Source organism: Manacus vitellinus, unplaced genomic scaffold, assembly GCF_001715985.3.
Source record: "Manacus vitellinus isolate BGI_N305 unplaced genomic scaffold, ASM171598v3 scaffold_1_pilon, whole genome shotgun sequence".
NCBI classification, from domain to species: Eukaryota; Metazoa; Chordata; class Aves; order Passeriformes; family Pipridae; genus Manacus; species Manacus vitellinus.
In genome coordinates, this window is record NW_021939396.1 from 48,485,369 (window position 1) to 48,557,457 (window position 72,089).

The following is a 72,089-nucleotide window of genomic DNA, read 5'->3' on the forward strand; positions in this document are numbered from 1 at the left end:
CCGATGGTGGACAGGAAAAAAATAGGAAATCCAATCCAAACATACAAAATTTCTAGCCCAGCAAGACCTTTCCGATTTGTTCTGGGGTTGATTGTGGTGGGTTTTTCACCCAAAGAGAGGGAATATAAGATAGAGTGTTACTGTCATATTTGTCTTCACATCAGCTTCACAGGGTCCAGATGGATGATTGGATAGAAGAAAAAGGAGAATCCAACTCTCACAGTCTCATTAAAGGTTTTGAAATTTCAGCACTTCCCCAGAACTCTGAATAATGATTTCCAGGAGAATCTCAGCTTTTGTGTAAGCTTCTAGACTTTTTGGTCATATAGAAAAGGTGCTTAAAAGGTTTAGAAAGAGAGAACAAAGAGACTAAGACCTATATAGGATTTTTGTATGCTTTTTTAACATCTACATATTTTTGAGAGGCTTAAGTCATAATACAGGAATGATTGGGACTAGTCAAGAATCAAGACTCTAAATATGAATCATAGTTAACATGAATGCATGCCCTTGGAAACAACACACAATTTCTTTTTCCGTCAATCCTCCTATCAGAAAAACTAAATAGAACTAGGATTTCACCAAGCACCAGATGCTGTCCCTGAGCTATGAAGGGTAAGACAGTAAGATAAAGAGAAGAAAAACAATTCATTGTCATTCACAACTTTGTATTTAAGACTACCTTGCCCTTAAATGTATTTTGCAACCTGTATGATTTTGCAATTGTACAGCTTTGTGCTAAAGATAATAAAATAACCTTGAGTTGTGCTTCATAGCAACACAATCAATTAACTACTTACATATGGACAAACACTTGAATATATTGTATTGCTTCTGGATGCCATGCTATATTTCTCTCATAGACTGCATTCAATTAACTCAAGGCTGTTTCTAGTTCCTGAGCACGCTGTAGAACAAAGTCCTTCACAGAAAGGGCATTTGCCTCTTGTGCGTCAAGATATGAAAACTTTAAACTTGAACGAATCCTCTGAAAGTTTAATTTCAACACTATTTGTGCTAGAAAGTATCTTTTTAAGGTCTGTTGTAGTTTAAGGCAGCTGAGGAAGTAAATCAGACTCCAGCTTATTGCTCACTGCCCAAGGATGGTGTAGTCAGCTGGATAAAGGCAAAAACGTGTCTTTGTTTTCCAGGTTTGCTATGCAGTTAAATGCCAGATGTTCTCTGGATTTTTTTTTATAGCCTTTATTAGAAGTTATTAAATTTCTGAGATCATGAGTAAAGGGGCATGGCAAACCTTTAAGTTAGTTTCTTCTTTGTCTTCTCTACTATTTGTATGAGCCAGCAAATAAAAATAAAGTGTTCTATTTTAACAGCAGTATTTGCCCAGTAACTGATTTTGCTTGATGTTCTGCAAATACAAGCTGAAATGATACTGAAGTTATGGGAATTCTGGGACACACAGTTATGCTGTGTATTCTCAAATTATTAATTTTCTGTCCTTCTTAAATGCTCATATGGGTTAGCATTTATGCAAGAATCAGTGGTATCACTGGGTTTTCTTGCATACTTTTTAATGACCAGTGCTACTAGATTCACTCAGGGGTGACAAATTGTGCTTTACCCAACTAATACAACGATCATTTAAGACTTAGACTATTGATGAAAGGCTATTTGCATCCCTCAAAAAATATTCATGCTGAAATATGTACAGAAATGTAATGCTTGTACCTGTGAAATTTGCAGCAGCTCTATGAAGAAAAAGGCAAATGATTCTTTATGAATGATCTTTTCATCTGTAAATGTGAAAATGGGACCTTAAAAATTCAACAGTCCTTTTAAGATTAACATAACTTTCAAAATAAACAAGTTTGTGCGTTTTTTATTCTTGAAAAATGCAGCTGAACCAAGAAGAGAGGCCAGAGTTGTCTTCCCAGGAGAAGCCTGTTAAATAATTAATATAAACCCCAATAACTTTCAGACACTTCAAACCAGGCACAAAATATAGAAAACTCACAGTAGTCAGTCAGTACATCAGAACCAGGGATTCAAGCCATTTTTATTCACTTGTGCAACTCAGGGCAGTTTGTTTCTCACTGAAGTGCTGTTTACACAAAGCATCCATAGCTGAGAAACACTTTAAACATCTTGTGTATGGAAATTCCCATTAGGAAACACAGATTGTGATATGGCAATTTAACAAAAATAAATTAAATCTAGACATGACCCTCTCAAAGGCAGAGCAAAGGAAGGTTTTCCAGTGCTTTGGGGAAAATCCTTCCACTGCTTACATCCTCTTTCAGAGGTTTTCAAGTCTCTTCTAATCTGCAGAGCTCCTCACATCTTCACAGTATGGACTCATGGATAAATTTAAGCCTATGGCCAAAAGAACTAGCAGGGATCAAGCAAGAAAAGGGTGAAGGTTGGTCACTTGTTTAGCATCAAGACAACAGTTGTGCACTGCAGGATGTGAGGGTGCACACCCCTGAGCCAAGTCTGGCAAAGTCGGCACAGTCTGTCTCGGTGAACACTGGAGGGAGCACAGAGGCAAGGCTGTTAAATGCTGGTTGTCACTTGCTGGGTGCTGCAACATCTGGGGTGGACACCTCCAGCAGTGGCATCAGCTTCTCCTCCAGCTGAGAAACCAGGCCAACTGGTCTCAAGCCCAACTGATGCAGGGTCTGCTAACCCCAACTGTGGCATCCTTCATTCCAGGTGGAGAAATCCCGACGTGAGCCATTCCCTGGGTCGGACTGGGCACAGCAGGACAGGTTGTATTGCTGAGTCAGACCACCTTTCAGCAGAGACACTGGCTTTAGACTATGCCCTTCGCTGGGCCGGCAGCTATAAGCCAAGGTAAAAAGTTTAAGTGCGCTGCTGACAGAGAGATTTGTACTAAAATGTAGGTGGGGGCCTGAGTTAAGCCTGTGGTGAAGACATGCTCTTAGTCTAGATATTCCATCACAAGACTGGCAGATACAACATGCATCAATGTGCATTTACTGTCCTAAATCACACTGTTGGTAGTGTCAGGAAAGAAAAATAAATAAAGCAGAGAGGTAAAGACAAAACATGATGAGTGAAAATACATATGTGCATCCATAAGCACATGTACCCACCCCACACATACACTGCATGGTGTAATTGCATTGCCCAAGATAACACCTTCAGGGACATAGTTCTACTTTAGCCATGAAATATAGATCCAGTTTTTTGAGTATGTAATATATTTCAATTGGTCGGTCACCAGTTGATAGTTTGGGGCTGAAGGAAACACTTTCATTCATTTCACTAAGGGTAATCATGGTGTACAAAGCTGCTGATAACCTGATAAAATGATAACCTGAAAGAGGGCCAGAAGTGAGAGAAAACCTCTCTGCTCCCTCCTGCTTCTACTCACTTCCCACTCCTCGGCGCTGGATTCCTTAACCTTTGCCACAACTTGCTGATAAATAGTCTGGGCTAAAATTAGATATGTAGCAAAGGGTAGGTGTTACCATCTGCTGCATGTTGTTAATTCTTGATAGCCTAATAATATCTATTTTTGATGTTCTTTATTAGCTTTCTGGGGAGGACACTAGAGGGATAGGGCTATAGTGCCACCATCAGTGGTTTTCAGTATTTGCTGCTTTTCTTCAGTTTACAACAACCTTTGCCACAACAGAGGGGTTTTAGAAGAACGTGCTAGGTAAGACAGGAGACCACAGGTACGCACACAATAAATGAACTGTCAGTGACTTCTGGATCTGCTCAGTCCATTTGGCAATCAGTATGTCTTCTTTCATGCAACTATGGACTGTTTTCTCCACTGTGATCTTTTTGTTGTTGTTGCAAGCAATAGTCAGAGCAGAATTGAGCAATACTAAATTGTCCATCCACCTTGGTTCTCTGGCAAGACCAAACCTCTCCCAAATACTAGGCATGTTAAAAAACCTGCAAACATAAGTTTAGACTGGCAATGAGTGACTGATGGTTATGTTACCTGTTAAGTAAAATAAAGTTCCCAAGTAAAATAAGTATTGTTCTGTTCTATTAATTGGCTGGGAAAGTATCAACTGTACGTACTAAGCATTTTTACTGCTTAGAGCTAAAGAAATACAATACTCTCATTTCAGCTGGATTCTCAAGATTACTGTATTTTGTGACATTCAAAATCATGTGAGAGCATAAATAAATCTCAAGCAAATTTAAGTGTGGCATGACCTGAGATCAATTGCTGTGAACACCACAATGTACCACAGCATTGTCTAATAGAACATCGCTAAATTACATTATTTTAGACATTATCCTTCATTGCAATGCTTCTCCTTTTTCTCATCTCGTTCTGAACCCTTCATTTTTATTCTCCACCTACAACCATGCTCCCAAAGGTGGAGTAAGCAAGGCAGAAAAGCATACATGACTCTCAGCCTCTTATCTTCATCACAGGTCAAATTTTCAAGAAATATTTTAAAGGTTAGTAGTGGAGACTATCTTTTTCAACACAAGCTTGGCATGCATTACAAGTTTTCACCAGGAATCCTAACCCTTATACAGACCCCTTTTTTTTTAATTCAGACTTCATGTAGACTTCTTACTTCTATTGTGAAGATCCTCATAAAAGCTCCTTCATTGCATGCTACCAGTCATCTCTTCCTAGAGTCCATGTTGGTCATACTCAACAATTCTTCTCCTAGGTGCCAGAGATTCGGCCTGACACCAGCCGCAACAATTAAGTGCTTCCTCCTCTAATGAACCAGATGATGCAGCAGTCCAGCTCTCACTCCCGTTGAGCTGCTGTCCTGGCTGCATGCCTCTGCCATCCTGGCCCATCTGCCCAAAGTGCTTCCTGAGAAGGCTTGGTTGTGTTCTTCCACCTGCATGAAACAGACAACCAACCAAGCACTGCTATCAGGACTGGCAAGTATATTTGTTTTCAGCATCTCTGTGGTGAGTCAGTGAGACAGATGCACTGTTGAGGGCTAGAAAAGTCACATTGCCTTTTTATGAATAGCTGAGATATTCAAAACTGCAAAACAGCTTCCCAGAGGAGGTGAATGCGTCCCAACCTGAGACGACTCAGGCCCTCCTGGAAGGCTCACTGTCTGGAAACGTTAGGAGGTAAGAAATATCAACAGCAACTGTAAATGTCAAAGAAGAGAGTTACTACTCACAAGCGATACATTAAAGATCCCCATCCAGGGGGAAAACTGTATCTGATATTAAGCTCTCCCCAGACACAGAGCTCTCCTAAGTAGAGATGGAATACTTGTAACTGGAGTAGATACATGCTTTGGCTGCTTTTAGAAAGCCTCCTAAATTATTTGCCTTTTTCAATCTAAAGAGATTTATATCTCAACATAAGCAAGCTATACTAAGACAAGTAGAAAAAAGGGAATGTCTGCAGGTGAAAGTGTTACCATAAAAGAGAAAGTATAGCTCCAACACACCATGTGACCTCGAAGCAAGAATTGCTACTTAGCTCAATATTTCTAAAACCATGGTCTGTGATGTTTCTAAGGGTCAATAAAAGATATAAAAGATGTTAAAGATGTTAAGATGGCAGGAGAAGCTGTAGTTCATTTCTAAGGAGGTGAGTTATGAATGTGGATTATAACATGAGGCTGCAATGCTCACAAGATGGGGAACTGCAAATACCCTTAACTTCTAACAGCAGCTCAGTTCCTTCAAGGCAAAGGATTAGTTAAAAACACATGCAGCTGGCAATTATGGTTTGGTTTGATGTCCCTGTAAGACATGGAAGGAGCTGTGTCTGATGCAGTGAGTAAAAATGCTGGGATTACATTGAAAGAAATTAGTCAAAAAATAGTCACAGATGGTTTAGAAAATACTACGCCTGCCTTACAGGGAGGTATCTGTTGTTTTTTACAGTCTGAATAAGCTGAGAAATTCACAGAATGATCATCAGTGATGAGAAAAGTGGACACGAAACTGTCAGGCAAAGGGCTAAGCCTTTCCTCATGTAATCTAGCACAATTTCATCAACTTCAATGAAACTTTCCAAGTTCATACCACCTGAGGATCATCGCAGGTACCTCCTGCTATGAAGAAAGGTGAGAAAGACTAAAGGTATTGCAAAAACAAAATCATCATCTACAGAACCCACTCAGAGAAAGAAAACTAAATACTTGTATCTCTAAATCTCACCCACATACTCCCTTCTCTTACCAACACACAGATGCATAGAGTATGCAGAAGGATAAGGACTGTTTGCTAATCTCTGGCTATTGTAAAGGAAGATAAGTAATCCTCTGTAATCAAATCTGTATGAAGCTTTCATTTTTTCATAATAAAACATTCATGTTACAGATGCCCTGACAGATTTTACCATCTTGCCATTTTATTGATTCTTAAATAGGAAAGCTATCATACTTCTGACTGCTTCTCATGAGGAGACTAATTAGATTATTTCATCATCTGGTTCATCAAAGCAGGAAATACTTAAGTGTCACAGCTGGTCTCAGACTAAATATCTAGTACCAAGATTTTAAATGAAAACTATTACATCTTCACTGGGTAAGTATTTCATAAATGGCTAGACAGTAAAACAATGATGATAACAGATATCATCTCACATCTCTGGGCTGCAAAGGGAGTCTTAACTTTACCACTGCATTTGGATTTATTTTCTCTTGCTTTTGCTACTACTGTCATCAAGCAGGCTTTGCATAATGAACAGATCTGGAAAACTGAGAGAGCTATTTAGATTTCTGGCAAAGATTTACGACTGAGAATTAAAACTCTGAGGCAACATCTTCATTTTAAGTGAATCCCCTGTTACTGATGCAACCTTTCAAAGCAGAGTAGTCAACACTATGGAGGGATCAACTACAAGGATCCCCCTTGGAAAGGATCCATCCTACTGTACAATCACTATTCACTGCCCATCATTCCTTTCTGAATTTGTAAGAGATCTTCTTTTGCACACACCACTGCGTACAATAAGCAAATCCTCCTGTAAAGAAACATGTGTGACAAAGCCACGTATTCAATTTTATTGTGCTTCACCTTCTCATATGTGTACACAGAGGATAAGAATAAACAAGCTACTCATCTGAAAGAAGAGCTTTTTCACCATAGTGATTTGGGGTGAAATTGTCACCTGTCACCAGCAGACAGTTAGCAAAAAAACTAGGCTTTGAAGGTCTATTTAAGACCTCTAAAAGAGCAGTTTGATAATGGGGAGATCATTTCCTTTAAAGAGCATTCTCATGAAAATCATATGTAAAAGCAGAGTCTCCGTATAATACCAAAAACTCAATAACTTTGTTATGGAATAATATAATCCTATTTCTCTTACAGACCTATAATGTCATTATGTAAATGGCTATACAAAGCCATGATTATATCAACAAAATGAAATTGTTGTGTAAGACAGTTCCCAGTCTCTGTAAATGAGGCTTTTCAGCACTGTAGAACCAGAAAGTTTCCTCCTGTAATGCTAGAAGTAATGTTAACATTGTTGATTCCCGTTGCATTTTTAACTTTGAGGGTTATCACAATTAACCTTGAAGAACGCAGGACCAAAAAAATAATATATATGTGGAAGTTGCATCATGCAGTGAAAATTGTAATAATATTTAGATTCCTCTTATGTTCTGCACTTCCTTGACCTTATTAGAAATTTAGAAATCCTTGTCATTTTGCCTGCCAGTTAGTCAGTCAGAAATAGCTCTTTGTAATCTAAACCCTCTTGGTTTTTTTTAATGAGTTAGGCTGTAGGCCTCATAAAATTTTAGATGGAGGTTTTGACTGGGTCACTTTGATGTGGAAAAATGTAATTTTTATGTCAGAACTATCTTTTTGAAGTTATATGAACCAATAGATGAACCATGAACTCGTAAAAGGACACATACTTTCTTTCTGAACTCAGCCTAACTTTTGGAGTGCACAGAGTAATGAAAGATACAAAGGTTGCATCATTTAAACCACACATGGAACAGTTTGAGGACAGTAACAGTATCATAAAAATATTTTCAATAAGCTGTCTCCTGAATTAATAGCATATAGCTGTTACAAGACAATGTTATTAAATAAACCACTAAAATTTAGCTACAAACTTTAGTTAATGATCCTATAAAATCATGGCCCATTATGCTGATATTTTTAGCCTATTACATTATTAGCCTGTTCTTTCGATTTCTAACTTATATACGATAATTTCTGCCTTTGTGCTGGTTTTATCTGGGATGCAGTTCGTTTTCTTCATAGTAGCTAGCATGGGGCTATCTTTTGTATTCGTGTCGAAAAAAAGGTCAGAAACAAAATTCAGATTTTCGTACAATTCGGCAACTGACCTGTAACCAGCAGAGTACAATGTCCACTGTGCTAACAATGCTGGCTGAGGGAACTGCACTCACTTTTTTATGTTGAAAAATGCTTCCATCTTCAAAAAGGCAAAAAGATGGATCTTTATAGATTATAAAGTCTCAAAAGTCTTTATGAACTTGTCCACAGCTGTGATTTAGAGAACTATGAGCACTGCAGTGGCACCAACTGTGATGTGTACAATTCTCACTATTCCACTGTATTTTGGGCACTGGTTTCCACTTTGTCTGTTATTTCCTCTTTACAGTCCCTCATTTTCTTACACATTAAATGTTAAAGAAATTCTGTATAAGGAAGGAAAGAGAATGGAAAAAAGAGGAAGTCTATCACAGGCCAAGGTAAGGAATATCCCACCAGTTCCAGATGCTTAGAGGACTGTAGGGTCCACAACGTAAGGCAAGTAGAGGCAATGTTAGAGACAAAATGAGAATGTCTGACCTTCCCCTTCCTCAGCAGAAGGTATTGTTTGGTTTTTACACAAGAAAAGGAAAACTGAATAAGGGTGCCCAATACAGCAACTAGCGATAATCAATACTGCTATTTTATTATAAGAGAATTTACTTACTTACAGGAGAAAAAAGAAGACAAGCAATTGCATATTGAATGTCGGGGGGAAAAGTCTTACTCAAATATTTGCCTTCATAGAATTTCATTAGTAGTATTTTAACCACGAATAATATCTCCCTAGCTGATCTAAAAAAAGTCCCCTATACTCAGAGTCAGGGCTATCATTTCCACTAGGGTCATTAAATGAGGCCTCACTTTGTTCTTTTGTTATCAAACAGGTAGCACCAGAGAACTGATAAATAAAATTCCCCTTGTGGAAAAGAGTCCTGCTAAGTACTTTTGTTCTGTTTAACTAATTTACTGCTGATTCTTTTCTATCCTCATTCTTAGAAATCAGACAACACAAAGACTAACAGATAAATCACACCTTTCTCTCATTTGGCTTGCATACTTTTTATACCCTCGTGGTGGCAGCCAATTTTGCTGTTGCCACAATTTCACATCCTCGATTCCAAAAGTGTGGCCACGTGGCACTTCAGATGTCTCAGGAAGGATAGAGTTGCCCATTCAATGATGCTGTTGCTTACATTTACTAAGCAGCCCCTCATTCCCCCACCTCCAGCTACTTGTTTACAACCCCATGCTACACTCTCTTATGTACAGTTGTTTGTACAAACAGGTAATAAATCAATTCAAACCACACAATTTTACAGCCAAGGTTTCCCAACAGTTAAAAGAAATCTAAGGTAATTCCAGTAACACCAATGAGACTATGATGTAATGAAATTTGGTTACTGATATATAGGTGAATGTTAGATTGAAGCAAATCAGTTGAGAAATAGATGGAAAAGGAGAAATTAAGAACTAAACAGCAACAACCAGAGCTTATGGAAAGTCAGATTTATTTTGTCGAAAGTAAATGACAAACTACTAACTGAAATATGAAATGTTCTGAAACGAGTAATGTAAATTTCAGATTTTCTCATCACAGGGAAAATGCCACATTTCTTAAGAAAACACTGGGATTTCATTGCCAAGACCACAGTGTCAACAGTGCCTCTCAGCCCTTCTTTACATAAGATCGACAGGGAGCTATGAAGCTAAAAGCCTGAAGAGAGGCGCACTGCAGAGCTCCGCCTGCTGTTTGGCAGCCAGAGTGCTTCCAAGAGTGCCGGGATATCTGGAGACCAGGAACATTTTGAATGTCAGCCCCACAGAGCAAGTAATCCCAAGACTGCCCATGTGTCAGGTTGAGCCACAGAAACAGCTTTCTGGGCAACATTTCCATTGTACTGTTCTGTATGAAGCTCCCTTCTCTCCTTAGGAACAACTTGTAAGACCCAGTTTAGGAGCACTGTCTTTCAGGAGCATCCTCTCTCAAACGTCTCTAGTTAGACTGGTCCATGCAAGTTGCTTCTGACAACCAAAATCTTCACTCATCCCAGCATGGTGATCTGTGGGTCCAAGCTTTGTCAATGCAGTAAAGCAGATTTTGTCCCAAAGGAAGACACGTCCCTAACAAGACAAAGGCCATGCCCTTGTTGTATGGGTAGTGGCTTAGCTACACCTACCAGCTTCTCTTCCTGTTTTTTTTTTCTAACATCACTCTATTCCTGAAATAACATCAGCATTCAGTTACCACTAATGGAAAATACTTCATCATTTTAGGGAAGGGATTTTATGATGGCTTTTACTGTAACAGCAGAGCCCTTGATTCACAGCGGTCACAGAATGCACCTTTATTACTGATACTAGCCTTGACCAAAGCACTGTGGGACTCCTGATCCTGGGAGTCTTCCCCACAGAGTCAGGGTGTATCCAAGGCACACAGCTGGGTCACAGAAACATTTTTTAGGTCTTGCAGTTTAGACATTGGCTCTGTGAAACAGCAGCTCCTTTCCATAGCTGTGTTTTCTGCAAAAAGCAATCCCCACACAGGTGGGAACTGAAAAGTATGGGACAGCAATGAGCTGCAGCACTAGGATACTCCTAGTCATTATAACCTAAATATGTTACTGTGGCAAAAATTGTAAAGTCAAGCAAGATCCACTAGACTGTCAGATCACTCAGAAAATGTTTAATAGCACTGTTTAATATCTTCATTACTGACACATACAGTGGGATCAAGTGCACCCTCCACAAATTTGCAGCAACACCAAGCTGTGTGGTGTGGTTGACATGCCCAATGGATGTGATGCCATCCACAGGGACGTGGAAAAGCTCAAGAATTGGGCCCATGGGACCCTCATGAGATTCAACAAGGCTAAGTGCAAGATGCTGCACCTGGGCTAGGGCGATCCCCAGCAACAATACAGGCTGGGGATGAAAAGATCAAGAGCAGCCCTGCCAAGAAAGACTTGGGGGTGCTGGTGGATGAGAGGCTGAGCATGACTCAACAATGTCTTTTTGAAGCCCAGATGGACAATCACATCTTGGGCTGCACCAGAAGAAGCATGGCCAGCAGGTCCATTCTCCCCCTCTACTCTGCTCTCGTGAGACCCTGCCTGGAGTGCTGTGTCCATCTCTGGGGTCCCCAGCACAGGAAAGACATGGACCTGTTAGAATGAGTCCAGAAGAGGGCCACAAAGATAATCAGGATGGAACATCTCTCCTGTGAGGAAAGGCTGAGAGAGCTGGGGTTGCTCAACCAGGAGGAGAGAAGGCTCTAGGGAGACCTTACTGCAGCCTTGCAGTACATAGAGGATCCTTATAAAAAAGGATGGGTACAGACTTTTTTAGGAGGACCTGTTGCAATAGGACAAGATGTAAAGGCTTTAAACTAAAAGAGTGTAGATTTAGACTAGATACAAGGAACAAACTGTTTACAATGAGGGTGGTGAAACACGGGAACAGGTTGCCAAGAGAGGTGGTAGATGTCTCATCCCTGGATACATTCAAGGTCAGGTTTGATGGGGCTCTGAGCAACCTGATCAAGTTGAACGTGTCCCTGCTCACTGCAGGCGGGTTGGACTAGATGACCTGTAAAGGTTCCTTCCAAATCAAACTATTCTCTGATTCTATGAAAATATGTGACAGGTGGGACACCACAAGACTTCTTTCAGCAACTTGACCATTCCTCATCCCTTGGCTATTTTCTAACATTCCATTCCCTTTCTGTTATGTCCAAACCAAATAAGCATTAGCTAAGTCTTAAATAGCCTGTTGAGGCTAACAAACAAGATTCTTAAGGCATAGTAGCATTTATCTCCCATAATTTTATACTTGTTTATGCAGTTTGGAAATCTCTTTACTGCTGCTGACACCTATCCAAGCTGAATGCTATAAAGAGGTAAGAGCTACTCACTTATTTCACCTTTTTAATAATGTTTACTCTTGCAAAAGAAATTTTGTTGTTTCCACAGGAGTTCATGCCTAGAAATCACTATTCCAGGGGAGTTCACGCCTAGCAATTACTATTCCAAAAACATATCTTACTGGTATAATTCTTTTTACTTCACAGAAGTTTAAAAATACAAGTAAAGGTCATATGCTAATTTGACATTTCAAAATCACACTCAAACCTGAAGCTTCATAAAAGTAAGTTTGATTATGACACTTGATGTACTCTACATATAGGAGCAGCTTAAAATCACTTCTTTTTGCATTATGAACTGAGATTCTTTTGCAGTAAGACATCATATTAAAAGGCTTTAAATAGTGGAGAACACCTAGCCAAAGCAACCTCTATCATTGTCCTGCTAAAATAACAACAGATGTACCAAATAACATACTTTCTGAAAATTCTTGAGCAATTGCAGTTGTAACTTCACCAAGCTGCCACAAAAAGAATTTACAGATGAAAAAAACTTCTATTTAATCAATGTTGTTAGTAAAATACACACTTCACCTATTTTTCTTGGAATATGTGATACCAGAATCGAAAAGCAGAAAATCTCTTTTAAAATAGGGGGGAAAACCCTGTAATTTTTAGGAACACTTAAGAAGTACAGAATACCTAGGCTGCTACTTATCACAAACATCTCATTATCATCCTGTATTCCCACATCCCTATCTTCTCCCCTATTCTTTCATTTCTTACCAACTTCGTAAATTCTTCAGAGCAGGTTTTCTTTTTTATACAAGGCTTGACACAACAGAGGGCATCTTTCCACCACCAAAGTGGAATAAAGTAATAATATTATCTATGTTATAATATTACAGATATTATTATTGTAGATAACATTTTATAAAAGAAAATTGGATCTTAAATTGTCCTGTCATATTAGCTGGCTTCACTCACTTTTTCAGGATACTACAGATTCTGCCTCAGAGGAATCATTTCACAGACACTGAAAGATCTCATGGCTGGTTAGGAACGGCTGGGGTTTTGGACAGCTGGAAAAGTGTAAGAGGCTACTTAAATTAAGAATTAAGCATAATGGGCCCATAATAATGTTTAAAAGATGACCCCAAAACTATCAGCTGCTAATACCACCATGAGATTTCCAAGTTAGCAACAGACTTTCTCCTCCTGAGAAAATGCAATGATTTCAGGTTGGCTGCAGATGTAAGAATACCACTTCTGTCCTATTCACAAGGTCTTCTTCATAGGTAGAGCAGTGGAAAAGCAGCAGAGCTGTTGTCTGAGGCACAATTTTGTAACTATTTATGACAGGACTTGGTATGACTTAAACTCCAATCTTCAACTTTTGACTTACAGTCTGAGAAGCTCAGAGTCTGGCTGCACAAGTCCTCTACATACAAACCATACCTGGGAGGCTGAATGCCCAGTTGCTGGAATTAGATGCTCAGCTTCTAGTTTAGTGGTGAACACAGGTATGCCAGGTTGAGTTGGACTCAGTGATCTCAGAGGTCTTTTCCAACCTTACTGATTCCAGAAAGCCACAATTTGCAAAGGGACTCCACAGAAAGGACAGATTAATAAGATCATCGATTTTTAAAGAGCTTGAAGAAGGTAATTCCCTTAATAGGGTTCTGCTGCATAGCTGCAAAGAGAAAGGGAGTTTCCTGATCTCTAAGATTGTTGATCTCTTTCCTCTGATTGCAATTAAAAGATAATCTAGAGTCATTCATAGCAGCAGATGTGGAACAGACAATACTGTCATTTCTTGTGCTGTTTATAGAGTACAAAGGGAAAACAATACACCTGCAACAGTTATGAGTCTCATACACTCATTTAGTATTAGATTAGACCAGCTTGGGAGGGCAAGGGAATTCTGGCTGGGATTGCAGAATCTGCAGGTAGGGAAGATCTTGTAAAACTGAAAGTAAATAAATAACTTTCTATCCCTTCCAGCTGTAGCAGCTAAGGTTGCTTAGGTACTGACAGCTTAAAACGCAGACTAAATAAAATCATGCAGCAAGAAATGTTTTCCCTGGTAACTACTTTCAGTGTTACATTATTTACTTATTTCAAGTATATGTTTAACTGCTGGGGGAGGGAGGGGGAAAAAAAAAAGCATTTTCCTTGCTTTGTTAACTCCACTGCTCCAACAGACGAAAAATTGAACAGTAATATAGAAACTGGGTCTGCAAATAACACACAAGGTTTTATTTTCATTTTTATTACAAAATTAACAAAAAATAATCTCATAACATTTAAAGTTTAATTTAAAAAAGTCTTCACAGGTCATCAGACTAGCAAAAGGAAAATTAAGGTAAAGAAGGTATGCAATGCATTTTGTTCCCCATTATAAACAGTCAGGACTCAGGAGCTTGCCATCAGGAAAGTCAGCTAGTCCAGCACTTCAGTCTTTAGTGCTGCAAATGAGTCAATGACAGAGGCTTCATTACATTTTCTTTTTTTATTTTTCTAAACAAATCTAAGCACAGCAAAGGACACACAAAGTGTACCATTCTTTTAAAAAAAAAAAAAAAAAAAAAAGGAAGGGTCATCTTTATGTTAGCTGAAAAATACAGCTCACTGGCGTAGCTTTTTAATGTTCAAAGAACATAAGGAAGGATAATTTTAAAAATACATATAATCTGTTAAAAGGTCAGAATTCATAAGACATTAAGACCGATCATTTACAATGTGTTCAAAAATTAACACTATATACAGAAAGATATAATTGCCAGCAGTTGTAAAAGTATAATTTTACATAGAATGTGGTCAGCCAAAAATTCATGTGCCAATTAACACAAGCACTGCTCCTTTTATTTCTTCTGAGATAGACAGACAGATACAAACATGTGGGAGGATACACTGCCTTCATAACTATTTTAGTTCAAAATCCATTGTTTTGCAAAAAACCAGTCTTCTTTAAGAAAACATGCATAATTCAGAACTCTTTACTCCCACTGACACTCCTTAAAGAGTCATTGTCATTCTTTAAAAATAATACAAGTGCTACAATATAGCACTTGTGACGTGTTATTAGCTCAGATTTAATAGTTGCAGTGAGAATACTTTAAGATATCTTTTCCTTGAGGTTTGAAAAAAAAAAAATGGGAATGAACTTGCATTCCAACATCAGTATTTAAATATTTTCAGGTCATCAAAATAAGGACCACCACGTACAAATGGAGATATCATTAAACAGATATCCTGTCAAGAATTAGGTACTGACAGTTTAAACTGACAGTTTAAAACGCAGACTAAATAAAATCATGCAGCAAGAAATGTTTTCCCTGGTAAACTACTGTCAGTGTTACATTATTTACTTATTTCAAGTAATTGAAATGCAATTGGTTTTATTTCTGTCACCTTTAAGTGAGCCATCAGTAATAACCATCAGAATAAAATTCACCCTGGGAAGGCACAGAATTTCAGAAGATATAGATGTGTAAGGCCCAGCTCAGTTTTCCTTCTGCAAAAGAGTGAAATAATCAATGTGCTGAAACTTCAGGACCTCGTTTCCCCAGCTGGTCCAGCCAGGCTGGAGGTTGCGAGCAAACAGCTCCAAGCATTCCACATCTGGTTTGATAAACTCTGCCAGAACTGCTGTGTGAGAGAAAAAAAAAAGAAAAAAAGAAAAGAACAGTGACAATGGTACAAATAACAATAGTAAACACATAAAACCTCCCCTGTGATGCTAGTGGATGAAAAAATGAATGTTTCATTAAAAAAGGGAGAGACAGCAAATTAATTTCAGGGGTTTCATCAAACAGCTGGACTATTTATAGTGAGAAAGTAATTTTAAATAAGTACCCTTGAGATTCTGAACAATACTGTCAAGGCCTTCAATAGCCTTGATTTATTGGTTTTCATTTAGAGAAAGGGAATGAGGATTTATTTCAGCCTCTACGTAGACGAGTTCTGAATTTTTTACTAATATCAACAAACAGCTCCTAAAGACTAACTTAGCTCCTATAACACAGGGGTAACATTTCTAAAGATAAATAAATAAATAACCCCTTTTCTTAATTAAGATCACACTCTTTTCCTTTGCACCTTAAAGGGGATAAAAGCATTTTTGTGATGACTGTTAAGAGGTAAAATAAGAGGCACCAGTTAAATAAGCATAGCACTAAAGGGCTATAAAAATGCAGGCACTACTTTTTCCCCAATACCAACTTGGCAACAGAAGAGATATTTATATAACTCTGTTCTTTTATTCAGTAACATAAATCTCATATTTCTTTTACAGTTGGGCATTTTTACTGCTTAAATCCAAATAAATAGATGCCTGTCATTAACATTAATGATGTAAATGTCATGGATTATGAATGGCATTCTTGGAGTGACAGAAAAAGATCTCGCATTTTGCTTAAAAAGTATTACTGCAAAGAGTTTATTGCTAAATGTTTTACTTGTCATACAGAGCCATTTAGTCTGTGGCTGGTTCAAACAAATCCTTAACTAGGTTTCACAAAGTTATTGCATATAAAAATATGCATGAGAAAAGTAAAGGTTTAAGGAGTACAGAACACAGAAAAGGCAGAAAGACCAAAAAAAATCTTAACATATAATTTTTAGTATAAGTAAGGTTTTTAGGTTTTTGGTTTTGTTACTGAAGACAAAAGAAGAAAAGTTATGAAAACATTTCCAAAGGATACTTTGGTGTTTTTTTGTTAGATCTCCCAGCGATTTCTGAATCTCTGTCACTTAAAAATACAACTCATTAATCCAACAGTATGCTGCTTGATTCAGTCTCTTCAGGTGTGATCACTGCAGATCATACCAGCATACACATCCAATCAGCATACACCAACGTAGGAGAGGGAATGCTTTTTCTTGGTTTATTTGGTGCAATCCAAGTTCTGACTCTTTGTAGGAAGTTTGCCTGTCACATACTGCCTGTGTGAGACCTCAGCTGATCAGATCATGGATTGCTCCTGTTGGAGAAAAGACGAACATCTACTTCGCTTTCTATTGTTAGCCAGGCCCAGCTGCATTTCCTACCTATATGATCACCTCTTAAAAAGCTTTAATATATTCAAAATCTTTTCGTAAATATTCTGTAATGGGTGTTTCCAGGCTTTCTTGTATTCTGGCTTGGCACAAAAATCTATTCTCCTTCTCCCAATCTTTAACAAATGTCACATGAATGTCTCAGATGGGTTATCATCAAGGCAGCTTTTAACCTAAAAAACACTGCTACCAGCAGGAATCTTATTCCAAAAACCTGCTTCTTTTAGAGACAAGTTAAAATGCTTAAACAACTCCAACATTTGCAGAGAAGTCTGGGAAGTTTAGAGGAAAATGTACATTCTGACAGAAAACTTGCTGCACTGTTTGGTGTCATGGGAGTTCATCTAATTAGACACGACTTATGAGTAGCTGTTTTTATACCATCTTGCAAAATCACCATAATAGAAGAAAAAAAGTGGTAAGGTTTACTGTTCTTCTTCCAGCTCCATTTAGATAAGGATTTCTTGTGCATCATTTGCTGTCAACATGATCAGAGGGCTCAGGCACCTCTGCTAGGAGGACAAGCTGAAAGAGTTGGGGTTGTTCATCCTGAAGAAGAGAAGGCTCTGGGGAGACCTTATTGTGGCCTTTCAATGCTTAAAGGGGGCCTCTAAGAAAGATGTGGACAAACTTTTTAACAGGGCCTGCAGCAATAGGATAAGGGGTAATGGTTTTAAACTAAAATAGGATTGATTCAGACTAGATATAAAGAAGAAATTGTTTACAATGAGGGTGCTGAAACAGTGGAACAGGGGTGGTAGATCTTAAAATGCATAGGTTAAAAAATATCACAGCACTAAGTTCAGCAATCAAAAGCAGTTTTAACAAGCATCAAAAACTTCCATGCCTAAAAGGACAAATTTGAAAAGCACACATCGGAGATTCAACCAACTTCAGAGACTGGTGCAGCAAAAAGCAGGTAGCCAAAAAACCTGATCAGTTCAGCAGAAGCAGGAGGCATGTCACAGTACTTCTATCAATTTGGTTATAGAATTTAAAAAGGAAGTCCCAGGAATCTCCCCCTCTCCTTCTGCCAGTGTGAGGATCTTTTTAAAGTTAGAGTCTTTTTTTAAAAAAAGAGAGACATATTACATATAATTCGAGATCACATTATAGTATGATTTTTCATTGCTAGGTTGTAGGCATTTACATAATCACATCAGGCAGTAGCTTGCACTGCAGTGAAAATTACCATATCAAGAGGGCTCCATTTTGTTGGCTTAAAATCTCATTACATTGGTTTCCTTAAAATAAGAAAAGTCAGTGTTCAAGTTACAAATTATGGCTTTTTTGTTAGACCTTTTTAAGACTGGAAGGCTAGCTTAACACACAGGCATTTGACTTGCAGCCCTCAAGCAAACCACGGAGTTTTTTTCCTCTGAAAACAGGTTAGAGGAGCTACATCAGCAGAAAGATTAAATATTAAGTTCTTCTACCACAAAAATAAATTGAAAAACAAAATCCACCACACAATTACTTCTATCCACTTACAGATACCACTGACAAGAAACAGCTCAAATAAATGATAAACAGCCTATTCTTTATCACTTACAGGTGTCACAAACACTATGACAGCAACTCAGGCACTTAAATTTGGGCATGACATGATGCTAGCACAAAGCTAGCTGGTAGACATAACACTGGTCTTCCAGAAAACCCTCTTAATTCTGAAGTGCAATCCAGCAGACACCTGCCATACCTGCTTACTCTTAATCCCAAACATGTATTGAAGATGCATGCTGCTAAAAACGTTTAAATAAGAAAAAAGAGGAACGATTTTTGAAACAAGCAACAGTTTCCCCTTATGTTTTAGACTTCCACTGCCTAAAAGGCAAGTTCTGCACTGACAAATTGCATACATAAAGTGAAAATGACTCTCGGCTTTTCACTGCCTCATCAGTGAACCGTGCAAAGCACAAAGCACACAACTGAGCTCATTTTAGAATAACCCTTCGAGAGAGTTCACAATGCAGAGGTTCTTACAGCCCAGTTTGTCTAACCCCTGAACAGAGTAACACCAGAAAAAGATCTGAAACTTGGCACAAAGATGGTTTCACACATCTGCATCTCTCCTAAGCTTCAAGTTAAACTCAGATGTTGATGCACCTATCAATTAGTTTAACAGTAAGGACTCACAAGGCACATAAGGAAACAAAAGGCATTTATTTCTTTTTAGTTGCAAGGAAACTTTCTTAACACGGCCTAACAAGCCAGGCTTGCTACAAGAGGAGGGATTTTCCATGACTTCCCACTGCATTTTTCTGCTGAGGATAGAACACAGCCAAGAATTATTTCCAGTGTTTTTAGACATACTCCTATATGACAATATCATTTTCTAACAACATATGTACATACTTAAAAACTGAAGGAGAAACGGCTGTAACAAGAACAACCTATAATATAGGAAAAGGAAAAAAGGTGATGTGAAGTTATGTAGAACTTCATCCATCTGTGTAACAGAATGTCTTTTATGCCTTGTAAGAGCAACACTGAATTGAATTGGGAAGAAAACCTGCTGTTATTTGAATCGAAACCTGGAGTAATAAAATTTGATTTTAACACATTTGCATAAAGCAGCTTAAGTACATTTACAATGACATATTAAAGCTCTAAGCATTGAACACAGCACATGCATCACCAAAAACCCCTACAGTTGCAATTTCATGGTTAAATGCACTGTAGGAGCACAAACACGTCTTTTTGACGGCTTACTTCAATTTACATCTTTCTCTTCCCCCAGGAGAGATAAACTGTTATAATCAGTCATTAAGTGGTTACATATGCACCAACATACAACCGTTATTGTTGTAATAAGAAGCAAAGTGCCAGACACCATCAGTAAATACTAATATTTTTGGCTTTGTTACCACTTAAACAAAGCATAAAGAATGCGTGTGACTCATCAAGTGTCCTTCTCGCCCCTTGCCAAATCTTTGCTTCTGTTCAAATTTCTTCTGAAACCCTCTAGGATGTAGCTTAGCTGCTCTCTACTGGCTGCTCGAGAGTATTGTCCAGTCATAAAAGCAACACCTGGAACAGCACTGAAGTCAAAGCATCAGCAATTAGCTTTTGCCTTATGGTCTACCTTTTCATTACATAACTGTATTCTGAATGGAGATGTCAAAAAAGGTAGGATACACGTGGATTTTTATAGAAACCTTGTAAATCATTGATATTTGCTCCACAGCAAATTTATTTTTTCAGAGAGAAATATAAATGCTGTACAATATTATCAAATCCCAGCATTCAAGTAAAATCCTCGAGAAATACACAAAAAAATTAGCACAAACAGTTTCTTTTAAAATCCATTCAGGATCATAATTTATAAAGGAATCCCAAATACAGTTTCTAGATTCTGCCCTACAAAAGAATTGTTCCACGGACTATTCCAGCACTAGAATTTCCTGCAATACACACAAACAGTTGTTCTGCACCCTCAGATATCTCACAAGTTTCCTGTTTGTGTCTGAGTTTGCTGCTAAGTATTGGTTTGCTGAAGAGGCCCTAGATGACAGCCTCACAAATCACCACCCTACTATTCATTACCTTAAATCAACACATACAGTTCCTCCTCTAGTCCTAATTCTTAAAGATGTGGCTTCAGAATCAAAAAGATCCTCCTAGAATTGCCTTTCTTCTTTTCTGCTTTTAGCTAATCGAAGTATGTCCCTTCCAGTAGTTTTTCAACAGGTATATATATATATATGTATATTTATGTTAATTTAATAAATACAAGATCCCAAAAATAAATTTTACAGTGTCCCTGAACATAAAACAATTTTCCAGGTCAGCATCCTAACTGAAGCTGTTCTATTCCCTGGGAACAGAAAAAAGCAAGCATGTCAGTGAAGCAAACTGTGACACCTCTCCCCTTCAACAGCTTTAAACATTTCTTCTACCTGCCTTTTCTGATGTGACTACATAGCACTATGCGCACCTGGAATATTTGCAGATTCATCATGAGCTTCCCTCCTGTGGGAGGATGAAACCATTTTTGTGAAATGTATTAAATGCACTTCTTACCATAGCCTTGCAAGGTGAAAGAAGTACAACTTCCTACTGACAAAATTAGTCAGAGTGCTCCAGAACAACATGCAAAACGTAGCAACACATCACACGGAAGTCTTCAAATTCTTTGGACTAAACTCCGAAAAGCTGGATTTATACCCACATCAACTGGCTGGCTGAAGTTACTGCATCAATTTCAGTAAATTGAATAGAGCTTCTCAGAAAAAAGCAGGGCCTGCCTATTTATTGCCTATTATCAGCAGTCTTAAAATAATTACGCTTTTGGATTTAAAGGCATAATTTTACTGCAGGCAATTCATGCAGAAATGAAAACTTTTCCTTCAAGATGACATAATAAAGGTAGAGTTTTCTGCTTTTATTAACTAAGTAGAAGATATCCTATTTTATATATTCCCAAAGTTTTCTCCCCACAAGGTATTTTAGATCATTTGCCATAACTTCATATATGAAGTATCTGTAAACTGTTTGTGCAGTATTTAATAGACAAATTTTGAAAAAGGCAACTTTTTTTTACACATCTACCCAAAATATTCACACAATAATGCTGAAAGTTCTAGTTTTCACTTTCATTTTTAGAGACCAAGACATACACGCCCCACAACACTTTTAAAAGTGTTGAGGAACCACAAGTTCTGTTGAGCAAAATTGCTTTGCATATGGGAAATTAAGGCACTTCCAGGTACATCGTAGAATGAGATATCCAAGTCCACTGCATTACAGAAATATTATGCAACAAAACCAAAACGTACCAGTAAGAGGAGGTTTATGTGAATGCAGAGTGCAGGGTGTGCTGACAATTAACTTATGTTCTGGAATTGGAAGTACACCCTCAGATGTCCTGTCGTATAAAGAACAAGAAAAGAAGTATGAGCAAGGAATGCCACCCAGTGTGGTGCTGCAGCTCTCACAGAGCTACTTCAGATGAGAGGTAACACACTCACTGTGTTACTGTGACTGTGAATGCTCATTCACAGTCAAACTTCAGGTAGGTCCAAGGGAAGTTAAAAGTTGCTCAGACATATAAAAGGACAGTGAACTCATTGAGGCTTTAGACACAATTTGGTTAAGAACAGCCACACAAATCCACTGAGAACAAACAGTCTTGTATCTCTTCATGAGTAGAAAAACCGCAGCATCCCCAAAATGGCATCAGCCTGTGTCAAGGACCCATGGTCCAAGAGAACATGTCAGCAAAGGAAGCTCTGTCCATGAGAATTTTGTCCAAGTCAGTTCCCCAGCACAGACAGATGTAAGGAAAAGGCAAAGATTTCCATTCTTTAATCTCACTAAGGCACACCCTTATCCCAAAGTTAGTAAGGCTATCTTTAGGTCCACAATCAGCCAAAAGATGATGCCACAAGATTTTAGGATATTATACTGTATTATAAACAAGTGACATATACAAAGGGGATCTTAACATCCTCAAAAAGACATTTACCATTGTCCTGACATACCTTAAGGCTTCCTTATCATCTCCTTGAACTCTCCCCAATACAAGAACTTCATAGGGCTTTTTGTGCAAAGAATCCAAAGGCAATACAAATTCTCCAGCCCTAGTAATCTGACACAAAAGAGTTAAAAATACACAGTGGAAGATTTTAATATTCATTTTTTCCCAAGACATTTTCTTTTATAAAAGAAAGGATACTGATGATATCAGACCTTTCAAATACAGAAGCACACAGTAGTAAATAGACAAATTATAAGAATATAAGGTATCATAGTGGAAGTCCTCTCAGTCTGCAAGAAAGAAACAAAACAAATTAAGAACTTACTTTTACCCAGTGCCACTCAGCAAGTGTCTTCACTGACCAGTGAGGATAGAGCTCATCCTTAACAAAATGTAAGTGCTTCTGTCTATTAGTCACCCATGTGACTACAAGACAATTTGGAGCAGCTAGTGTTGGTACAGGAATCTGCTTGATTTGCCATGAAGACAAGTGGCTGTACCTATACAGCAATACAGCGAGAAAGCAAGTTAGCATACACCAAATATAAAAAATGCAAAGCAACACAAATAGATAAAGAAATTACATGGACAGGATGTTTCAAGAATTCTCTCTTGACAACCAAAGTCATAAAAATAGTTCAAGACTGACACCCAGTGGCCAAAGCTGACAGATTTTATATGAAATCATTAGTGTGTGGACTTAAGTTTTACTGAGCAGAACCTTTAACTAAATATTTCCACTATTCCTCCAAATAAAGCACTGTGAGTTGTGACTCTGATGAAGTCTAAAAGCCCATATTTCATTTAAGAACTATCATATGTAATTCAATATTCTCATCTCTACAACAGAACAAAGCCATTTAGTTAAAAGTATCTTCTTAGGCAATGTAGTATTATTCACTTCTCATAACAAGCTCTCTTCTGAACGAAAATGACAACTGAGTCATTTGCAAGTGCAAGGGCAACACTAATTTGACTGGAAAGTTAAGAGGTCATGAAAGATAATTTCTCCAGTTATTTGCAAAAGTTACTCATTTTTTTTAATTACCAGTCATGGTAGAAATTCTCTAGTTTATTCAAAACCATTCTGCACGTTCCTGAGCTAACTGAACACTACATCAGTAAATACAGCACGCTTTCCAGATTCTGTCCCATTCCACCATTCTCTCATGATGCTATTCTACATTATTAGCAAGTTGTAATTCCTGGAACCTACAAATTACAGCATCAAAAATATCGGGACACTGCCTACTGGAAATCAACAGCTACCATGTGGGTACCTAGGACCCTATACAATGGAACAGTGAGAAACAATATAAACAAACATAAAATCAAAAATACCTCCTGGACTAGACCGTCCAGAGACAAAAAGATTCACCCAGATGTGAAATGCTTCAAAATTATTAGCTGTCAACCAGGTAATTAAGAGCAGTGATAGCTCCTGCACCTTTTGCCTTTATTTTGTGAGGGAGAGAGGGTCTTGCTGGCTAATTTGTGCTTGTGAATAACTGCAATTTTCCTCTGAGTACCAGACATTGGCAAGAAGACATTTGAATTAGTTCAATTACTCATTTTCTATAGGTTTCTGTAAGGCTTTCAAAGGAAAGCCTACTAATCAGTCTCTGCATTTTCAAACTATGTCTTCATAAAAAGTTTCAAAAGCTATGGTAGTTATTAGTCTAGAAAGTTGTAAGGCCCTATTTCCTGTCTGACCTTCTTTCACATGGATACAACTTACAGTAATCCACAGGGGCTCCCATCTTATGAAGGTAATCCAAGAGGGCTCCACTGGCATAAGTCTGATGTTACTTGGCAGTGAAGGAAGTCCATAAAAATTTAATTTAATGACTTCATAAACTACAGTACTCGAGGATTTTACTGCTGCATTATCACTTTCTTCTATCCATTAGACTGAAGCTCAAGCTACAGCTCAAATTAAAAAAAAAAACAAACCACAACAACAGCAACAACAAAAACAAACCCCACAACCAAGATAAACACCACCACTAACACTTCTGAATCAGATTTCAGTTTTGGAAATACTTACACGTTTATCTAGCTTTATGGCCAGCGAAGTAACCTTATTAATTACAAATTAATATCTGCATGATCTGGGATTTACAAAACAGTTGACACTAGACTTTCTTTGAAATTCTCAAAGACTAACAATCTCTCACTGGTTAGGTAATTTAAGATCTATTCTTGCAAATATTTTGTATGCCAAGCATCCAAGCCCTTTCAGTGAAATCCCCAAGACATTCCATAGACTTGAAGGTAAGCATATGCCAAAATATTTGCAAGTTTAAGCTGCAGTATCACATTATATTGGTCTTGGATTACGTCAGCACATTAAAATATTAATTACCTTTTGTAAGATACAATGACAATGTATGATTTTACTATAAAATTACCTGTTGCTCCTTTTAACAGACTTGTTCTCCCATGGTGGATCAATCACAATTACATCATATTTTTTTTTGTCTGGCAAATGAAATTGAAAAAAAAAAAGCCAGTCAATCATCTTTTAAAAAGTCTATGAGTTAAAACTGATATACAGCAAAACCACACATTTCTTCTGTTCTTTTCAAATAAGAAGTTAAAAGACTTTTGGTATGCTTTTTAGAATTCAGATAATCATATCCTTCAGAGATTTTTAGGCTGATTACCAGAGGAAAGGACTTTTATGTGATCTGTGTCAGATCCCTCCAAGAAATTTTGAACATCTTGAGGATTTTTAGAAAAAAAAAGTTATAGAGTGCAAGTCTCGAAAACGACAATTTCTTCAAGTTTCCTACCAGAAACTAAGTAATAAGACACCCAGCTGAGTGAAAAGCTGAAGCCCTGAACACAAGATTCCTCTTCTGTTTGATCTTTCAGCAGGCCAACAGGGACATACAGAGCTTCAAGGAAGCCCTGGAAAACTGTGTTTTGCACTACTGGAGGTAAAGAGAGACAAGATAGCTAGATCTAGTGTATGAAATGCAAATAATGGACAAGAAGAAGAGAACTGAAAGAGATTTCATGGGAGAAGCTGAGTTTACTTCAGTTCGAGGAGAGAATATACAGGGCACATCCATGAAAAAACAGGACTCTCCAATTTTATTTTTTCCAGAGAACATATTTGTCCTTTCTTTGAGTCTGATGGTAAGAACAACAGATCAGTATTTGATGTTCATTACATGTGCTTAGTATATCTTTTTCCCTTAGGATTGGATGTAGTAACCTTACAGCAAGAATTACTTCTCTTTTTGCAGGTGAAAGGGAAGAAGAAAAACAGAAATTAAAATGGACAGTAGACTTCCTCCAAAAAAAAAAAATCTAATAACTGACATTATATAAACACTCACTGTTGCTTATTTCAATAAAGAATTTGCTCAAATCTTTTGGACTGCTCTCTGACCTCTTGAGGAATCCAAACATGCTTTCTTATATGCATAGCTTTGCATAGTGAGAATGATCTTCTCTCTTTCCTACAGCTGCAAACAGCTAACCGGTTAAATTCTGGACTTCTTGGATAATAAGATCCTACCTCCTGCATGTCTTCCTATTAAAAAAATTAACAGGAACAAACAAACAAAAGCCCAAAACAGGGGCCTGCTCACAGGCAACATCTTTTCTGTAAGACTGTCTGACAAAGCTTAGCTGCTACTGATATTAATAATAATAGTAATAATAATGAAAGTCAATTTGAAAGCTGATGGAATGGTGAAGCACAGTGAAGACTGGTGCATGCTGTCAGCTTAAAGCTTTGATTCACTTTTACAGAGAAGCTATTATAAAATCCCACCATTTCCCAGTCACTGAATTTGGCTTAAGCCAATACTCTCAGCTGTGAAATGTAGCAGCTGAGACATCAAGTCATGCTTGCTGCTCCTGGTCTGGCTAAAGTGGTGCTCCCTTCCAGTTGGGTGGAGCAGCCTCTCCAACTGTTATCTTCCCGGGGGGACACTGGGCTTTTTTCCACAATCAGTTCATGCCAATCTAAAAAAGACCCTGCCACTGCATAGGATGAGTCTGTAAGGGAACGTTTGTTTTAAGGTGTGTAATCTTATCCCTCTCCCATGGTTTAATCTAGCTAAAAATCAATTCAGCAGGACCACCACCCTAGCAGCAGAATGGACTTAGCTATGTTAAAGCCTCATACTGTGGGACAGGGATCCAGCAGCATAGCTAGTCCCCACCTAATGCATTTATATGACTTCTAAGCTGACAGTGGCTCAGAACATGCTCAAACACTGTTGTACTTTGGCTGAAATTTTTAAAGGAGTCTCCTGGAGACAAACAATATTCCCATGACATGATCTCCTAACCGCTCAAGATTCCTTTGAAAACCCTCAACTATTTGCAGAAAGTTAGAAATACCACTTTAAAAGCCTGCAGCAGCATTTCCTATCAGTGTGATACTGTATATTAAAATCTGTTCATTGAGCTCCTATTCATCTTGACCTTAACTGCTCTTTTCAGGCAGGAGAGAAGGAGTAAATTCTAACACCTAAAGATACTTACAGTTCAGCAGGGGCTGTAAACATGAAATATCAGATAAAAGGAAACTGCTTTTTGGTGGCACCAAGTACTTCTGCCCCATTAACACAATTATCTTCGCATGGTTTGAGGCGTTTTCTGCAACACACGAAAGCAGGTCCTGCTCTGGACTGGAGGTTTCATCCTCTAGCACATATACAGCCCGATGGTCACCTTCATTCACAGCTGGAAACTGCTTTGCCATTTCACATAATTCAGCCAACCCACAGACAACAGGAACGTTATTCTTCCTGCAACTGAGTTCTGCAGTCCTTTGGTGAAGAAAACCACTTTTGAGTCCTTCTTGGACTAAATGCAAAGTGCCTTCCCAAATCAGCTTCCTGACCTGTATTGTCATAAAGAAACAAGGGAAAAAAGAAACGATCTTTCAGGCATCTACATGCTCAGGGAATGTAATCGAAATCAAAACAGTCTTCAATCTGCAGGCAGGGAAAATGATCCTTGCAAGTTACAGAGAACATTGGCTCAAAAGCTACAAGGGCATGATGATAAGGCTGCGTATCATGGTCTAACACCAGCTGGCAACCAAGTACCACTCAGCTGTTCACTCACACTCCACAAACCCTATTCGTGGTGGGCAGGAGAAAAAAACCCAAACCTTGGACTAAGATCAGTTTAATAACTGAAACAAAATTAATTACTATAATTATTAAAAACAGGGAGAGAGAGAAATACCACCCAAGAGAAACAACTGATGCACAGTACAATCACAAAATAATCTGAGTTGACTTGCAGAGCTATAACCTTTAACAAAACAAACACAGTAAAAACCCAATACTTCCTAATCTGTTAATGGTATCAGAGGCTAGCTAGGATCACAGGTTTTTCCAAACTGTGTCTTTTTACATATTCACCAAAAATACTTCAGTGTAATTCAGTTGTAACTTCACCAGTACATTACTGACATAAGCCTATAGACTTGAATTCCAATTCATTCATAATGCTTTAGTATGACAATATAAAATGTTAGAGGAAAAAAAAAATAAAAAAACCAACTTTCTCATTTGCAGAATGAGATATTTTGGAGCACATTTGGTCAAAAGAAGCTTTGAATAACTTCAGCACAGTGCCCTGATACACTAAAAATGAGCTGATCTTCAGAAAAGGTTACAGTCTATTTCAAATCAGTCACTTCCTGACCAACTAATACTCAACTCATCACAGTATAATATTTAGTTATCCATAACAGTAAAAGAAACTTTGTCAATGCAGTTTCCAGCTCTTTGAAATATCTCAAATGCAATTTCACATGTGTCTACAAAGAAGATCTTCTCTGTAAGCACTTTTCACCTAAGACTGGAGAGACTGACCTTCCCACTAATGGAACAAGCTACAGGAACAGAACTTGTTTGCAACCACGGCCCGCACTCCGTACATGCCTATCAAGTATCATGTACTTGCAAAATATACTTTTTTTCCAACTTACCTTTGAATGGTATTCCAAAGCATCCAGTTCACCTTGGTTGAATAAACATTTCCTTTTACGTTTCTGCAGAATGAGTAAGCAATGAAAAAAAAAAAAAATCCATATTATTCTGCAAGGAAAAAAAAAAATCAAACATACCTGAATTACCAATTAACTCTTTTAAAAGCAGAAGAAACTTTACATCTCTTTCTTTTTCCATCACAAATACAAGTCAAATAAGCAAAAAGATCTAGGCTGCGGCAGGCATTCTCAAGGTACATACACTTAAAGCTGTGTTATGTTACTCATGTCACTGGGATCTGAAGATACCTAGTGCATGCCACAGCTGGTGCTCATGCTTCCTTTGGGCCCACACTAGAAGTTTCAGCTGCCAAGTGCAGTTTACCAACAAAAGAAAATTAACTACATTTCATTGATCACATCTGTTGTTTTAGACCTACAATTCTTATTTTCTTTTGTCCATAAGAAACAGTACTGAACAATATTGAAAGTTAATTCCTCTTCTCCTTCCCATCTTGCTGATATGCACAGTCTTAACAGCAACCACAGCTGGAGCTCAAGTGCCTACCACCAATGTAAGAAGATTTTGTGAGCTTTTGAGTCACAAAATGCACATTATTGACATACAGAACACAAGAACATCCTCATAAGTGCTTACAATTTCTGTGCATCTTGAAAATACATGATGTAAAAGTTCCTGCTCTTCTGCACAACCTCAGAAGACTCAGGTATGCAAAATAATGTTAAATAGTAAATTATCACAGGATTACTGTAGTTTACTGTATGACAGAGAACATACCTTCATAGCACTGCCAACAGAATCTTCAGCACCACTCTTTGTTCCTTCCTGGCGTTCCTCTCTGTTACTGTTGACCTTTATTTCTGTCAGACTCATCTCAGGGCACCCCTGACATAGCTGCTCCTCAGGAGGTGCAACTATATGGGGCTTAGAAATGTCAAAGAACTCCTCTCGAAACACGTATCTCATTTTTGCTGTTTTACCTTCTGTTTCTATGGCATCCTCAGGGCTATGAGTAGGACCACTGCTTGATGAGGAAGTGGCAACAAAGGTAGAAGAACCATGACAGTCTTCAGTAGATCTGACAGAAGTATTGAGAGTGACACCACCAGGGCATGCAAAGGAGTCACAGATCTCATAGCCACACTGGTTGATGAAAGAGAGATGATCCACAAGCCATCCCACTGTCAGACGATGTACCACGGACATCATAACTTCCTTTTTCAGGAGGAAAAAATCAACTTCCTGAAACTGCAGCTTTCATCAACTATACACATTTCCCGGAGTAAACTCCTCCCGTGGGGATTTTTATAAGAATTTGCTTTTCAGAACTATCACTGTTTTAATAAAGTAGAATATACCTTCAGATGGACATTTCCACGTGCACACAGGACATGCTGTAGAACCTTCTGACTTCAGCTGTTTTCCCTGTGCATCCCTATTTTAGCTTCATCCCTATAATGTTTTTTTATTTTAACAGTAAGCAAGTTCTATATAAGTTTTTACACTTTTATGCAGCACACATTTACTCTAAAACAGTTCCTTCAACAAGATGGAAAATAGCACTGTGTGATCATATCTATGACTATACGACTAGGGCATATATACATACACAGTACACATACACACATACGGATATACGGATATATATGCTATATACACACACATACATGCACACATACACACATACCCGCACACACGACAGTGACAGCGCTCGGGGGCAGTAACACAGGCACAGAAGCAGCGGCGGCACCAGCGCTGCTGAAGCCTGGCGCCGATGCCCACCCGCCCCCGGAGGCACACAAGGGCAGCAAGCTCGGGTTTTTTCCCCAGAAGAACTCGCTGCGGCTGGAAAAAAAAGCCCCGGAGCTCGCCCTGGCACGGCAGCGCCTCACACCCTCACCGTGGGCGCCGCCATCTTGCTGTACGGCCAGGGCCCTTCCCCTGGGCCCTTCCCAAGATCCTCGCCTCCTTGTGACGAGCCTCTGCGTGACGTGTGGGCGGGCGGATTTGAATTTGAGCGGAGGAGGAGGAAGGCGGCGGTGTTGGAGGTAACGGCTGGGACGGGGCTCTCCGCGGTGCGGGCCTTTCCCTCTGAGGGGGGGCGGGAGGGCGGCAGCAATAACAACGCCAACGCCGCCCGCAGCGTTGCCGCCCCGGGGCCGGTGTCCGTGAGGTGGTGGCGAGTACCGCGCTGGTTGCCTTCGGTACGGTTTAGACGCGCTGTCAGGGCGAGCGGGGGAGCTGCGCCCAGCTCTGCCGCGCTCCCTCCTCCCCTTTTATTCCCTGCTGGCGTGTTGGCTGCAGCAAATTCTGCTCTTAAATCTCTGCTCAAACTCTGCTCTTCTGGCATCCTGGGTTGTATTAGGAATAGTGTGGCCAGCAGGACTAGAGAAGTGGTTGTTCCTCTGTACTCGGCACTGGTGAGGCCGCACCTTGAGTGCTGTGTCCAGTTCTGGGCCCGTCAATTCAGGAAGGACACTGAGGTGCCGGAGCGAGTCCAGAGAAGGGCAGCGAAGCTGGTGAAGGGTCTGGAGCACAGTTCTGACGAGGAGCGGCTGAGGAAGACGGGGTTGTTTAGCCTGGAGAAAAGGCGGCTTGCGGGGGACCTTATCGTTCTCTACAGCTGCCTGAAAGGAGATTATAGGCAGGTGGGGTCGGGCTCTTCTCCCAGGCAACCAGCGACAGGAGGAGAGGGCACGGCCTTAAGCTGTGCTGAGTGAGGTTTAGGTTGGACACCAGGAGGAATTTCTTCACAGAAAGGGTGACTAGACACTGGAAGGGGTTGTCCAGAGAGGTGGTGGAGTCACCATCCCGAGAGGTGTTCAAGAAAAGACTGGACGTGGCACTTAGTGCTGCGGTCTAGTTGACAGGATGGCCTAGTTGATAGGCTGGACTTCATGATCTCAAAGGTCTTTTCCAACCTCATTGAGTCTGTGATTTGGGAAACTAGTCACTTGGTGTATTTGTGAAAACAATCTGTCTGTGGTTGGGTCTCTGTTAAAGAGATTGAATAATGCAGCTTCTTCCCCAGAGACAGTGAAGTCGTGGATACGCTACCGTATGAACTGGGCCTGAGCTAAACCTCTGCCATGGTTTGTGAGCAGTGGAACTAGAAGCGAAATGAAACACAGTTTACATTGATAATGTGTTTTGGTAATGTTTGTAGTGGAGGTTTTTTTGACTAGTTATAATTCAGTCACTTAAGGCTGTCCCACAAATAAAACAGATCCTCTCTAGAGGGTGAAAGTGGGTGGGTTTTTTCCAGAGTTAATTCTATTTACTTCAGATTCCCACTTAATGTCACCTTGGGGACAGTGGTATTAATATTCCAGTTTGATTTATATTTTGTGTGTGTAGTCTGAAGAGAGCCATAATATTATCTCAGAATAGGTTTTCCAGTTATTATGCTATGATACTGCAAGATCTTTTGCAAAATTAATAAGCAGGCTCAGAATTAGCAGTTCAGGAGTAGATGAAGTGCTGAAGAGCTGGAAACAGTAGTCATGGTAGTGTAGCTGACTGAACTGAAAAATTTCTCAAACCTTTTTTTCCTTGTGGAACTTGTAGGTTAGAAATGCCCAGATGTAAAGGCAAAATAGTAGGTTCGGAACAAGCACTGACACTTTCATCAATAAAATAATTGATTTAAATGACTGTGGCTGCTCCTGTGTATTTCTGGAGCCTAACATAATCACTTTTTTCTTTTTCTCTTTTTTTTAAAGAGAATCCAGTATTTCTAGAAACTTCATCACACTTTGATCCAATATACAGTTCTACTTGCTTATTCTGATCCTTAAGAAAATCACTGTGGAGTTTAAAAAGACTCTTAGATCCTGGATTTTCTGATACTGAGGGATTGTGATTTACAGTTCAGTCACAATGAGACGAAGCTCAAAGATCACTAGAAGCAGCGGTCGGCAATCTATGATGGCACTGAGAGTGCAGGACAACAACAAGATGGGTCTTCAAACACCTCAGATGTAAGTGTTGCTGATCATGTTGCCAAGAATAGCTACATAAAACTAATTCTGAAGAGATTTAGTATAGTGCATTTGAGCGTGTGAGTAGTAACTGGGGCAAAAATTGGAAACAGTGAGAAGAAAGCTCCTTGCAGCCAAGAATGTTTGCACAAGTACTCCAGTCCTGCAAAAAGACTTCCTTTAATCTTTTTGTGTACCTGTGACACATTTCAAATGGTAACACATTTTCTAACATACTTGTTAGGTGGTGGCTTGGTGCCTCTGTATAGAAAATGTGTCCTTATAAATCTTGAAGAATTAGTTTTAATAATGGACAAATAATGCATTAAAATTGGTTGACTTTTCTAAGATGCTGTGCGATGAAGGTGCTTAGGCTTATATGAGTGTGTTTATAGTTCTTGCATGAGCAAAAGGTGAGATGGTAGAAATAGTCACTTAAATCCTTCTCACTATTTCTCAGGGTGGACAAAGGTACCTTTGGGAAGCTGAGCATGAGCAAACCTACACCTGCAACTTCAGAAAGAAAAATCAGCATTTTTGGGAAGAGGTATTGATAACTTTTGTTCTCTGCTCTGTAAATTAAAACAATAATGCTCCCACATAATTTTGTCGTTTTTTTCTCTTGATAGATTTTTCACTATAGGGAATAATTATCTGAGGCCAGGAGACCTTTAGATCTGCCTTACTCCACTCTTTGGTCACTGAGCAATAATGCTGTGCAGTAAGAATCGCTCTGGGAGCTGTTTTTTTCTCTTGGGAATGATATGCATGACAGACCTTCCGAGCACCTCAGTACACTTTCCTGTTCAAGGAAGAATGACATCTCCAGTACACTCTACCTTGGTTTCTTCTCTCTAAGATACAAACCTTCTAAAATTCTATAATCTTTCTGCTTAGTTCACAATTTTCTGTGTTTGGATGTCTTGCAGGTGTCTTCTTTCATAAGACCCCCACTGTTGCAGGGGTCTATTCCTTTTAAATATTTCTTAAATGTTTTAATCTTTATTTTCAGCCACCTACGTCATTTTATCTTCATCTTTGGAGTATTTTTTGCTCCAAAAAATTTATTTCTTTCAATAAAATGAAGAAAATATTCATCTAGGATTCAGTAATCCCTTTGTTGTGCATGTGCATTGTGGTTTCCAAGATGATGATGTTTTTCCAATCATCTTAAATACAGAGAACTTCAGGTATCACTTTGCATAAAAAATGCAAAGAAAACATAAAAATAGCAATTTTAGTGACTTAAACATTAAGAGAGTTTCTCTTTTGTATTTATTGTCCAATATTTACTGTTTGTCCTTAGAGCTAGTGTGACTGGAGGGTCACGCAACAGTCAGTACGGTGTGTTCGGTACAGAAAAGATAAAGGATCCCAGGCCACTCCAAGAAAAGGCATTCATCCAACAATGTATCAAGCAGCTTTGTGAGGTAACATAATAACTTATTCTGAATATTTAGTCATAGAATATGGTAATAAAAATTCTTACTTCCTTGGTTTCAGCTTCAGGTTCTATTTAGTGACTAATATGCCATGTTTCTTTTTTGTAGTTTCTGGTTGAGAATGGTTATGCCCATAATGTTTCCATGAAATCGCTACAGTCTCCATCAGTTAAGGACTTTTTAAAAATCTTCACTTTTATCTATGGGTTTCTCTGCCCTTCTTATGAACTGCCTGACTCAAAATTTGAAGAGGAAATTCCCAAAATTTTTAAGGAGCTTGGGTAAGATGATTATTTGTTAGTCTGTTGTGCTAAATAGATAAGATTCTGCTTGACAGCTGGGAAGAATGGATAGGCTTCTTTATTCAGATGAGACTCTGAAAGTACAATATTGTGATTATTGTGCTTCACTTTAGCTCTAGGTTTACACTCTGATTTTCAGACTCTACTATGCATTTTATGTTTGAACTTGCAGAACTATAGGCTCTTGGAAGCTTACTTTGTAATGTAAAATTTAATTGATTATCTTTATTTGTATAAAGCTTTGAAAGACAAACAGACCTTTCTTTTACAGACCCTTCTGTTTATGCTGTTAGAATCCGAGAACTAAAAATTCCAAAATGTTGGATCCAGTTAATTTAGTTTAAGATGTGTTTTTTTCCTGTAATCTCTCTCATTCTGCTTTCAAAACAGGGTGTGCAAATAACAAAAATAACTGCTGAGGTGAAAAAAACACAGAGTAGCTGAGTGGTTTACTTCTGAATTTGTTCAGTGTTTGGAATCATTAATGGCCCCCAATGCTTTCCAAGAAAGAAATTCATCTGCCTGTTGTTAATGGGGAATTTTCAGTCTCATTGAAAACCACCAAGGAAGTGTATTTTATTTCTGTAGATTTGAGTCCGTGATGGTGTCAAAGCACGGAAGGACTCCTTAGATGTAAATGTAAATCTGTTTCATTCCCTTCTTAATTAAATTAATTAAAACAAAACTTAATTAATATTAATCTGTAACATTTGAAACAGCTGATGTAGCTTGAAATCTTGAAACAGATTACATTCTGCTGCACCAAGAGTGTAATCCCGGATACAAAGACTTATTCTGAGAACTCATTGTAAGTTGTCTTTTTTGAGTTCAAGGAGCATCTGGATGACACTCTTAATCATGTGATTTATTTTTAGGCAGTCCTATGAGGAGCAGGGAGTTGGACTTGGTGATCATTATGGGTACCTTTCAAATCAAGATATTGTATGAATCATAAAGTGAGAAACCCATGATAATTGAATGAAATAGAAGTCAACTTATTTCCTTTGATGTACAGCATAAACTACAATTGAGTTTGTTCTTCCTTCTGCGCCTTCATCTACGTATAAAAATGTGCTGCTTTGTTTGCAAAATGTGCTGGTTTGTTTTCATCACTGTTTACCACTGCTATTAAAAATGTATTTCCTTTGGCCTTGTAGGTACCCCTTTCCTCTGTCAAAAAGCTCCCTGTACACAGTGGGAGCACCACACACCTGGCCTCAGATAGTGACAGCTTTGGTTTGGCTAATTGATTGTGTCAAGGTAACATTTGTCTTTCTTAAGCCAAATATTTCCACTTTTCAGCTTGAAATGTTAATTTTAGTACAAATCTCATAAATATTTTTTACAAATCTCCTTGTTTGATACTTATGAAAAGAAAACGATAGGCATTCTTACCTGTCATCTGGGAGTTAACCCTTAGCCTTACTTTTTAGTAACTTTTAAACTGAGCTTTTCATGTTATATTTCTTTAAATGTATGTACTAGACAAATTCATGTATATAAAAGGGAGGGAAATGCTGGCTTATATACATACAGAAAATGTGAGAAGTTAATGGGTATCATCACGGTGGATTCATGTTACCTTCAGTGCTTATCTTGTGACATCTGCTATTCTCTCCTAAATTTGAAGTCTAATTTTGAATTTTCAGTTGTAATTATTCAAATGTCTTATGATTGTTATACAGAGTGGAGAGTATTGTGCTTGGGCAAGGGGGTTGTTTAGTTTTGGGGGGTTTTGGTGTTGTTGGTTTTTTTTAGTAGTGGTAACTCTTCTTGCTGTGACAGAAGTTCACCACTGCTGAATTGGGCACACACAAAAATCCCATCCTTTATGCTGAAAAGACACATTTGGCTTAGCAAGACAACTTGGCAGTGTTGAACGTCCAGTTCCTGCCTCTTCACCTGTGCGTTTAGTCAACTAAACACAGGCTCATTACAACCTGCTTTGCTGAAATCCTAATCCAGTGTTACTCTGCTTCTTATAATGGACATGAAATGAACATGAAAACTAATGGATATCTCCACACTTGCTCTTTGTATGTGCACCTGTGCCTTTCAGTTGTACACTGCCATGAGGGAAAATGCACCATCCTTTGAGGAGGGACAGAGCTGGGGAGGAGAGACGGATGATGGAATTGTACATAATAAGGTATCACAAAAATTAAATTATAACCAGAATTGTGCAGATGAATTTTGCCATACGCTATCACAACACAATTTAAATGTGACACAACAATTGAAACTGTATTTATAGATTCTGTTCCATTTTATATTTACAGGGTTCTCTAGGAAGTATTGTAGCCTTACATAAAAGGCCTGATCAACTAGTTTCCTAAGCAGGCATCATGGCCAGTCTGTTGGTGAAGACTGGGTATTAAACTGAGATGCCTTATTCTCCAAGTAGCTACTCTTTCCATTCTCCTCTGTGGAGAAAGGGAATTATTATGCTGTTTGTTTATTGTTTTAATAAGGTTTCTGGTACGTTTTGTTTTAACACTCAAGTCTCTTGAGATTAACAGCAGTACAGCGTAAAGACAGCGTATAATTAAAGATTTAATTATAAATGTAGTGGCTTCTGCCAATATCTACTCAGCTTACTATATAAAATTTGGTTGTAAAGCTTCATTTCTGAGCCACAAAATAGGGTGGCAATGTAATTCAGGTGCTTAAAAATGCAACAGCTTGCTTTCTTAAATCTACTCAGCTTGAACTCAATGTTAACTCACAGCAGGTGTTTGGAAGGGGTTGCATAATGTGCTAAAACATTTAATTAGAAAATTGCAAAAATTAAGTTAAATCATAATTTTGGACTAAGATTACAAACCTGAGAGTTGATGAGTAAAAATGCTTTTAAACTAAATGTGCACTTCTACAGTGACATGTATAGATATATGTTGATACAAAATTTACAGTATTGATGTAATTGCTTCTGAAAGATCTGTAATTTAACATCTGTAGTGAATTCTCTTTGGGTAACCTTTCTTTATTTCCAGATCAATTCTCTGATGTCTGCACATCTGAATTTCAGTGGTCATATTTACTGAAGAGGTCTGTTAAACAGGCCTACATTTTCCATAAACTAGCCTGAGAGAGTGATATGCTTCAACATAAAAAAATTTTATATATTGTATCTACTATCCTTGTTAAATATCTCAGAAAAATATAGCAAGTATTTCCAGACCTTTCTTAATGTGAATTATAGATGCCTCCTCCTGCCTGAATATAATCTCTTGGCATTCTGTGTTTAAAGAGAGGAAAAAAATTGAATTTTGCAGAAGAACAATCAAAACAGTGAAATGTTGTTTTTTTATCTGCTTAATTCCATCTTACAGCCCTTTGAATTGCTGAGATGAAAGCTTTATAAATTTTTTTCAGGTTTTCATGGACTATGCTGTGAAGTGCTATGAGCTTTTCATGAAAGGGAGAGATACTTTTGAAGAATTGGATGCCGAAGTGCAGTCAAAATTAAGTAAGTTTTCAAGTTTTAATTATTTGTGTTACTGGTTTCTTTTCCCCTAGCATCAGTTTGCTCAGTTTACAGGTGAAAGTGATCTGAGATAAGGGAACCTGAAATTCCGAAGTACTGCTCAATTACTTCAACTTAATTCTCTCTTTTTTTATATGCATTGCTGCTGATACAGAGGGGTGGGTCATGATCTGCTGTCAGCTGTACCTGTGTCACCCTGTTGTTTTTAATGGCTTTGTGACAGGAAACCAGTATACAGTTCTTCAGATGCAAATTCTATGCAGATGACTCTTGTTTCTCTCTGACAAATTTAACATTTAAAAAAAATAAAAGAAAAATATTTTCAAAGGAATGCAATCTGATAAGTAAGAAAGTTCAGCTTTTGAAAGCTCTGAAAACAGTCTGCAAGAGTTCCAAACTCTGTTTTTAGGGTTCCCATAAGTGATTCAGCATGCTTCATGCATGATTTCATGTTTGTCTTCAGGGAGGTAGGCAATTGACTCATTCATTTCACCAGCTACAGAAATACAAACAGAATTTGAGAACCAGGAAGAAAAACATTTCCTACTTTCCGTGCCCTCCTATGAAAAGCCAGACTAAGGACACTTTGGTTGCAAGCTGGAGACATCAGTTGGAGAGGAAACAAGCTAGCAGGTTGTTGCTAGATATTAGTAGGAAAAAATAACCATGCCATTGTTTGGCAAAGATTAAGGGCCAAGTAAGGGAAAACATGTCTCAAGAGACAAGGAAGTATGTGGATGAGAAAGGAGTATGCAAGTCAGACTACCTTGAAGCTGGAACAAATAAAGCTTATTTAACAACCTCTATCCTTTTAGTGTGGGTTATATGAGAGTTTGGAAACTCTTACCTCATGGGAGTAACTTCGAGCTCTTTTATGACACAAAGACTGAGAAACTGATTTCTCCTTGTTTGTTTGGGGATTTTTGTTTATTTCCTTTGTAATGAAAGGTTTTTTTTAGTGGGTTTGTTGGTTGGGGTTTTTTTGTTGTTTGTTTTTTGGTTTTTTTTAGTGTAAAATAATTGTCCAGATAATGGGTATTTACTGTGCTGAAGTTAAAGCTCAGATTAGGTGGTGATATTCGGTAATATTAATTTATAACCCTACACCCTTTTCCCCTCTCCCCCAGAGGATTTATTTAATATAGATGAATTCCAGATAGAAGGTTTAGCAGCTGACAACAAAAGACTTCAGGAAGAGATTGCAAGACTAGAAAAAGAAAAGGAAAGTGAGCCGGTTAGTAAATTGTCTCTCTCTGTTTATATGCTGGAGTTCAATTTTATATTATTGACCATTATTGTCATTATTAAATGAAGATACTTATGATACATAACAACAAATGGAAAGTTATTTTCAGTGCTTTGAGATTTTAATCAGGCCAGATTATTACAGACTGTATACCATTATAGTACAAGGCATTTTCTGTGGAGTCTTCAGTCACTCTTTGTTTGATAATGTGCAGATATTTCCAGGTAAAAAGGTCTTGTATTGACTGAAATATTAATAAGGTACTTGAACCACTTTTTCTTTCTGAATGTCAGCATTATCTTTTCCAAATGTGTTGGTATTAGGCATGGGATTCAGTGGTAACAATACATTTTAGGGAAAATATTTTGCTTGAAAACATGGATTCTGCTTTTAGTACAACATGAGTTTAAAAATGGTTTAGTGGCTGTTCAGCTGGCAAATGAAGACTCCTGCCTACTGTGCAAAATGTGCTGTTTGTATTTCCAGCTTTCCTTACCCTAGTTTTACCTGGGTTTTTTGTATTATTATACTTAAGTTGTGAATTACATGTAGTAAGAACTGTCTCAATGCAGTGCCTGATGCAAATCAGAGACTTAAAGGTGAAATGCAAGAATCTCTTCAGCCTTGTTTGTTATTTTAAAGATGCTTAAATTGACTCAGCTGTCAGAGAGATAAAAATTTATTCAAGTCCTTTAATTTTATATTTATATCATTGTTCTGACCAGTTACTCTAATGTCCTGTCTGGAAAGTGAAGTGATTATTTTATATTAATCTAACAGTGGTTGTTCTTTTCACCCATTCACTAGGATCGCAGAGTAACACTACGAAATGTGAAATCGTCTCTTCAAGCAGATGTCCAGAAATACCAGGCTTATTTGGCTAATCTGGAATCTCATATAGCCATCCTTGATCAAAAAATGGAAAGTGTTACTGATGAAGTTGAGTCAGCAAGTAAGAAGACCTTGGTCACAATTGGGATAGTGAAGCTAGAAATAGTTTTAAAATAATTTTAATTCTCAGCTTTAGGACAGAGTGAGATGATGATGATGGTACAAATGAACTTTCCGAAATGCATTGCTAATAAAGAGGGATTTTTGGGGTAATATCTGTTTGTACACTAGAGTAATGAAATATAGATATTATTTACTCATAAAATACAAATGTTAGGTTTAACTACATAGAGTGGTATTTTACATCTGTTTCACAAATGTTTTGTGAACTTAGAATTGGAAGTAGAAGCAATGAAGCAGGAGAATGCCCGGCTCCAGCACATCTTTGACAACCAAAAGTACTCAGTTGCAGACATTGAGAGAATAAATCATGAGAGAAATGAGTTGCAGCAAACCATTAAAAAGCTGACTAAGGAAGTGGAAGCAGAAGAACATCAGCTGTGGAATGAAGAGCTAAAATATGCTAGGAATAAAGAGGCGGTATGTGAAAACCCCACTACACTGAGAGCTGGCTATCAGTTTTCATCATGCAAGCTGAAACTTGGGACTTGAACTATTGTTGACTTCTTTTCTAAATAATCTAACAACAGACTAAACTGCATCATGAGAGATGTAGCTAGAATATGCACCACTGTCAGCTCTCACTGCTATAGCATTGCAAGCTTTGTTGATATCAGCATGACATTGCTTTGATAACACAAGAAGTTTCAGGTTAATGTTAAGATTTTATGGGAAGGAAATAGTGCTTTGAATCAATATCTTTGCATGTGTTTAGGGCCAGGTTAATCCCTTATGTAGAAGTTTTAATATCTTTTAAGGGCCAAATTCAATTCCTACAAACAGAATGAAAAGGTGTAGTCCTGTAAGTGATGGGATTTAAAAGCTTCTACTTTGCCACATGGAGAACTAGATAAAAAGATTTCAAATATATTTTGCATTTCACAGTGTCAAGCACTTGGTATTAACTTAAATTCCTCATGTGCCAGTATGAAGCACATAAAACTGGGAAAAATATTTAGGTTCTTTAGTATTTGGAAATAAATAGCACTCATTAATTAGAAAGTAGAGCATTTAATAAGTTTTGTTTAACGGTATGCTCAAGTTAGTTTGTTACAAGGATATGTGGCTATGTGGCATTTCCTGTCAAAACCAAAGAGAGAAGGCATGTTAACATGATGACTGAACTTTGGTTTAGTATTATTTTTAAGCATGCTTTTACTTCTCTATCAGCTAGTCCTCAAAAAGCTGAGGCAGGAAAAAATATGGCAGATGAAACCATTCAGTGTCAGCCATACACACTGAGAAACCTTGCTGAGCAAACTGAAAGAATAATAAAACAGCACTTAATCCAGCAAACTGCTGGACTGTCATTACATACAGCTCTTGAATACTGTGGTGTAACATGTAATTGTGTCTGTACATAGCAACTCAGGAACCTGTTTAAAGTACTATATGAATATTTTCTGCAAAGCTTTTCCCTTCTGCCTCTTATGTGATTTTTGCCCTCTTCTCTGAACAGATAGAAATACAACTGGCAGAATATCATAAACTGGCTCGAAAGCTGAAATTAATTCCAGTAAGTGCTGAGAATTCCAAAGGCTTTCACTTTGAGATTCAGTTTAATCCTGAGGAAGGACCAAACTGCCTAGCCAAATACAGAGCCCAGATCAACGTAAGTAGAGCCAACACTGAAGGCTTTTGTTATCGCTCACAAAAAGATGTGTTTCTTTGGAAATGTTGGAAAGGTCTCTCAGTCTCACAATGAAACTTCATTGAAAAGCTTCTGTGATGAGTTGCCACAACTACATTGTAGCATATGAAGAAAATTTGGTGTTGGAGAGTACAGCAGCCTAAATAAAAACAGGAGAAAGAAAAGATGTACTGAGGTACATCTTAGTTCAAACTAACAAGTCGCATTAGCCAGATCTTCTTGTATGCATATTACAGGCTCCCCTTATGGAGATCATAAACCAGACAGAGGAAGACATTAGGAAAGCTACTGAACGGAAAATGTCTTCGGAAGATGCTTTCGAACAGGTGCGTTGGTTAGTGAAGATAAAGACTAAGATACCAAACATAATATCTGCTGGTCCCATTTGACCCTTTGGCATGGGTGAAGTATGGTGTGGTGGGCTGTTTTTTGTTTTTGTTGGGTTTGGTTTTGTGCGGGTGGGTTGGTTGGTTGGTTTTTTGGGGTTATTTTGTTTGGTTGGGTTTTTTGGTGTTTTTGGTTGGTTGGTTGGGTTTTGTTGGTTGGTTGGTTGGGTTTTTTTGAGGGCAAGTAAAGAGGGGAAGAAGCTGTGAGAAAATTGCTTTAATTATGAGGGAACTCAAAAGTTTTTCTAAGAATTGGGGTCGTTTTCTATTGGTTGAAATATTGTGTATTCTCTGCACTGAAGTTTATGCAGCTTATATACATTTGACCATAAACACTGGTAATATTTGTTTTTAATAAGTTGCCCATTGCAGTCTGTTGTGTGGCTTACCATCACTGGCAAATTGTCATCAGCAAGATTTTTAGCAATATTGGGTTCAGGGTGGATTGGAAGAAGGAGAATTTCATTCTTCCTCTACCTCGGTTTTTATTACTGAACATGATGGTATGGAATATCCTTGTGGCCATCTGGCCTGGCTGTGTGCCTTCCCAATCTCTTGCTTGTCCCTGCCGTACTCAGTGAGGGGCCCTGGGAGGGATGGAAAGCTTTGGATGGTGTGCAAGCACTATTCAGAAATAGCCAAAACATTGGTGTGTTTTAGCCTCTTATCCAAACCAAATCACAATCCAGGCTGCAATGAAGAAAGTTAATGCCCTCCCAACCTGGCCTAGATTAAATATTTTCTGGGCTACCAGGTGCTGTTTGTGATGGCATGGATTTATAGGTTGGGATTCTTTTCAATTGCATTTCCTTGGTTATGTTTTCATTCTAGGTGAATGCAATGGTAGCGGATGCAAAAAGCAGTGTAAAAATGCTGACAGAAGAAGCTGAAAAGCTGGATGATCTTTACCATCAGAAACTTAAGGTAAAACTTCTTACAGATTGATGACAATTTATCCTTAATGATATCTTTAATCTTTGTATTTATATATAAGTTTTTGCTTTGCATTTTTGTTTGGACCTCTGCTCTTGCCTTCTTCCATTCCTCTTTCAGGATTTTGTCATTCTTTTCAGAAGTATTTGATTGCTACCTTAAGTGAGTCTGTTTTCACTTTTTTGTAAGAGAATCTGGCATTGTACGTTAGCAGATCCTGTAAATCGTGAAGTTCTACGTCCAGTAAAAAAAGTGGCAGCAATCATCTCCTAACCTCAGGATGTCTCAGAGCGTGTGCTTGAAGGAGATTTTAGGACTAACAAAGTCTGCTTTGTCTAATCAATTTGTATATAATGAATACATTTACAGGTTTTAGTAAACATATTTAATTAGTTTCCTTAAAAACTAAGGAATATATTGATTGACCAAAAGCAAATTAAATGTTTTAATTATCTGAAAGTGTTGCTTGCTTTAGCTTCCATCCCCAGCACAGGAACAGTCCTTAATCCCTTTCCTCACTTGTGATTTAGCAACTAAGTGGCTGCTTCAATACCTCCTAACTTCTCTGACAGCATGGCTTTGGTGGGGCTGTGGCACTCTAGCAAAAAATGCTCCGTGAACTAAGTGTTTAGCATATATGCACTTGTAAATCCAAACTCCTGTGCTGTAGCCATGAAACAGAGCTGTTTTACTGCCAATACCTGCTGAGGTGGCTAAAGGCAATTAATTTAGCTTACTGTTTTCAAAAACACCTGAAAGTTAGCTTTTGATCTATGCTGTTGCATATACTTTTCTCTAAAGGTAAGCTCATAAAATACACAGTCACAACTGGATGTTTCTAACAAGACAGTTGTGATTTTTAAAATGCTGTCCATAAGACTTAAGTATTAAAATTATTTTGAGGAATCATGTTTCAGAATCTACCAGAACTGCATCTTGAATTGATGGCAGAATTTTGTATGGTTTTGTGGATTTAATTGTATTAAATATAGTATCAACACTGTCATTCTCCTTGAAGAGGTGATTACTTGGAATTTGTACTCAAATGTGATTTTACTTTTTTAACCTAGAAAGAGTTGCTCATGATGTGCCATTTCTAAATTATTTAGAGTATGTAAATAACACTTTTTGAGATTAACTTTGAAGGGAAGATTACTGCAACACAGACCTTTAAATATGATTAAAGGAATAAAGAGAAGGTTAGACTGATTCTGAGAGGAAGATGATACAGAAAATACCTGAAACTTTATGTTTGGGAGGGATGTCCCTGTTTTTGTTTTTTTTTTAATTCTGAGCTTGGAGTTACTTTTGTGAATTCTGAATTCAAGCATCAGGATGCAATCAGGTAATATAAAGGAGGAAAAAAATTCTAATTATTCCCAAGCTATGCAATTTTTTCCTCTTCTTTCCTTATTACAGGAAGTAGAAGAAGAAGAGCAAAAATGTGCAAATGAACTGGAATTGTTAAAGAAGCATAAACAATTACTTGAGAGTGGTGTCAATGAAGGTCTCAGTGAAGCCACAAATGAATTGCATGATCTCCAACGACAGTAAGACCCATACCTTCAAAGTTTGCCTAGTTTACTTTGGCTTTTACTGATAAAGATATTCTCTTGAATCCTAACATAAAATTGTTTCAGCTTTTATCCATCTCAGTCTATATTAATTTCACAAGTTAGCAACTAAAGGATGTTTCTCCTCAATGGTATTTTGCTAGAATATTTGTCTACTCTAACAGAACTCCTGTTTTCCATGTAATTTTTTTCATATATATGGTTGTAATAAGGAAATTGGTTTGTTTCCTAAGTTATGTGACAACTAGATTTTATGCCTTAAAGTTTGAAAATACTATTCTGACTCTAAGGTACAATGTTTCTTACTGGTTAGCACAATACAGTCCATTCTTCTAAACTGAGTATTAATATACAAATCTAACTTGGTTCAATTTAATACTAATAGAAAAAAGTGTGACTAAACATGACAGTAAATCAGATTTGATGATTATTTTGTAGTTACGGACATGACTTTCTGAGTATCTGTTTTTAGATATCAAGTCGTTGTGCAAACAACAACAGAAGAGAGCAGAAAAGCTGGTGATAACTTGAGTCGTCTTTTAGAAGCGATTGGTACTCATGTAGCATCTGTAGGGGTAAGTAAATTTGTAAGTTTTATATTCAGAATCAAATCTCTCTAGAGACACGTATGGCCAGTCTTCGCGAGCGAAGATTTGGGAAAGGTCATTAACCCTTCGAGCCTGCGCAGTGCAACTGCAGTTAAACACGTGGAAATTAGAACTTACGGTTTCTTATCAAGTATTAGTTATTTAGCTGCTGCACTGAGTCCGTAGATTCTAGTTAAATTTGTTGACAAAACCTTTGGTATAAATAATCGGCATTGATCATTAAATTTCAGCAGTTACATCCTGTCAGGTTTAACCTGCTTCTGGTAGACATCTTTCAGAAAAGTGTTTAACTGAAATCACCTAACCTGTGCAATAACTGCTTAAAATGCTTTAACAGAATCAGAGACCATGATAGACCTAATAAACTTTCTGTAACTCTTTTCTAGAAATACCTGGTTGAACAGAACATGAAAATTGAGAGAGATTATGAAGAATTCATGTCTGAAGATCTGTTGTCAGACTTGAACAGAATTCTAGACAGTTATAAAAAGAAGGCTGAAAGTCTGTAATTACCAAAAAAGTGAAGATGAAAATTTTGCATTTCTGAATGGTATGGGGCCTTTTAAAAGGAAGGGTACTTCTGATGTTTAGCAGTGAAACTAGATTTAAGTTTAAGGAAGTATTTATTAACTTCTTTTGTTTTGAAGATGTGTTGAAGAATTAAAAAAAAAAATTTGCATTTTCTTAAAAAAGGCTTTGCTTACACTTCCTACTTACAGTATCTTATATATCCTTACAAACATCTGTGACAGAACAAGTGCGGAACAACTGCATTTTGTTTTTTCTTTACAATCAAATAATTTTCTGGGAATATCACTACAACAGAAATAGAGTTAACCTGTTAAAATAACAAAGCAGAGTGGAATTAAGATGGAACCACAAGTGACAACACCAATGCAGAGGGTACTGACAACTTGAAATAGTGCTACTCAAAAATAACTAGTGGGTTTTGTAAATGTGCCAGATTGCTAACTGATAAGTTATACTTTCCCTTCTAGAGTATAGTTTGTGCATTTCATGTATACATGTGCATTTAGGGCACATACGTGACCATAATGCTTATACAGGAGTCTTGTAAATAGTCTAGGAAAAAAAAGAGTAGTTTAAAAACGAAGTTCTCTCTCTAGGTGCTTATGATCCCAGATGAAACCTCATTGAACTTGTTGAAGATATATGCCAGAGATAGCTCTAAGCAGGACAACACAGGAATTCTGGCTGTATGTCTTATTAGTTGTAGGTTTGGCTGATGTTAGATACATCAAAATGGTCTAAAATGTGTCTGCATTCTGTTTGTTCAACCAGTAGGACAGACTATTTGATTTTTCTTCCCCAGGAAAGTAGCAATAAAATTAGAGTATGGGAACCTCCAGTCCAAAAACATTGAAGAAAATGTATCAGTGGAATGCTATGTGGAAGTAGTATTCTATAATCTACTCTGAATATAATTTTGTGTTAAGAAAAATAAAAAAATAAACCCCCGCATTCGTGTCTTGGATAGTTTAGTTTATGATGGTACTTCCTATTAAAAATATTGAAATATTTGAGTGTTGTTTTTAGAGTTCAGAGATAAATATCACTGATTCAAATATACAAAGATAAAAACAACTTTGCAGTTGTTAAAAAGTTTGTAGCAACAGATAGATAAAGGAAGTTGCTCCTTAATTCTATAACTGGGCACAATATTTAAATGAAACACAGATCCCTAGGATATATGACAAAACTTAATTTGGACCATCTGAACACAGACTGCAAATAAAAACTGAATTGTCTCTAATTCTAGGCTATTTTTGCAGAATGCATTTTAAATTCAGTTGTCCTTAACATAGCGTGAGAATCTTCTGGTTCTGGTATGAGTATTTTGTTTCAGATATTATGATAATGATGGCATTAAGGTTCTGATTTCCTGTTCTTTTGGGATACTCTGGAAGTTTAATTTGACAGCTCTAAAAGTGTTCTGGCAGGTGGGTAGATTTACTTCTTTCTTCTGTTGTCCTCTTTTTCTTTTTACCTTTACAAAGTCTTGGGGTTTGGGTTTTTTTCTGGTAACAGCCTAGTCCTTACCGAATCTCAGTTCCTTCTCTTTAGAAACTTTTTGCTTTTGTGATCTTACTAATACTTTTGTTATCTGAAACAATACTCCTCTAATTAAGAAAAACTGTAAACCATACCATACAGAAGGGGTTATGCTCTCACTTGGCTACCTGATATCTGTTTGTCTCTGCTTCTATAACTGACTGATCTTATGTTTATTAGCCATCTGCAGGTTCCTTGCCATGTGGAGTAGTCAGTTGACTGAGTAACTGAAAGCAAAATAAATGGCACTTCCAAGGACTAGTATTAACCCAGTGGTAATGGGGTAAAGAATTGAGGTCACAACAACATTTCTTCATGTACTCGCTACTGTAATATTCTGAAATTAAAGTAGTCTGGACATTTTAAAAAAAATGCATGTTTGTAAGGTTGGCAACATGTTTTTGTTATTGGGCTGAACTATTGGTGTGGACATCAGTTGAGCTAAATTGACTTTAGAACTGGCCCAGGTTCTGTAAAATACTATGTAATATAACATGGGAACATGGGCCAATGTTTACTAGGTAACGTTTTCAGAATTTTAAAATGGGGGGAATTTTTTAATTCTTCTTGAACATGGCTCCTCTGTGATATTGAAAGTCAGGTAGTTATTTTTTGTGTTCTGGAATGTGGCTTTTAAGTGTAGACAACAGGCCTTAGAACATAACTACTGCTCTTGCTTTTGCTTTTGTTTCTGTTTTTATCAGAATGTAAAGTCTTAATCAGAATGTACAATGGCACCTGCACATTTCAGTAGTATGAGTCATTTGTAAATTTTTGCCTTTGTATGGATACAGTTGTCTCATTTATTGCAAATGTACCTTTTGTACAGTTTACTTAATGTGTCTTAAGTTTATGTATTTTTATATTCAATAAAATTCCTTAAGCCTGTTCCTATGAAGGATAGATTCTTACTGCAAGTACAGAAATAAGACATAAAAACCCAATTAATTTGACTTCCCTCGTGGAACGAGGTAGTCATCTTAGCAGCAGATACTAATTCCCTGGCTATCCTTGCTGTTAAACATGCATTGTGTAGAGGAAAAACAAAATATAGAAACATGTTATTCCTATAAGTTTCAGAGGAATAAAAATTGTCTTAACATCTTTTGAAAAAATAGGTGGCTTTTAGAAAACTCTAAGAAGCCTAGGGCCAAGCTGCTTTGACAATTATTTATGTGGTATACTTCTGACATTAAACTTCCCAACCAACCTTTTCCTATTTTAAGCATTAAAGGACTATTTCCTTTATATGACCACTCTTTGATCTGCCTTTTTTTATTTTATTAGCTATTAAAAACCCAAACAAACAACAAAAAAATCCAAAACCAAACAAACAAACACACACTAAACCAAAAAACACTTGACACTGTAGAAGTATGATAGCAACTCTATCTATAGCTTTGTTCTCTTCCCTGCAGTATGTTATTTTTATTTTTGTTGTCGGAAACTCTCATCACTGTCAAGAATGTGGTAGTTTTGTGGGGTTTTTTTGGAGTACTTCTTGAGCACATCATATGGAATCACTCCTGTTGGAAAGGGCCTCTAAGTTCATTGAGTCCAACCATTAACCCCGCACAGCTGAGTCCACCACTAACTCATGTCCCTAAGTGCCACATGGACATGACTTATAAATGCCTCCAACCGCTTCCCTGGGCAGCCAGTTCCAATGCTTGACAACCCTTTCTGTGAAGAAATTTTTCCTAATGGCCAATCTCAACCTTCCCTGGTGCAACCTGAGTCTGCTGAGGCTTTAAATGTGTAGTGGCTGCTCAGCTCACTTGTATGAGGCTACTTGGACCATTCTCATTGTTTTTGCTGATGTCCAGTAGTGCATGCCTATGCAAGCCGTTAGCTCAGAGCTAGATAACAATATGTTCTCTGTGGTTCTGTGATACCATTACTTTGTCTACTTTGGCCTTTAATGGAAGTTTTCATCTCTGCTCCAACTTTTGTGGTAGAATTGAAGATCCATGTATATATTTTTATCTTACTTTTGGAAAGAGTACAAAAGAAGACAAGGCCTATAGGTGAATATATTCCCTTTTCACTAATAAGAGGTGGAACTCCCTCAGTTGGGAGCTCTACAGTAAAAAGGAAAAACTGGTCTGTCATGCCAAGTGACTATGCAAAGCAGTGGAGATTTTGTAAATGAAGGTACTACTAGCATATGCCTTCTCTACAGATTATTTGGTATGCAGGTATTTTGAGCACTGCAAAGTATCTGAAGAGACTATATATTAACTTTCCACTCTTCTCTGGAGAGCACTGTTTTGCTTTAATACTGAAAATCTTAGTGTGTCCTTTAGAGTCAGTTAGCCTTCCTCTTTTGGCAGTATTACAGAAAAGGGAATTGACCTGGTTTTTCAATACTTGCTTTCTACACTTTTTGGCTATGAGAAGTTCCTGGCATGATGAAATTGTGTATTGTCTTTTTCCTTGCAAAGTTCTCCACCATATAGGACTATTGTATCTTCATTGGGATTTTACTTTTTAGGTGCTTGTTGAAAGTTTTTGATGGTATTCATTCCTTTTTAAGGAATGGAAGAAGCACAGAAGACTCACACAGCCCTCAGTGGATGAGGGACTATCAGTGCCTTAGCCAATGTCATATCTAAGGGAAGTGCAGTGACATCTTCAGTCCCATATCAGGTGATTGGCAGAGACTGAACAATCAGCATGAGTTAACCTTAATTTTACAGGCTTTTCTGGTAGAACTTGATCTGTTTACAGGATTTTTCTAGACATAACAGATGCCATGTCTGTTGTGCACTACTGCCCTCTGGAGAGTAGACCTTTTGTGCACAGTGGTTGTGGGAAGATGGCTGGGGGTAAAAATTAGAGGAAACTGAGAAGTTCTATTCACATCCCAACGGAAGTTTTAACAGTACAGAAATTATAGGGTAAAATGCAGCTGCTACCCCCTGGATGGAATGCGGTCCATGTGCTCCACTACGCTTTCCCATACAACAGCAAGCACCTGCTAAGGGGGATGGAACGTAGGGTGGAGCAGAGCGGAGACACCGCAGCCAGGCTCTGTGGAAATCCTTGCAGAGAGGGGGACTCCATGGTACTTTGCAGCTGATAACCTGCATAGCACCTGTCAGTCAAGGGAGATAGGAAAAGATGTCCTGCTGCTGAGCCAGCAACTGTGACGAAATCTCTCCTCGGATGAACTTGGTTCATTAAAGCCTAATTGTAATATTAACGCACGCCTCCATCCCAACGTTACCACCTCCAAGGTACAACCACCCCCCCACTTGGCATGCACCCTGTATTTTTTTACTGTATCTTTAAAAGCAGAGAGAAGCAATGAAGGTATTTATGACTAAAGTCACTCAAGCTCCACCTAAGCATAAACAAATAGTATAAAAGTTGAGAATGGAGGAAAAGTTAGGGAAGACTCCATCACAACTGCTGGGATCAGTTGATGGGCTGAACCTGTCTTCTCCCCCATAGGGACACCTGTTGGGTAAGAACTGTATAAGCACTGAATACTTAAGAGCTTGAGATTACTGCCTTAAATATGTTTTTGCAGTCAACTATTATCACTGGCAATCTTCGATCTGTCACAATTTCGTATTGCTAAAGAGTGTTATTCCATAACCTGTTAGTGGTGGTCCTCCCCAAGTGCTAGCAGTTGCTGGCAGCAGGTAACACACTCGAATAGTGGGAAGACCCACTGCTATGGGTCTCTGCTATGCTGTTGATGTGTGTCCCTGAATAAGCCAGTCAGATCGCCCTTTGATCCAGCAGGACTGTTCTGTGAAGGGTCCCCATAACAGGACATAGACTGGTTGGGCACAAGGGTCTTGGCTTTCTTGGGGCAGTGACAGACAAACACTAAGGGTGGAGTAAAACTCCCCACACTAAGGATCAAGGATATCTCCCCTCTTCACATGACAATGGTTCATAAGGGTCTACCAGTCCCAGTATTTGCCTGAGGTAGACAGGATCACGTGTCCATCTACGGGATGATTGCCTGCATTGTCCCTCTATTCCAGAAGTTCTTATCAATAGCTCCATGTAGTCTCTATGGTGTTTTCCCTAGCACCTCATGCATGAGACCACAGTTTTAATTGGTAATGTCTCATATGATCAGCATTTTAGTCTCAAGAACCCTTTGCAGAGGGTTAAGATTTAAAAGACATATTGTACGTTATTCCAATTTCACCTCTACAGTCACATTTATCAGTCTGGCAAGACTCCAAAGCAGAAGGAAAGACAGGTTATGATGGAATGTGTCTAAATATTTTGAAACAAGCAAGATTAATGTAATTTTGTCTTACTTTTCCTACCAGTATTCAGAATAGTGAAATCCTTTGTATTGGTAGAAACCATGTGGCCTTTTTGAGAACAGCACAGTCATGCGCTACTATTGGTGTGCCCAGCTGAAAGGAAAGGCTATTCTGCCTGGAAAAGAGCATCTGGAGTTACTAATTCTAATTATCTTAATTAGCAATGGGCCTTACATTACATTTGAAGTGCAGAGAGAACAGAAAACAATGGGCTCTGCTTGACTAGTACTGAATTGTGACTTACTGTCCTCTCACCCTCCCAAGGTTTAGGCCATGAGTTGTAAGAAGGTCATAAGGAAGATAAGAAAGGGAAAATTACAATCAGAGGTTGCACTGTTCAGACAAGTGTAGGTTTTTAAGAGGAAAATCACTAACTTGAGAGATATAGAATTGTAAGGATATAAACAAGAAATCAGGGAATGGCAATTCAGCATTAACGGAGATCTTTTCCAGCGACGAGTTGAGTGAATCTTCATAAGCTATTCCTTAGGTGTTTTATCAGGAGTGCTGAGAATACAAATGTTTAGCCTAGAAGCTCCTTAAATTCTACCTGTCTTTTGTGTATGCTACAAGAAAACTCTGTGATACATGCTTGCAGAATCTCTGCATGGTAAAACACACTCACAGCAAAAATGCAATGGTTACGGTCTCACCATCCCAAAATCTGGAGTATGGGGCAGTGCCATGCAGAGACATTTAAATAACTAAGGCCTCAACTGGTCTTGCCTGGCCTTGCCTGGTCTTGGAGTCCATGGTGCCACTTCTACTGGAGCTGGTGATAAAAGCACTCCTTGATGGTTCAGGAGAAAGGGGCCAGGGGAAAGGGAAGGACTGGAAAACAATGTCAAAAGCCAAGGCAACAGGAACAGTAAAGGGAGGAAGCAGCCTTCCAGAGAAAGAGAAATATTAATGATGCTTGGAAGATACTCAAGTAAGACTGTACAGCAGCAATAGAAACTTGAATGGCAAAGCATGGTGTCCTACCCAGGTGGTTGGACCTTTTCTGTGACAACGTATTTATGAAGTTTTCCTATTTCTAACTCATCTTACAGGAGAGAATGATGTATTTCCAGTCTTTTAAGAGTGTGGTTGGAGGGACTTCTTCAGACATGATCTTAAAAATCTTTGCAATAAGAACATCAACAGTGTTCTATTAGAATATTAATGCTTGAAGACATTAATCTTACACTCCAACAGCCTTTCCGCAAATCAAAAACTGTGTTTTCTCCAAATGTGCATTTGTCAGATATGTTTTTATGTATTTGTTCAAGAATCATTTGTGTTCCTTTGTCTCACAGAGGAAGGAAGTTATTAAGATTTGGTACATCCTCGTTTCCCAGAAGAGACTTGAGTCTGGGACTCGCAAGGTGCAGTGGATTGCTATCAATCATATTTGGCTGTAATATCTGGATATTTTATTCTAAGGCCAAAATATATGATTTGTATTCTCATGAAAATAATAATTCTTAATTTTTCCAGTCCCTTATCTCCTTTCTATTCATATAAAGAACAAATGGTTTTAAATCTTACTAAATTATTAATTCTCATTACATGAAAACATATTCCATTGTTCAGTAAAATGTTCTATGAAAAGTAGATCTTCCTATCAGTTCTGCACATTTTTAATATAACTCCATATCCTTCTTTCTTTCTTCATGAGATAGACTAGAAGTTCCTGATTATCTTTCCTATTTTTATACTTTTAACTATAATATTTTTTTAGTTTGGAAATCCTAGTCATTTTAGGCACACTTTCCACAATTTGTTATATCCTATCACCAGAGTCCATTGTTTCCATTGGATTTTAAATGAGAATGTCACATTGTATTTTTGTTAATGAAGTACACAATGAACAGTGGGAGTTTAAATGAATTTTACTCACAAAGCCCAGCTGACAGAGTTAATTTGGACTACAGGATGTTGAACTAATGGTTTGTTGTCCTTTCCCCTCCCTCACCGTCTCTCCCTCAGTTGCCTTCAATATTTAAAAATATAATTTAATCTGTTATCACATTGGTCAGATATTTCAGAACCATGGACTGTGCTTACAGTCCTCTCAGCTCGACTAAGTGGATTGTGTTTCACAAACTTTTATCACTTTAGTTGCTTACTAATTTTGGTCAAGTTACTGAGAAGCAAATGAAAAAAAGTTACCAGAGAGCACTTCAGTAACCCACTTCTCCACATCTACCTTAGTTTGTATGTTATGATGACAATTCACTGTTTATTTATATTCTTTGGTTTCTGTCTCTCAGATGGTTTGGTTTTCCGAATAATGGCACTATGGTTTCACACCTTAGTGGTTCAAGTAACTATATTCTTTGGTTTAACATCTCAGGGGTTTTCACTAAGGTACTTTTTCAAACGGATCAGGTCAAAGGTCCACGGAGTTCTAAATGTAAGATGCCACAGGCTCCCCTTCTTACATATAAAACCTTTGTTACCTTAAGGAGGAGAAGCCCTTTCATGTAGATCATTTGGAGTTTGTAGTTTTGTACCTACAGAGCATATGCAGACAGTAGCATCTAGTATCACTCAATAGACTCTGCCACTGCAGCAAGCCCTACTAGAGGGGCAGTGCGCTTTCTCCTAGTGAAGACACAGCAACTTTCATTATGTGTATACAAAATATTTACTATTCAAAAATGTCTAGGCTGGAACTTGGTCCTTAATAAAAAAAGAAATTAGATATTTAATTTATTCCTTGAATGAAAAAATTAGATACAGGCAAGACATAATGATAAATACATCCCCGTGAACACACACGCATTCCTGAGCATCATCTAAAATATCAAATGGCAATATGAACAAAGTACTGGTTACTATACTGCTACTATTAATTTTGAAAAATAACACGACACCTGACTTTAAAAGTCCTGTAGATGTATGTAAACAATCTTCCTTTTTAGAGCAAAGAAAGTTCTTTCCCATGAGGACTGAAAATAATTACTCAGTTGTTACTAGAACAAAATACTTCATACTCCAGAATTAAAACTGTGCAACTGCAGGAACTCTTTAAACCAGCTTGCAGATAGGCTGAATAGTGAGGAACTTTTATGTAAGTGCGTGCCTGCATTTTAGGTAGAACCATCCCTCCCCCCTTGCCATATTAATTTTGAAACTAGGTGGAAAAATTTACCAAGTTTGTTTTCCAAAGTAGTTAGCATTCTAAAATGAAAGTGCTGTCTCAAGGCTAGAAACACAAGTACACTGAAAAACAAAATTCTGTTTAACAAAGTCATAAAGTAGTGAGATTTGATGCACTCTTCCAAAAAGGGATTCTGAGTCACAGCCTATATAAAAACTCTCAAGAGACCCTTCATCTCTTAACCAGGTAGTACAAATGTTCTTTGTTCTCACCAAACTCCCCACTGCTCAGTTCCACTAGGCAATTTGCTTTGTTATAGTGTAAATGGGCCCAGAGTGTGGCAGAGTTGCATCCAAATGGTGTTTGGTCACAAGTGGTGTTCCTCAGGGCTCAGTGTTGGGGCCAGTCCTGTTTAATATCTTCATCAACAATGCAGGTAATTAAGTGCACCCTCAGTCACTTTGCAGACAACACCAAGTTGGGCATGAGTGTTGATGTGCCGGAGGGCAGGAAGGCTCTGCAGAGGGATCTGGACAGGCTGCATGAGGTTCAACAAGGTCAAGGTCCTGCACCTGGGTCATAACGACCCTGCGCCATGCTACAGGCTGGGGGTAGAATTACTGGAAAGTTGCCCGTGGATTCATTCGCCGAAAAGGGTGCTGAGGGACTTTTGCCGCAATTGGTGCCCTGTGTGAGTCATTTTTCTACACTGTGGTGAACGCAAGACATGACGGGTGAGTAGAGAAGAAAAAAAAAGGCAAAGGAAAAAACAGAAAAAGAGAGGAAGAGAAAAAGAAATAGAAAAAAAATATAATAAAAGGAGGGCATTTTTTTTGTGTGGCCACAGCTCTATCAGAATAGAGCACAGCAGCACTTGTTGAAAAAGGAGTAGCGGGGTTGTGTTAGAGATGGGGCAGACTGCTTCTATTGAACATGAGTTGTATTTTTGAGTTTTGCAGAAGATTTTAAAATCTTCAGCATATTGTTTAAGTGACAGGCAGGTGACTTCCCTATTGTTACGAGTAAAAAGTAATTGTAATTGGTTCCCAGAATAAGGTTCATTTACTAGTAAGATATGAGAATCTTTTGGTGAACATTTACAAGCTATAAAACAAATGGGACTTGACATTGCAGATGAATTTTTAGTGACTTGGCAATTTATTTTTACAGCATCGTCTCAGTTGCAACCTGCAGAAAGATTTCTTGAAAAACAGGGTGAACAGGGGGATGATAGGGAACACGTTTGTGATTTGTCCGGAGAGAAAAATGTTAAAGACAATGGTCCTGATGTAAATCCTTTTGATCCAAGACTCGTAAATCCTGGTATGGGACCTGATTTATGCCCTCTCCTTATGCCTAAGCAGACACTGTTAGCGGATAATGAGAAATCCAAAAATCTGTATTCCATGCCCCCTATGGCACCCCCTCCCCTCTTATTGACTTTGCGAATAAGCGGGTTAATGACGCTGATGAACATAGTTGACACACAGCAAAAACAGTTGTGAAATTCTGTACCGAGGAAGCGTTAAAGCAAGGGGATTTATCTTTCGCTTTCCCTGTGGTTTACTATCCGAATCAGCCTCCTACACGTGAGCTGGTTCCATATCCAATATTCAAGGAATTGAAAAAATCTGTAACGGAAAATGGCATTCGAAGTCCTTTCACACTGGGATTGGTAGAAATTATTGCTTCTAGTAATTCTATGGTGCCTTGGGACAGGAAAACTCTAATGCGAACAATCATAGAATCAGCCAGGTTGGAAGGGACCTTTGAGATCGTCAAGTCCAACACTTGATCCACTACCGCCGTGGTTACTAGACCATGGCACTAAATGCCGCATCCAGTCTCATCTTAAAAACCTCCATGTGGATGAAGACTCCAAAGAATTAGAGAGAAAAGCCTACCAGCACTGGACTGCACCACTGAAGGAGACCACAGAAGAAGGGGATTGGATCTAAGATAATGGACTTGTTTAACTGAAACTGTTTAATGGAGAGAAATCACAGGTTAATGTTTGTCCTAATGTTTTAAACTGATGGTTTATTCCTGCCCCCGAATTTTACAATGGTTTGATCCCACAAGAGTTTCACTCCCTTATGCATATTCTATTGTAATCCCTCCCCTCTGCACCCAATTGTTGTTCTTCTTTCCCACAACTCCTCCCCTTGTTTATCATACTCTGGATAGTTCTTTGAGCTCCCCTATAAAAGGGGGAGCCATTTTAATAAAATGGTTCACTCCTTTCCAGCCTACAACCTCTGTCGAACCCTGACTGAACTTCCCCGTGTCCCTAGCCGGGCTGCGTTAAATGGCGTCCAGACATGGTGCAGATTTGTAGGTCCTTCATATTGAAGGAACTCACCTGCCCACCTGGGCACTGGTGCTGTGGCATAGAGAGCAGCACTCCAGCAGTCACCCCAGCTGAACGGTGGATACAGCATCGATTGGTGGGCTGATCCTCGCACCCAAAAAGAAGAGGTGAGCAGCTGGGGCTAAATCACTTTTTCCTACTATCCCCCTTCTCTATCTTTACTCAAGAAAGATAGTCATGGGATCTCGCCTTTCTACGGCTGAAAAAGATATATACCATAATCTTAAAACTATAATTACTCGATATGGACATAAATACGATAGAGATTCCCTAAAATCATTGGCTAAATGGCTTAACAAGAAAGAGAAATATGTCCTGGAAAATCTTAATGCTGATGAATGGGACAAAATTGGCAACAAACTGTGGAAAGAATGTGAAAAAGAAGAAAAGGAAGGAATTAAAGCGCTTATCGCTTGGAGACTCATCCTGATAATTTTACAGAGGAGAGAAAACAAAATTCAGAAAGTTAGAAGCCCTCCTCCTCATAAAAAATCATTGTCACAAGATGGCGGATCGAGATCTTCTTTATATAAGAACATCTCTTCAGCTCAAGATGGTGAACAGGGGGATAGTGAGGAAGAAGGAGAAGGTGGAAAAACTAACACCCCACAAGATGGCGACAGGGGAAAAGGTGGGAAGGCTAGTCGAAACGGCAGGAAAACTAACCTCTTAGCCACCCCTGTTCTTCATCATACCCAAGTGCCACCTCCTTCCCCTGACCCAGAGGTGATGTCATCTCCTCCGCCTCGGAAATCAGTTAGGATCAGGGGTCATAAAAATGGTGGTGAGCATGACATATCCGGTGTAAACTTCTGGGAAGATGGCGCCACTTCTTCAGGAGTATGCTATGGGAGACAGTGTCAAAGGCTTTGCTGAAGTCCAGATAGGCCACATCCACAGCCTTCCCCTCATCCACCAGGCGGGTCACCTGATCATAAAAGGAGATCAGGTTGGTCAGACAGGACCTGCCCTTCCTAAACCTGTGCTGGTTGGATCTGACCCCTTGTCCATCCTGTAGGTGTCATGTGATTGCACTTAGGATGATCTGCTCCATAACCTTGCAAGGCACTGAGGTCAGGCTGACGGGCCTGTAGTTTCCCCGGTCCTCCTTCCAGCCCTTTTTGTGGATGGGCATGACATTCGCCAACTTCCAGTCATCTGGGACCTCCCCAGTGAGCCAGGACTGTTGGTAGATGATGGAGAGCGGCTTAGCGAGCTCTTCTGCCAGATTCCTCATCACCCTTGGGTGGATCCCATCTGGTCCCATAGACTTGTGGGGATCCAAGTGGTTCAGTGGGTCGCAAACCGTTTCTTCCTGGATTATTGAGGGGCTATTCAGCTTCTTATCTCTGTCTACAAGCTCCAGAAGCCAGCTGTCCTCAGGACGACCTGTCTTACTGTTGAAAACTGAGGTAAAGAAGGTGTTAAATAGCTCAGCCTTTTCCTCATCTTTGATAACTATATTCCTGCCCATGTCCAATAAAGAATGGAGGTTTTCCTTGCCCCTCCTTTTGCTATTGATCTATTTGTAGAAAGACTTTTTGTTATCCCTAACAGAAGTGAATAGATTGAGCTCAAGTTGTGCCTTCCTCTCTCTAATTTTCTTTCTACATGACCTAACTATATTCCTAAACTCTTCCCAAGCAGTCAGCCCTTTTTTCCATAATTGGTAGGCTCTCTTTTTTACTGTAATTTCCTTCAAAATCTCCCTGTTCAGCCAGACTGGTTGTCTTCCCCACCAGCTTGCCTTTTGGCACACTGGGACAGCCTGCTCCTGTGCTTTCAAGACTTCCTTCTTGAAGCATGTCCATCCCTCCTGGATCCCTTTGTTTTCAAGGGTTGTTTCCCAGGGTACACTTTGACATGAAAAGAATTGAACTGGAAAGCCGCTTGAAGTATGATTATTCTTTGTGGCTGAAGGCAGCCACAGGAGCGTCTGTGTGGAATGTGTGCAGATAAGTAAAATCTGGCCTGGCTTGATAGCTCGGACCATTATTCTGTACATAAATGGAGTAATAAAGTTACAAGAGAGTTCTGCCTGGACAAAGTCTGTCTCCCGTGGATTCATTCACCGAAAAGGGTGCTGAGTGAGGGACTTTTGCCGCAAACACCTAAACAAATTCAACACCCACAAGTCCACAGGCCTTGACGGGATGCATCCACAAATGCCGAGAGCGCTGATGGACATCATAGCCAGGCCACTCATGATCATCTTTGAAAGATCATGGAGATCAGGAGAGGTGCCTGAGAACTGGAAGAAAGCAGATGTCATTCTGGTCTTCAAAACAGCAAGAAGGAGGATCCAGGGAACTAGCAGCCAGTCAGCCTCACCTCAATCCCTGGAAAGGTGATGGAGCACCCTATCCTGGAGGCCATCCCCGCCCACATGAAAGACAAGGTGATATGGAGTAGTCAACAAGAGTTCACTAAAGGTAAGTCATGTTTCGCCAACCTGATGGCCTTTTACAATGAAACGACTACCTGGATGGATGAGGGGAGAGCAGTGGATATTGTCTACCTTGACATCAGCAAGGTTTTTGAGACTGTCTCACAACATCCTCATAGGCAAAGTCAAGAAGTGTGGGTTGGATGAGTGGACAGTGGGGTGGATTGTGAACTGGATAAGCGGCAGATCTCAGAGGGTCATAATTGGTGGCACAGGATCTAGTTAGAGGCCTGTCACTAGTGGTGTCCCCCAAGGTTCAATACTGGGACCAATTTTGTTTGACTTATTCATCAGTGACTTGCCTGAGGGCATGGAGTGCCCACTCAGTGAGTTTGCTGATGGTACAAAACAGGGAGAAGTGGCCAATACCCCAGAGTGCTGTGCAGCCCTTTGGAGGGACCTTGACAGGTTGGAGAGATGGGCAGAGAATCTTCTGAAATTCTACAAAGGCAACTGCAGGCTCCTGCATCTGGGGAAGAAGAACCACAGGCACCAGTACAGGCTGGGGTCTGACCTCCTGGAAATCAGCTCTGTGGAGAAGGACCTGGGGATCCCGGTAGACAAGCTGTCCATGATCCAGCAGTGTGGACCTTGTGGCCAAGGTCAACAGAATCCTGGGGTGCATTAGGAATAGCATTGCCAGTAGGTTAAGGGAGGTGATCCTGCCCCTCTGCTCAGCACTGGTGAGGCCATATCTGGAGTGCTGTGTCCAGTTCTGGGATCCTTGGTACAAAAAGGACGTGGAGCTTCTGGAGCAGGTCCAGCACAGGGCTACAAAGACGGTCAGTGGACTGGAGCATCTCTCTTACAAGGAAAGGCTGAGGGAGCTGGCCCTGTTCAGTCTTGAAGAGAGCTGACTGAGAGGGGACCTTATCAGTGTATGGAAATATCTGAAGCGAGCGTGTCCAGAAGATGGAGCCAGGCTCTTCTCAGTGGTGCCAAGCAATAGGACAAGAGGCAACAGGTAGAAACTTATTCACAGGAATGTCCACCTGAATGTGAGGAAGAACTTCTTTACTGTCTGGATGACCAAGCATTGGACCAGGCTGCCCAGAGAGGTTGTGGAGTCTCCCTCACTGAGGTATTTCAGAACTGTCTGGATGGAATCCTGTGCCTTGTGCTCTGGGATGATCCAGATTGAGCAGGGAGGTTGGACCAGATGACCCACTGTGATCCCTTCCGACCTCACCGATTCTGTGAAACAACGTTGGGATCTGGATTTAGTTTAAGGCACACGAAGCGGGACTTCACGCCTCCGGGCTGAAGCCAAACTGCCGCGCTCACAGCAAGATCCAGCCTCTCCCCGGCACGGCCGCCTCCCGGGGCGCGGCGGGGACGTGCCCGCCCGGTGACAGGAGGGTTCCGGGGCCCCCGTCAGACGCGCCGCCCGCCGCGCGCGGGTCGGCGCGGCACGCGGTCCAGAGTCCGGCCGCCTGCGCCTCCCGGGCCGCGCGGGCGGGGCAGCGCCGACCCTCCGCCGCTTCGCCCCGCCGGCAGGGCGGCAACGGAATGGCGCGAGGGCGAGGGCACCAATCGTTCGAGGTCGGGGCAAGCGGCGCTTTCGGTTCGCAGGCCCCTCTCTGTCTGGCCCACCCGAACCCGGGGCAGCGCCGCCACCGGCGTCCGCTCCGTTTCCTCCTTCCGGCTTTCCGAGGATCCTGCGCGGCTCCCGCTGGCTCGGCTCCTCCATTCCCGGCGGGTTTGCGCTGGGGCGCGGGGGGGGGCGTCGCGGGCGCGGGAGTGACGAGCGCTGGCGCGCCATCGCAGGCGGGACGGTTTCGCGTCGTCTGGCTCCTCAACATGGAGGGCAGTGGGTGGCGGAGGCGGCGCTCACCTAACGTCGCAGGCCGGCGCTGCTGACGCCCTCGCGGGCAACGGGGGACGCAACCTGTAATTCTTTCGACGGCGCGGGAGCAGGCAGACGCCGGAGAGAAGTGTCGCTACGCAGGACAACTACCGCGCCTTCCGCAGGCCCGTGGTGCAGGTAGCCGGGGGGGCGGGCGATGCGGGCACGGGGGCGTCGAGGCTCACGGAGGCCGCGGGGACGCGGGGCGGCGGGGGCGGTCGCAGCTCCGACCGGTGCGGGGCCGCGCCCTCCGCTCAAGCCACTTTTTTTGGTTGCGACAAAGGTGGGCGGGCGTGGGGGAGAGCCGCGGCTGCCTCGGTGTACTCCTTCCCGCAGGGGCGGGACGGCGTAGGGGCGGCGGGGGAGGCGGGGGAGGGCATGCCTACGGCGGGGAGAAGCCGCGGGAAGGGCCCGGGCGGGCGCGGCGCCCCCGCGGGGAGCGGCGGCGGCGGCGGCGGTGCTGCGCCTCGGAGGGTGCTGCCGGGAGGGACGGTGTTCCTCGGCCCCTGCTGGGACTCGGTGATCTCAGAGGTCTGTTCCGACCTACTTGAGTCTGCGGTTCTGTTTGTGCTGTCCAAGGTGTTGGCGGTAAACGCCGATCGTTTCCCATCCATAGCGCAGTGACTGTCTCTCCGAAGCCCCCAGCGGTGACTGCCATTTAAATACTTTGTCTGGCTGGTCCATTGCTTTGTCGCCTGTCCTTTCAGTTTTCTTTCCCTTCGTTTCGCGAAACGAAACGAAACTTATTCACTCTTCAGATCTCTTGGAGGTGGAGATTCCTTTCTGCCTACGGGCTGTTTGCTGTAGTTTGTTGGTGATACCAGTGGGCATCGCCCATCTTCTGTAATGGTTTCGTTTTTTTAGGGAGTAATAAATGTCATAGACCTGTTAGCTGCCTGCATGTTTTGTCTTGTGAAATCCACGGGAAAATAAACTGTAGATTGCAATAATTTAGCCTGATAAAACGTTTATTTTAGTTTCTTTATCCAGTGTAATTTGCACTTCGTTCTTTAGGGTATAAATTATATAGTTCATATATAGATAGGATATAATAAATCTTTATTTTATATTTAAATAAATAGAATATTTTTCTATAATATTATACAAGTATAACTTTTATGTAATAATTCTACCTGTAATGCATATAATTAGTTTCATGTATAGTAATATAACATACAATGTATATAATGACAAGAATATGTAAATAGAATGTATATATTATAACATTTACATATTTATTAAATAATGTAAATAAATAAATATAATGAATGAACAAATAATATAGTGTTTAATGTAACAGTTTCCTACTGCAGTGGAAACTTTGGGTTATCAATGTCAGCGGGAATAGCTGTCACATATAATTACCTGCTCCTTGCGTAGTTCATCTATTTCAGTGTCAAAAATGGCATATCCATATTCTGATAGAAGCACTGAATCTGTACTGCTATTTAAGATGGAGTCACCTTCCCTGGAAGTGTTCAGAAAACATGTAGACATGGCTTTTTGCGATATAGTTTAGTAAGTGTGATTTTATTTGTTCAAGGTTGGACTTGATGATCATGGAGGTCTTTTCCAACCTTTATGATTCTATACGCAGAAGTCACGTGGCTATGGAGTGTTACCACATTCCTTGGTCTGATCAACACCACTAAAGTTCAGAAGACTGGAAAAAAGAACTAGTGAAATGGAATAAAGAAATTAGTACACTTCAAGCAGTGTAACATTCTGAGAAGTTAGGCAGTGGGGGTGGGTTCATGGGCTTCTAAAGGTTTGTATCTCCTATGAGAAATTATGAGTAGTACATTATTTTCTCCAAGACTTTTCTTAATGGATCCCATCACAACTCTACATAGCAGATGAATTGCAAGACTACTTCAGAATAATATTTTCAGTAGTCAAGGCAAATATGTGGATGATTAACCCATGTTTTTTTCTCTTCTTTCTTTTGTAATAATTGATTGACTGAGTTTAACACTAATTTGCAATTTGTTATATACAACAGAGTGTTTTCATGATTTTTATATATATGCTGTGCACTCAAATGACTTGTGTTTCCATGCATCTTCACGGTGTCCAGTAGTTCACAGAGCTTTTGGGATATTTGCAGTCTTTTACAGAAATAAGCCATCATCACCAGCTGTGACAAATCTTGGGTACAAACAGCTTCAGGGGTTTGTTGTCTGTAAAGTGTATTGACATTGTGAAGGCAGTAATTTGCCATTGGGCAGACTGCTCCGATGTGCAGCGTAGCATTCGAAAAGTCTGGTGCTGCAAAGCCGACCGTGGTGTGTTTGAATTTGATGGCCATGAAAGTAAAATTTTTTGAAATATAGTTTTTTGCAGTGTTAACACCATAATAGCTGTCAACAGTCCTGTGGCTGTTTTGGGTAATAGAATCTGTACTCTTATGAAGTTATGCACCAAAATCCTCAAATGATCAGTCACTTGGAGAAAAGACTTCTCCAATAATGTGTTGACTGTGTGTAAGTGCAGTCAGAGATGGGTCTGTTACTGCTCGTTTCAGTGTGGTGAGTCTTTGCACCTTGGAGCTTTCATCATCTGACTCTGAAAGGATGCTGAGACAAGTGGTTTGACATGACCAGTAAATGCTGGTACAGTGAAAAGTGGACAGACAGAGGTCTGAGAAGTTTGATATCTGATGTCTCCCACATCAACAGTGTACAGGTTCTCCTTAGACTTCTGGAAGAACATTCTGGCATCTCAGTGCCCCTGGGAGCTTTGTGCATTGTATGTGTTTCTTGGAGTGTTTTACTCCTAAGTTCCCCCCAATTTGAAAGTTGCAATTAACTACTTTCATGAAAAAGGTGATGGATAAATGGGTTCACCTGACTGGGACAGACTTTCCTCACTTCATGGTGCTGAAAATGTGTCAGTGAAGCGATGAAAGTTCCGGAAGAAAGATTCTTTTGTTAAGCAAATTCTCAGTTGATTCAGACTAAGATGAAGTGGATTGTTATATTCATCCTTCTCCAGTTAAAGCTGTTAGAGATGATCTGACTGCTTGATAAGGAAAATGCCACATATGTAACAGTGTTGTTCCCACATCTACCATATCTAGTGCCTCAACCTCAACAGAGGCTCAGCTTTAAATTGACTTTCATTGGAAGTTTGTCATACAACTGAGTGATGCTGCTGTACCAACAAAGGTGCATAGATGTTTTCCAGTCTGCTAGTCTGAGCTATGGGGCTGGTCATGTCTGACAAGGATGCTGGAAATATTAAGCTGTTGGAACTCATCATCATCATCATCATCATCATGGCAAGGCTTTGCAAAATACTTCTGCTGTGAACACCTTCCTGTGGAATAAGAGAATTCCTATGGATATAACTGGATATGTAGGAGTCAAAGGAGAGGGTAAATCTTGAAAAAAAATGTGAAATTAAACCTGACTGCAGTATGTGATGAAGGCATGATCTTGGCCTTCTGCTTCTGAGACTTATTGTTTTTTGCATAATGCAGAAAGAAGATATTTTCCTGTTTATGTAGAAAAGAGCTGATTCTGCCATTTGAGAGGTCGGTTTAGGAACTGATGAATGTCCTCGCTGTCTGTTGTTGTATAAAATACTTCTCCATTATTACTGAAATATTCTTTATTAATTTTTGAAACTTTTGGGGTATATTTGAAGCAAATATTTTTTTACCGTCCCCTGACAACAAGTTAATGTGTGGCAATGTTGTGGGATGTGGCTTTATATACTGATAAATTAGTTTTTCATTCTCAGTGTTGGGGTAATATTTAGAAAAAAAAAATCTTATAAAAGAAGCTGAAGCATATATAGTCTTCATTCTCCATCCTTACAAGGTCAATCCTTAAACAGAAATCTCCTAATTAAAAGTGATGTTAGCCTGATTATTCCATTTGAGCTCTGTTGAGCATATATGAAGCAGTCATATAATTTCAGTGTGCAGAACCATGAAGTTTTAAGGTGAATAAGTGAATTAAATACTGTGTTTTGTCTCTTCTTGGCAATACCATTGCTTGTGCACCTTCCTGTTGTCTTCTGTTAGGTCAATGCCCCACTGCTTGTCTTGATATTTAGAATATAATTCAAAATAAGTATTGGCGATGAGTAGAATGGAGCTAAACTGTTGACAGCTAATCTTAGATCCCTTACTCACGTTGTCCAGGTGCACAGTGAAGCTGGAACACTTCATTTTGTTGCTAAGCTGGCAGGAATCCTTCTAAGCACTTAGACACAGAAAGGTGTCTGTGCTGAAAACTGCACAAAAGTTTTGCTGTATGTGAAGGGTTTTTTGAGAGTCTTTGAGGTGAAGTACCAGTCTGAAGAGAGTTAAATGTACTAACATTAGTGTTACTACTTAAATAGGAGCTGAATACATCTTCTTTAATTCTCTTGAAAGTTTTCATCATTGCTGTGACCTCCTTGTGTGAAAAAATTATAGGTCTGTAATCTGTATTGAAAGTAAATATCTGTAATTGAAGTAAATACTCAAAAATCAGGTATCGCAGTAAAACAATTTTTTTTTGCTTTTAATCTTTTGTCACATCTTATGTTGAGCTTCCCATTATATCCTAACCATCATCATCATCATCATCATCATCATCATCATCATCATCATATCCTAACCAGTCTACTTATTATTTAAATAGATTTTTTTTACCAGTCCACACAAATAAATTTCAGTGTCCCAATAAGCCGAGGCAAAAAAGGATATTCATTAAGATGCAGTAGGGACAATAAGCATAGGTGTAGTAGAAACTTGAGAAATAAGTGTACATATTTGGTGAATATTTGCTTACCAATGCCTAATAAATAATGTATAATTAAATTATCTGGAATTAAAGGAAAAATATTAGCAACTTCTGCAAAATTTGTATCACCAAAGAGTAACTGTTAGATGTATTTAGAGGTATTTAGATTACTGACTAAAACATCATTCTGATAAACACTCAGTAGAAGTACTTCCATTCCTAACGATGAAATCAGTCCATCTTAAAATAATTATATTTTTGTATTATAAAGCCTATATTTGTTTACTCAATTTTAGCGATTCTGTATAACCAGAAATTAAAAATAGATACATTTTAAACGTACTGTGCATACACAAAGCAAATTTTTCCTTGATTTTTAAAGAAACTGTTGCAGGTACTATAAGATATATATAAGATGCAGCAACATTGTAAGTTTTTTCCAAAACTATCACATTGTATTTCAGACTTCACTGAAATTCTTGTGTATAGCATCTCTACGGACGTTTTGGTGGGAAGAAGGATGCAGTTTGCATACCTTGGTACACTTAGATACTGCTTTATGGTGTGGTGATTGATTTGGAAAGCTGCGTGGCCTTTAAGTTCTTGGTCAAATTTGAGTGTTGGCAATACAGTCAGATGCAGAATATCTGCACTCTTTAGGATTAGTTACCCAAGTGAAGCTTTTAGATGCGACTGAGTACTTTTTGCTTTTGAAGAGCAAAATTCTGAATTCTTTAACAAGTGGTGCCATACAAAGTATTTTGGTGGTGGAAGCTTACACTGAGTTGATGTCAAAATTTTGGCTGATAGCTACACTCATGAACATTTCTGATTGTGCTTTTAGACACAACAGTTTGTGAAGGTCTCATGGAAGTTACTATGGTTGTCTAGACTTATTCTAAGTCTAGTAATGACAGCACAGCTCTTTGCAGACATTCTGGGGTCCTAGGCTTCTTTCTGCTAGTTATATGTTGCAAATCTTGAAAAGATGTCTGAGTTAACAACTGTTCTGGACAAAATTTTATAGATATATGCTTGTGGCTTCTGTAACTGTCTTGTGTCATGCAATTTCCCTCTCTTCTTTTTCTCTCTGGTTTTCAAAAAAAAATATGGTAAAACTTTAAGATACCTCATAAAATTTTATTACTGGATCTATTACATAGCAATGTTCTAAGTGTTTCTTTTGAACCATCTTTCACTTCTTAACATCTTTCATTGATTACTTTTTGTAAATATTTAGAAGCATATCAATGGAGCTTCTTATAGTAGTGAAACTTTTAAGTAGGACAGAGGACAAGGCCCCTCAAGTTCTGCAAATGCTGTAATTTGATCTTTAGATGGAGATGGCTCTGTCAATAAAGGATGGTTGAAAAATATTATAGAACATTAGTGTTCACTGCTAGTTTTTGTCTGTAGGTTATCTCTAGTGACCATCTGCCCAGAAGATACTGCCTTTTGTGTGTTCTTCTATTTCTGTAACACGCAACTTTTTGTTTTGAGCTCCATGAAATGCTTAGAAATAATTTCTGTCTTTTTTTTTTTATTTCAACTGCTTTTTTAGAGACTTTTGGATCCCCTTTTTGTTGGTGTCCAAAGATGTTATATATTAAGTTTGTGTTCGGATATTCGGGAAGATCAATCGTGTTATGATTAGAGATGATTGTTATCATACTTGCCTTGCTACCATGAGTGCTTAGCCCCAGATCCTTGATAACAGATTCTCAGCAGTGTCTAATTGACCTAAGAGTGGACTGGAAAAGTTTATTTGATTAGCATTCTTAAGAGTTCAGTACAGTTGTTCCAACTGACTTCCAGCAAGGTCTTTGTCTCCACTTAATCTTTTTATATCTTAGTTTTTGTATTTGTAATTTGAATAATTTTGTATTTATTAATTACCTTAATATATCTGGTTGTATGAATAATTGAGAGACGATACAAATATCTCAGTGTCCATAAGCATTACTGAAAGACAGTTCTTGGTTTGAAAGTCTGTGATTTGAGAGTGAAATCCTTTTCTGTAAATGCGTACTACCATTTCATCCCTTTGTTGCTATATAAAATCTCTTAATTTGGACTGGTAACTCTTTTTGATGTGGCATAAAGTGGGATAGCTAACTGATAAATGTGTGTTGTTCAGATGGCAACCTGGCAAATAGTGTGGAATATTTAGTTAATCCCATGCAAAGTTACATAAGGCTACAGGCCTCTCAGAGTTTGAATTGGCTTCATTTTTCCAGATTCCAGAACAAGTTTCTGCAAAGGAGCTGTTTGATCGATGTGAAATACTGAAAAAGCTGTATTGTTTTTTTGTAATGTTGGGTAGCTAAGTAAGTGTCTATGAAGGGCGGCATTGAAAATGACATTGCGAGATTTCTTTACATTTAACTGATACAATTCAGGTCCCCTTTAGGAGTTTTGTGTTGGCAGTACAGTTCTCTTAGCCAGAAAAGTACTTCTGGGCTAGATGCCTCTTGGAGGAAGATAACTGTGGCTGTTAAGTTTCTGTTATCCTTTGGCTACATCATCAAGCTCTGGGATCAGTTCTTCACATCATTCTTATGCATCTGCCTGCTTAGGTCGGTTACTGTAGAAGGAGACAGCATTTTAAGGGTGCAGAAGTTGCTAATTGTAGGAAACAACTTTGTTTTGGAAAAGTTTGGATTGCGAGGGGTTAAATGTCTTCTATAAAGATACTGTAGTTTTGATTTCACTGTTTGACTTCTGTCTTAATGGAGTGTTCCATTCCTTCAGTTTGAAAAGTCACCACCAGAAATTATTATTCTATGGTAATAGACTGTAGGACCAGAAGAAGCAGACCAATGATTCTGTGTTTACAGTATGTTATTTCTCCTTCACTTACCACTGCAAGCCTATTCATGTGCCTGCAAACTGGCGATACACACAAAGCTAAATATTTGCTTGTTGAACACCTTTTCCAAGGCAGATAGTAAATCTAGAGGTGAAACCTATGTTAACTTCATGTTAAGTGTTTTAGTTGGCTTAGTAGCCAGGTAAGCCTTGCTGTGCAGGTGCAAATAAAGTAGCAACAAAAGTTGGTTTTGTGCTTATGTACTAATATGTGGAAGAGAAAAGAAATGGAGGTCTATTTGAAGGAGGCTTTGCTGCTGAGGAGTTACCTGTGATTTGTGGGCTTGTGTTTTGTTTTGAGTTTGGTTTTCTGTTTAGTTTGTAAAGAAAACCTGTGACTGAAGCAAGTACATAAATTGAACCTTGCTTCTTGATTCCGATTAAAGGGTTAGAGAAATCACAATTCACTCACATTTTCATGTATCTTACCTGTAAATTGTTCTGCTGAGGGCTTGTTGGGCATGGGGCATTCATGTGGCTGTCTCAAACTTTTTTAGCAGTATACTAATCTCATGTCATAAATAGCTACCAACAAATTGAGAGCTATTAGCTTTATTTATTTAGCATGAAGCATAGATGACACTCCAGACTGAACCTCCAAGCTTATAAAGAGTGCATTTCTTTTGTTTGTACAAAGACAGCTTTTTTTCCTTAGGTACCATTCCGTGGGTGTAAGGACTGGTATCCTGCCATGTGTAAAACAGGCTTGACTCAGGGATTTTTTTTTTCTTAATTTGACTTACTGCCAATTAACACAATCTTTTGCTTATTGATTGAGGGGGCAGTTAAACACTTAGGTAAATGCTCTTCCTTCTTCTTCTCCAAGCTCATCTTCTGTCGTAAACCTTTTTTTCCCCCCTTCCTAGTCTAAACTACCCTTGTTTTCCCAATACACAATGCTTAGTCAATCCTAATTCCTTTGGTGATGCAACAGGTGATGTGAGAGGTCAGGGCCATTTACAGGGCTTTATTCTGCTTGGTGATGCAACAGGTGATATGAGAGGTCAGGGCCATTTACAGGGCTTTATTCTGCTTCTTCTCCTCCTCCATGCTTTTTACTGTTTTTTCCACTATGGAAGGTTGTCCATAGGCCACAGCCTTGTGAGAGTAGGAAGACAGAGAAGGGAAATTGCCTGCCCTGACATGGGTCCTCCATGGGCCTCACTGCCTTCGGGGCCATCCCTGCTCTGGTGTGGAGAGCATGGAGGTCCCTAGCAATGTGTCCTCTGCCTGTCCTCTATTCTTTCTCATTTGTCTCTTCTGTTTCTACCCCGATAAGTTTGAGCAGGAGCATCATGTGCCCTTCTGGTTGAAATTTGGATGTGTAGTTTGAGAGCCATCTGGCACTGGTCATGACTGGCTCAGGACAGTTGATGGCCTCCTCTCGCACTGGTCACCCCTACAACTCTCTGGCATCAAAGCCCTGCAGCGTACTCTCAGTGTGGTTTAGCAACCAGTTCGGCTTTTAGTCAACAGCTGTGGTTGTTTTCCCAGAATATTCAAATTTTGGTTCATTGATATAATTATATTTTTTAGGTTTTAGTTGACCTTCTTCCTCTTCTGTATGCACATAGCTGTTAATCTTTGTAACGTTTTAACTCTTGCGTTTGCATGTAGTGATCATACCTAACCAATAGCTTAGGGATCCCTGCCTTTTCACACATCTACCTCTCCTAGTTTGGGGATTAATTTGAAGGTTGTCTCTTTTTTCCTTGGAGTCTTTTCTATCCAAACAGATAAAATCTTTCTACTTAGCTGTTTTAACACAGTAACCTCCAAACATGCTTTCATCATGAATGCAGAAGCATTTCTGAGTATAGTGATTGTATTGTGCTCTTCAAGATTTTGGTGACACGAAAAGCTAGCTTGTGGTCATGCGTCTAGACAGTGATCATAGAATAACCAACATTAAGAATCTGAATGTACTGTTGTTATTTAGTGAATTTTATCAAGTTTTGTGCATTGACAGTGCTTATTTGGAAGAGGGCACAATGCTAGGCTGAAAAGGGCTCAGCAGGTAAACCGGAGCTTCTTACGAAGTCAGCAGAAGATATCATGTTGTCTCTTACATGCACAAATCTTAGTGAGAAATGAAACATTTGCCCAAACGTTGTTTATCAGAATCAAATGAAACATCATCAACTGTGCAAGTAAATTACCCAATAGATTAATTCAGCAATGACCAGTTCATCTTCCTGGAGACCATATCCATATAATGGGACAGCTGTGCAGCCATCTCACTGCTACATGGCATAGTGGGAAGGGACAGGGGCTGGGATAGCTAAGAGTGTAGGTCAGAGGGAAAGAGGAAATAGAAGTAGGTCTTATATAGAAGTGAAGCATTCAAACTGAGAAATCTTCTAAGTTGACCAAAGCTTACAAAGCAGATGGCCTCTTAAATTATGGCATGGACAAGAAAAACAGATTATCTGCAGTTAGAACTGCCAAACTCAGTCCATGAACCTGCCTAGTAGCTTATCATGAAATGACAAGCATTTGGAGTGAGGTGGAAAGGGCCTGCTGCCAGTGGACACCCAAGAGCTGCTGAGCTCACCCAAGAAATAAAAGTGTAGCTCTGCCCGTGAGGCTCGCCTATGGAATAGGGGAGAGGACCAGGAGGAGGCTGCCCCTGTTTGGGCAGCAGGCAGCTGTCTTGTGCAAGCACTACCCCTCCTAACTTCTTGCTACCTTAAATGCTGCACTCTTCATAAGGTTTTGAGAGCAGAAGAGCTTTTGGGTGGTTGAGAAAATAGAAAAACTGTAATTACAGCCAGAGGGAAAGATGCTTATCTGTGCTTTCAATGTAAAACTCTACAGTTATTCTACATTAACCACTGACCTCTGATGGCACAGTAGAATGTTAGTTTTACAGTATCCATATCCTTTGTTGCTTACTTTCCTTGCTCTGAGCAATTTAATATTTTTTCCTACGCAGATTTTTCATGTGGAAATTTGTGTAATGTGAGAGGTTGACTTCAAGTGATCTGAATGTAGAAGAGTTAAAAAGTGTAATTACTCCAGGTTCTTTAGTCTGAACATCAGTCTCTTTGTATCATCTCTGTTTCACTTGCACCAAGTGCTATGATAAATTTGACAATTTTGCTAATTTTGCTGATGGATAATAAATATATTTTTAACATGGTCACCGTAGGGGAAAGAGTAACTGAAGT

At 39.2% G+C, this 72,089-nt stretch overlaps 2 protein-coding genes across 5 annotated transcripts; one reads left to right on the top strand and one right to left on the bottom strand.

Moving 5' to 3' along the window:
• Positions 1–14,350: 14,350 nt before the first annotated feature.
• METTL4 (methyltransferase like 4) lies at positions 14,351–30,438 on the bottom strand. Of its 4 annotated transcripts, XM_008925526.4 has the most exons (9): positions 30,264–30,438; positions 29,354–29,791; positions 28,555–28,617; positions 27,093–27,453; positions 24,998–25,067; positions 22,912–23,086; positions 22,591–22,697; positions 21,886–21,974; positions 14,351–15,697 (listed from the first exon to the last, which is right to left on the bottom strand). In XM_008925526.4, the coding sequence occupies exons 2-9, from the start codon at positions 29,783–29,785 to the stop codon at positions 15,552–15,554; spliced, it is 1,443 nt and encodes a 480-aa protein (XP_008923774.2). In that variant the 5' UTR covers positions 29,786–29,791; positions 30,264–30,438; the 3' UTR covers positions 14,351–15,551. The 4 variants fall into 4 exon arrangements, with proteins under 4 accessions (XP_008923774.2, XP_017936733.1, XP_017936750.1 ...); XM_018081244.2 differs by lacking the exon at positions 30,264–30,438 and having other exon boundaries at positions 14,351–15,694; positions 29,354–30,209; XM_018081251.1 differs by lacking the exons at positions 14,351–15,697; positions 30,264–30,438 and adding an exon at positions 15,719–17,031 and having other exon boundaries at positions 29,354–30,209.
• A 110-nt stretch (positions 30,439–30,548) lies between these two features.
• On the top strand, positions 30,549–46,674 carry NDC80 (NDC80 kinetochore complex component). The gene is made up of 17 exons (XM_018081229.2): positions 30,549–30,624; positions 32,446–32,556; positions 33,017–33,103; positions 33,863–33,986; positions 34,107–34,279; positions 35,458–35,560; positions 36,360–36,449; positions 37,676–37,769; positions 38,915–39,021; positions 39,841–39,985; positions 40,259–40,464; positions 41,504–41,656; positions 41,932–42,021; positions 42,913–43,005; positions 44,434–44,564; positions 45,061–45,163; positions 45,583–46,674. Exons 2-17 carry the CDS (start codon positions 32,456–32,458, stop codon positions 45,703–45,705), a joined length of 1,923 nt encoding a protein of 640 aa, XP_017936718.1. The 5' UTR covers positions 30,549–30,624; positions 32,446–32,455; the 3' UTR covers positions 45,706–46,674.
• The last annotated feature ends 25,415 nt before the right edge of the window (positions 46,675–72,089 follow it).

Coding starts and splice junctions, on each gene's coding strand:
- METTL4 (XM_008925526.4), bottom strand. CDS start 29,785: ATGATGTCCGTGGTACATCGTCTGACAGTGGGATGGCTTGTGGATCAT. Junction 27,454..28,554: donor CTTTGGAATACCATTCAAAG/GTAAGTTGGAAA, acceptor ATGACAATACAG/GTCAGGAAGCTGATTTGGGA. Junction 25,068..27,092: donor TTTACAGCCCCTGCTGAACT/GTAAGTATCTTT, acceptor TTCATTTGCCAG/ACAAAAAAAAATATGATGTA.
- NDC80 (XM_018081229.2), top strand. CDS start 32,456: ATGAGACGAAGCTCAAAGATCACTAGAAGCAGCGGTCGGCAATCTATG. Junction 32,557..33,016: donor GGTCTTCAAACACCTCAGAT/GTAAGTGTTGCT, acceptor ACTATTTCTCAG/GGTGGACAAAGGTACCTTTG. Junction 35,561..36,359: donor GGCTAATTGATTGTGTCAAG/GTAACATTTGTC, acceptor TGTGCCTTTCAG/TTGTACACTGCCATGAGGGA.